The sequence below is a fragment of the Ictidomys tridecemlineatus genome, chromosome 4, assembly GCF_052094955.1.
Source record: "Ictidomys tridecemlineatus isolate mIctTri1 chromosome 4, mIctTri1.hap1, whole genome shotgun sequence".
In the NCBI taxonomy this organism is placed as follows: Eukaryota; Metazoa; Chordata; class Mammalia; order Rodentia; family Sciuridae; genus Ictidomys; species Ictidomys tridecemlineatus.
The window spans coordinates 74,662,624-74,734,712 of NC_135480.1; the positions used below are offsets into that span (position 1 = coordinate 74,662,624).

General features: G+C 35.1%; 1 long non-coding RNA gene across 1 annotated transcript; it reads left to right on the plus strand.

Moving 5' to 3' along the window:
- The first annotated feature begins 26,085 nt into the window (after positions 1 to 26,085).
- On the plus strand, positions 26,086 to 45,684 carry LOC144376847 (uncharacterized). The gene is made up of 3 exons (XR_013437218.1): positions 26,086 to 26,213; positions 43,385 to 43,459; positions 45,524 to 45,684. It is a non-coding gene; the product is annotated as an uncharacterized LOC144376847 (long non-coding RNA).
- Positions 45,685 to 72,089: the final 26,405 nt, after the last annotated feature.

Below are 72,089 nucleotides of genomic sequence, written 5' to 3' on the forward strand. Positions count from 1 at the left end.
CTGCTTCAGTCTTCCTGCTAAGGATTGCTTTGGCTATTCTGGGTCTCTTGTTTTTCCAGATGAATTTCATGATAGAATTTTTTATTTCTGTGAGGAATGTCATTGGGATTTTGATTGAAATCACATTAAATCTGCTTTTGGTAGTATGGTCATTTTGACAATATTAATTATTTCTATCCAAGAACAAGGAACGACTTTCCATCTTCTAAGGTCTTCTTTAACTTCTTTCTTTAGCAATCTGTATTTTTATTGTAGAGATCTTTCACCTCTTTTGTTGATTCCTAAGTATCTTATCTTTTTGAGGCTATTGTGAATGGGATAGTTTTCCTAGTTTCTCTTTCAGAGTATTTGTCACTCATGTAAAAAAAATTGCCTTTTATTTGGGGGTGTTGATTTTATATCCTGATAACTTTGCTGAATTCATTTATAGTTCTAGAAGGTGTCTGGTTCATTTTTTGGATCCTCTAGGTATAGAATCTTGTCATCAGCAAACAACAATAACTTGAGTCCTTGTTTTCCTACCTGTATGCCTTTAATTTCTTTCGTCTGTTTAATTGCTCTTTGCAAGAGTTTCAAGAACTATGTTAAATAGATGTGGTGAAAGAGGGCATCCCTATCTTGTTCCAGTTTTTAGAGGGAATGCTTTCAATTTTTCTCTATTTAGAATGATGTTGGCCTGGGGCTTAGCATAGATAGCTTTTACAATTTTGAGATATGTTCCTGTTATCCCTAGGTTTTCTAATGTTATGAACAGAAAGTGGGGCTGTGTTTTGTTGAATTCTTTTTCTGCATCTTTTGAGATGATCATGTGATTCTTATCTTTCAGTGTATTGATGTGGTGAATTACATTTACTGATTTCCACATGTTGAACCTACCTGGCATCCCTGGAATGAACCGCACTTAATCGTGGTGCATTATCTTTTTATATGTTTTTGTATTCAATTTGCAGAATTTTATTGCTAATTTTTGCATCTATGTTCATTGGAGATATTGGTCTTAAGTTTTCTTTCTTTGATGTCTTTGCCTTTTGTTAGAACCAGGATGATATTGGCCTCATAGAATGATTTTGGAAGTGTTTCCTCTTTTGCTATTTTATGAAATAATTTGAGGAGTATTGGTATTAGCTCTTATTTGAATGTGTGGTAGAACTCAGCTGTGTATCCATCTGGTCCTAGGTTTTCTTGGTGTGTACACTTCTAATGGCTTCTTCTACTTCATTGCTTGAAATTGATCTGTTTAAATTGTGTATATCATCCTGATTAAGTTTGGGCAAATCATATGACTCTAGAAATTTGTTGATGCCTTAGATATTTTATATTTTGTTGGAGTACAATTTTTCAAATTAATTTCTAATTATCTTCTCAATTTCTGTACTGTCTGTCATGATATTTCCCTTTTCATCATGAATGTTAGTAATTTGAGTTTTCTCTCTCCTCTTTTTTAGCATGGTTTATCAATTTTACTCATTTTTTCAAAGAACCAACTTTTTATTTTGTCAATTTTTTCAATTATTTCTTTTGTTTCAATTTCATTGATGTCAATTCTGATTTTAATTATTTTCTGTCTTCTACTGCTTTTGGTGTTGATTTGTTCTTCTTTTCCTAGGGATTTGGAATCTAAAATGTTAGGTCACTTATTTGTTGACTTTTTTTTTCTTTTAAAGAATGAACTCCATGCAATGAACTTTCCTCTTAGAACTACCTTCATAGTAGTTCTAAGAGGAAAACATATGATACAACATACCTTTTGATATCTTGTATCAGTGTTCTCATTTAGCTCTAAGAATTTTTTAATCTCCTCTATGATGTCTTTTGCAACCCATTGTTCATTCAAAAGCATATTATTTAGTCTCCAGGTGTTGGAGTAGCTTCTAGTTTTATTTTATCATGGATTTTTAATTTCATTCCATTATTACCTGATAGAATGCAGGGTAGTATCTCTAAATTTTTGTATTTCCTAAGAGTTGCGTTGTGGCATAGTATATGGTCTATTTTAGAGAAAGATCCATGTGCTGCTAAGAAGGTGTATTCACTCATTGATGGATATGGTTGCTGTGTCCCAAGATGGGGGCAACTGGGGGAGCCCCACATTGTAGAATGGGGTCTACACAGGAGTGGCGACCAGGAATCCTGCACAAGTGTTGATGCTTGTGGCCCTGCTCAGGCATGACCGCTGGAAGTCATTTGCTGACACTGAGGCCTGGAGACCTGCATGGGCACTGCAGCCATGATTCCTGCATGGGAGCAGCTGCTGGGGTCCTCTAATAACTCACAGAGAAACAGTATTCCCACTACTTGTATCCCAGGTCACAGAGCGACACAGAATGCAGCCTCCCCCTTGTCTGCAAACTTGGATCTCCCATGATCTGTCTTAAAAAAAAAAATCTAGTGATTCATTGAATAATATTATTTCCTTGGTGACTCACTGAAAATCCAATTGTCTGATATGTATCTATTTTTCATTTAAATGCTATGTTTCTAATTAGAATAAGTTATACCCTATGTGTGTATGATGTGTCAAAATACACTCTACTATCATGCATATCTAAAAAGAACAAATTTACCAAAAAATAAAGAAAGAAAATTTTTTAAAAAGACAAAAAAATTGCTATGTTTCTGTTCTTCTATAATCCTGGAAGCCTTTATAGATCTAATATAGTGCATCAAATTTGCAATCACTTGTTTTCTGGCATACTGGAATTTATTTTGTAACAATAAAGCTGACTCCTGGGTCTTAACATGAACTGTCTCAGGGAGAGCTTCTGCCTGGCCATATAGCAGTTCAGAGGGATGCCTTATTTGTAATATGAGAATATGAGATCTGTGTGCTCAACTGCAAGTGTGATTGGATTTACAGATTAGCAAAATGAGAAAGATCAAAGCCCTGTTATTAAGCAGACCTAAAAGCCTAGAGCTTGCTCTTGTAAGAAAAATTGTTCTTTGCCCCTAATCTTTCTAATCTTGACCTCACATAAAGGGTTTTATACTTAAGACAGTGTCATCAGGATGCAAATTCAATCTCAGGCCACATTCCACTTTCCCTTAACATGAGTGAACAGTCCCTTAGTGAATAAATTCCAGCTCTATTGAAATTCCAGGCTTCAAACAGAATTTCTAATTTCATTAAATTGGTGTTCAGCACAGCACATTGAGTTTTGTGAAAACTAAAGAGAATACCAGGCTCACATACTTACTTTAATGAATCACTCTTATTTTTCCCAAATGGTATGTGGGGTTTTTTTGCTCCTTTTTTTGTGATTTTAGTGCCTAGCTCTGTGCCAAACACACAGCAAGAATGTTGTTTTTAGACTCAAAAGAAAATTTTCACTTTCTGTGATTTTTAAATCCCAAACTATAAGCCTATATTGATTCACAGCTAAGCAGGAATGTTTGGGAAATTTGAAATTGACAATATATAGGCAGGTAATGAGGTCCTCACCTTACTGACTCACACTATTCAAGAACAACATTGCTTAGATTGAGGCAGTGAGCATTTTCTTACCCTGAATGTTAAAAAGACTAGAGCATTTTGAAATGTTTGTTTTATTAGAACATTTACTGGGATGCTGTCTTGAAACAAAAATAGGATACATAAAAAATGCTAATAATTAAAGGTTTAAGGGAAAGTATTTAATCTCATTGAAGCAGGAGATGCTCCAGTGTATTCCAATTTCTCAGGGTCATGATAATCCAGTCACTGATTTAGGCACCAGTATGTGACCCCTTGGCTCTGCCATTATTCTACTTAAGAACCATATATAGTATCTCAAGTTCCTGGAATGAACAATTTTTCTTTTACTTTTGGGTCTTTGCTTAGGAAAGCCCCATTGGGAAAACACCATGCCCTACTCTCTCTTTATATTTAGCAGTTCCTATTAGCATTTAAGAGTGAGTATAGATACAATTCCTCTGGGATGTCATATTGAATTCCTCAAGGCTCAGTTATATGCCCTTCCTATCTGCTGCATGGTACCTGTGATTACATTAAGAAGTTCATTTCTCATCTGTGAAGCACATTCATTGCTCTCTTTCTAAGCTGAGCTTAGATGCTTAGATGTAGCTTCCGAATTCTTTTCCCCCAATCTTATTAAAGTATAATTGGCCAATAAAATATAGGTCAAATAGATAATTATGTAGATATATCATATAATAAATGTTTAAATGGTTCAATTTGATATTTTTTTATGTGTGTATATATCCACAACAGTATTACCATAATTAAGACAGCAAATATATCTATCAAATCCAAATATTTTTTCCTCACATTACCTACAGTGTTTCTTTTATTTATTTATTTATTTTGGTACTGTGGGTTGAACTCAGTAGCATTTGACCACTGGGTCACATCCCCAGCCCTATTTTGTATTTTATTTAGAGATAGGATCTTACTGAGTTGCTTAACACTTGGCTGTTGCTGAGACTGGCTTTGAGCTCTGGATCCTCCTGCCTCAGCCTCCTGAGCTACTGGGATTACAGGAGTGCACCACCTACCTACTCAGTCTTTCTCTCTTATACTTCTCTAATCCCTGCTACAACTTGTATTTATACAGTATAAACTCTTCTCTCACTTCTTTAATTCAGCATACCTATTTTAAAATACATGCTTATTATTGTCTTTAATCAATTGTTCTTTACTTTTTGTTGCTATGTATTACTCCCTTGTATGAATATATCACAATTGTTTTATCCATTGCTCTGTTGATAGATGTTTGTATTGTTTCCAGATTTGGACTCCTATAAATCAAGTTCCTGTAGAAATTTACATAAAAAAATCTTTGTATAGACTTGTGCATTAATTTGTCATAGGTAAATTCCTAAAAGTAGAATGATTTACTTGGCAGGTGTGTGCCCAGCTTTCTAAGATACTCCTAGAGTTTTCCCCACATGACTGTACCCTATTATACTTCCAGCAGTACTGTATGACAGTTTGATTTACTCAATATCCTTGAAAACATTTGATATTATCATTGTTTTTCATGTTAGACATTCTAATAGATGTGATGACATCTTATTGTGATTTAAAATTTTATTTCTCTATTGGTTAATGATGCCGAGCATCCTTTTGTATGATTATCTAATGTCTACATAGGTTTTTAAAGTAAAGTGTTATGTTCAAGTGTTTTGCCATCTTTTTCATTGAATGATCAGATTTCTTTATATATTCTGGATAGAGATTTTGTCAGATATCTAATTTGAAAAATAGTTTCCATAGTCTGTCATTTATTTTCATTCTTTAACATTGGCTTTTGAAGACTAGAAACTTCTGAATTTAATCAAGTCAAATTTTAATTTTTTGTGTGGATTGTGCTTTCGATGTAACATTAAAGAAATACTTTCCTAACCTGACATTATGAAACTTTTCATTTTTTATTTTTAGGAACAGTGTTTATGGTTTCAGAAATTTTCTCTAAAACGTTGTCTATGTTTTTATCATGAAGTTTTATAGTGTTAAGTTTTACATTTAGGTCAATGATCCATTTTTCATTTAAGTTTATACAGTATGGATCCCAGTTCAATTTTATTCTATTTGAACATCCAATTACTACAACATAGTTTATTGAAAAGACTGTCATTTTTCAGAGTTACATTTGCATATTTGTTTAAAATCAACTGACGATGTACATATGGACTTATGTCTGAACTTTTTATTCTATAACATTGATGTCTGTTTTTCTTGATATTAATGCCATAGAGACTTGATTGTAGTAACCACAGCATAGTCATACAAATAGTTGGCAAATTAAAATAAGTATCCTAATTGTTTTTATTCTTTTGGTTCTTATTAACCCTTTGAATTCCCATATAAATTTTATATACAACTTATCAATTTCTATTAAATTCCTGTTTATATTTTGATTGGTAAGAATTTAATCAACAGACCAATTTAGTTAGAAATAACATCTTAAATTTTGGACTCTCTTAGATCTTGAATATAGTGTAGATCCTCACATATATTTAAGTCTTTTAAATATGTATAATTAATGTTTTATATGGACATTGTATATCTTTTGTCAGACTCAAACACATTTTAGGGACTGAATTTTATTTAATTTCAATTAATGTAATTTAAATTTCTAGTTGTCAGTTTAATTTAATTTAATTTAATAACTTAACTACCATTGCTAGTATAGAGAAACAAAATTGTTAGTTCATAATTTAGAAGATTTTTTTGTAGATTCCATAGTATGCTTGTGCAGAACATCATACTGTCTGGTAATGAAGAGGTTTTCACATCTCCTTTTTTAACATAGGTGCCATTTAACCTCATGATTTATGGACCTGGCCAGTACCCTAAGTATGGTAGTTAATCTAAGTGGTGGCATTGCATCTTCTTGCATCACTTCTTATATTAAAGGTAAAGCATTCTGTCTTTCAGTTCTAACTTTAAAGTTATGGGGGAGATTTTCACAAATGTTATTTATCACACTGAAGGAATGTGTTTGCAGAGAATTTTTATCACAAATCACAGATTTTTTTGTAATTGCTTTTTTCTGCATATTTTGAAATAATCATTTTTTTCTCATTTTAGTTTGTAATTGTGATTAATTAAATTGATTGATTTTCAAATACTAAAACCATTCTTCCATTTCTGGAATAAACTTGTTCATGATGCATTAACTATTTTATGCATTATAAGAATCAATTTTCAAAATGTTAAGAGTTTTTTCATATATTTTTATTATATAAACATATGTGTATATATATATATATATATATATCACTTAATTTAGTACTTTGTCTGGTTTTGATGTCATGTTGGTGTAATGCTGATCTCACAAAATGAATTGAGAATCTTTTCTCCTTTGTAATTTTCTGAAAGAGTTTGGTTAAAATTGTATTGTTTCCTTTTTATATTTAGTATAATTCCCCCATTAAGCCATTTGAAATTGGATATTTCCTGTGTGACGGTTTTTAATAAATTTAATTTTAATTGAGAGAAGATTATTCATGTTACCTATTTTTGTTTCACATTAGCTTTCATAGTTTGTGTCTTTCAAAGGACTGGCCCATTTTATTTAAAGTGTCTAGTTCATTAGCATGAAGTTGCTCATAATACTCCCTTATTATGCTTCTAATATTTGTAGACTATGTGTTTGCCACCTATTTTCTTCCCAATATTAGCAATTTAAGGGGTTTGTTGTTGTTATTGTTTTGCCTTTCCCTCAAATCCTTCCTGTATCTTTGTCACTCTTACTGGTCTTTTCAAAGGGCCAGTTTTTATTTTCAAGAATTTTCTCCATGTTTTTTCTGCTTTATATTTAATATCAGCTTTGATATTATATCCTTTTATTTACTTACATTTTCTCCAAATTTTCTTTTCTTTTACTACTTCTTCCAGTTGGGAACTGAGGTCAATGATTTGGGACTTTTTTTCTATCAGAAGTACTCAATATTATGACATCTCCCTTATGTATTGCTTTAGGGGCATCACCCAAATTTTGATGTATGTTCATTTTCATCCAGTTCAATATATTTTGAAATCTCTCTTTTAGATTTCTTCTTTGACTCATGGTTATTGACAGGTAATTTATTGTTCAAATATTTGGAGATTTTCCAGCTATATTTCTATTTTTGAATTCATGGATACATGCTTACTGGCCAGGATGTAGGCTATCTTGGTAGATGTTTCATGAAAATAATGCACATTCTTCTACTTTTTGTGGCATGTTCTATAAAGGTCAAATAGTTTAAGTTATTAATATAGTGTTTTTTTTAAATTTTTCAAACATCTTTAATGATTTCCAGTTGATGTATTCCATCAAGTATCATGGAAGAATGTGAAAGTCATTAATTTTAATTGTGGATTTATTTCCCTTTACAGTTTTATTAGAGATTTTTCTCTAGATATTTTGAAGTTCTGTTATTAGTTGCATAAATATTTAGGATAACTACATACCATTTGATTAATTGACACCCTTAACATTCTCAAATTAGCCTCTATAACCTCCAGAATATTATTTTCTATAAATTTATAAATTCTGTTATAATTTGTAACAACTATATTGCTGTTAATATAATAATTCCTGCTTCCTTTAATAAATCAGTACATGCTTCCCTCCTTGCTTTTAATGTATTTTTGTCTTTCCAAAGTTAGTTTCTTTTGTAATATATAATTGAATCTTGGTTTTATTTCTTTTTATATTCAGTTTGTTGGCATCTCATTTTTTATTAATGAGCAAGGACAAATCATATATATTTATGATGCACAATAGATGTTTATGTGTGTACATTATGAAATGGCTAAGTCAGGCCATTTAAAATATGTATCATCTCATATATTTATCTCTGTTTTTATGTGTATGGATGGAAAGAAAACTTAAAATCTGATTTCTTAGCAACTGTCCAGTGCATAATCTTTTGTATTATATTTTAGTCTAAGTTGATATTGAAGTATCTCTCTGGAGAGTGTCTACAAATTCCACCCTTTTCCTAATGGAAACTTAGACTGATTCCACCTCTTGGCTTTTGTGAATAATGCTGCCATGAACATGGGCAGATCTCTTTAACATAAAGATTTCAATTGTTTTGGACATATTCCCAGTACTGGAATTGTGGATTACATGGTTGTTCTATTTTTAGTTTTTGGAGGAATGTGAAAATGGTTTCTCTAATTATTATTATAATTTATACCACTAACAATGTAGAAGGGTCTCTTTTTCCCCATATCCTTGCCAACACTTGTTATTATTTGTCAAATTCGACAATAGCCATGCTAACAGACACACAGTGATATTTGTTGTCTTCATTTGCATTTCCCTGAAGATTAGGTATGTTGAGCATTTTCTTATATACTTGTTGGCTATTTTTATTTCTTTTATTAAGAAATACCTATAGAGGTCTTTTTCACATTTTTAAAATAAGGTTATTGGTTTTCCATGTATGGAGTTGAATTCCTTATAATATTGAATGTTAAACTCTTATCAATTGTTTGGTTTACAGTATTTTCTCCCATTCCTTAAGTTGTCTCCTCACTCTTCTGATTATTGCCTTGACTATGCAGACCCTTTTTAGTTTAATATACTTTGATTTGTCTATTTCTACTTTTGTAGGATTTTCTTTTGGAGTCATGTCCAAAATAATAATAATAATAACAATGCTACTACTACTACTACTATTACTACTACGAAGAAGAAGAACCAGACTAATGTCATGGAGCTTTTCCTCTACGTTTTGTTCTATTATTTTTATGTTTAATATCTCAACTATATTGATTTCATTTTTGTACAAGTTTTGAAATAAGGATTTAATGTCATTCTTCTGCATATAGATATCTGGCTTCCCCAATACCATCTATTGAACAGACTGTCCTTTGCTGATTGTAGTTTCTTTGCATTGATTTTGAAATTTAATTGACCCTAAACTCCTGCATTGACTTCTTTGCTCTCTCTCTATTCTGTTCCATTGGTCTACTTTTATTCTATTACAATGTAGATTTGATTACTTTAGCTTTGTGGTATATTTTGAAATCAGATTGCTTGATATCTAACTTTGGTTTTTTTGCTTGAGGTTTTTTGCTTTTTGTTTTTTGTTATTTTGGTTTGGATTTTTGAGATCTTTGTGAGTTTATATGGATTTTAGGATTTTTTAAAAATATTTCTGCAAAAGAAGACATTGGTGTTTTGATAAGAATCAAATTAAATCTGGAGATCACTTTAGATAATATGGCATTTTAACAATATTATTTTAATCCCTGAACAAAAGAAATCATTGCACTTATTTGTGTTTTCTTTAATTTATTTCATTAATATGTTTGTATTTTTAAGGTATAGATCTTTCATTTCCTCAGATAAATTTATTTGTGTATATTTTTGTAGCTATCAAAAATGGAATTTTAAAAAAATTATTTTTTATACAATTTCTTGTTGATGTACAGAAACACTAATGTTTTTCTATGTTGATTTTCATGTCTTAACTGAATTCATTTATCCTAACAGTTTCTTGGTAGAGTATTTAGAGCTTTCTGTATATAATATCATGTTATCTACAAATAGAAGTAGTTTAATTTCTTCTTTTCCAATTTGCATGCTCTTTATTTCTCTCTGTTGCATAACTACTCTGACTAGGACTTTCAATAGTATGATTAATAGAAATGGTGAGAGTGGGCATCCTAGTATCATTCTTGATGTTAGAAAAAAATTTCCAACTTTTCACTATTTAGTATGATGTCAGTGGGTTTTCTGTAGTTGGCCTTTTTTGTATTGTGGAACATTTCTTCTATACCTAATTTGTTGAGAGTTTTTATCATACAAGGATGCTGAATTTCACCAAATGGCTTTTATGCATCTATGTAGAAAATCATGTGGATTTTAAAATGAGATATACCTACTTTAAGGCAGAAAATATGTTATTTATAGAGTGTAATTTTCCTTTAGTTTCTGATTTTATTTATTTTTCCCGGGGTTTTTTCTCAGTCATTTTCTCTGTTTTCTCAGTTCTGCTTATCCTTTAAAAAAAACTCACTCTTACATTCATTGATTTTTTCCCTACCTTTTTTTTCTAGTCCCTTGATCTTATTCCCTTTCTTCTAACAATTTTGGACTTAACTCATTCTTCTATTTCTAGGGAAAATTATATAAGATTCATTCCACTGTCTTTCCTTTTCCTATCCTCCTCCTTTTGTTGTTATTACTTGTTTTTTAATCCATCCATTCATTCTATCCTTTGATTGGAGAATTTAACATATACAGACTAAAGGTAATTTTGACAGGTAAAGAATTTAATACTGCAAGTTTTTAATTTCTTTTTAACTTTTTGTTAGTTTTTTTGTTCATCTCTTTTTCTCTTTGTGATTAGATTATTTACTCATGTGGTATGCTTCAATTACTTTCTTTACATATTTTGTTTATCTACTACGAATTTTTGCTTTATAGTTACTGCGAAGCTTATCAAAATATCTTATAGTTATAGCAGGCTATTTTAAGCTGAGTACAACTTAACTTTGACCACATAAATTAATGCTGTACTTTTATTCCACTTCCATGTACATTTTAATTTCTTGTCAGAATTTGTATATTTTTATATTTTATACCTCTTACCAAATCATTATATCTGTGATTATTTTTAGTAGTTTGTCTTTTAACTATCATATTAAAGGTATAAATTATTTGCATACCACTTTTACAGAGTTAGAATATTTAGAAATCATGATCTTATTTTGATCAGTTATTTTTCACTTCCACATACTTTTGGGTAACTAGTTAGCATGCTTTTCTATCAGATTGAAGAACTCCCCTTACTAGTTCTTTTAGGAGAGGCTAGTGGTGAAGAATTCTCTCAACTTTCATTTTTTTGGGGGAAAGTTTAACTGTTTTTCATTTCTATGTGACACTAAAATATACATGTTTGCCAGTTTTTCTCCTTTACCACTTTGAATATATCATTCTATTCTCCTCTGCCCTGTAAAGTTTTTATACCGGTATCAATCTCTAAAGAAGACTGTAAACATCTTGTCAATCTTTCCTAAGTTTCTCAGATATGGCAGGAGATTTTTGAGGAGACTCAGTTGCCAGAATATGATCACAGTTAAAATGTTCATATGAGAAGTAAGGCAAAGCAATTTTATTACTTACAGGTGGTAGCAAGAATGAACAAAAGCTTGAGATCCATAGTGATATGGTTCCTCAAAGCTTGGTAATACTGCCCAGGATGAATGGAGTTTCATCTGTTCATATTCTACTTTAGCTGTGCAGTTTGTGGACCCAGAAAGTACAGCACCTAGGTTTTATACTCCCAGAGGAACTGGGATCACTGAGTTAAGGCATTGCAGGACTTTGTTTTCTAGGATGGACGAGGACCTAGGCCAGGATATTCTGGATAGTTCCTCTTTATTTCAGGGGGTTACATTTTCAGCACATTTCACAATCATCATCCTAAGAATTAGCAGGAGGCAGAAGAGATGGATCAGCCAAGGTCATCCAGGGACCTGTCTTCCTCTGAGTAGCTCTAATCTCTGGTAGTCTGCTTTGCAAATTCTTGTCAGCTTTGGTTTCCCAGACTCTCAGCTTCATGGCCATAACTCAAATAGATTTCTGGTATCTGCCTGGATTTTCTTCTTCCCTTAATGACCTGAATGCTTTCTCAAGGTAGTAAATGGGGAATTGTAGGGGTAACACAATTTGTTTCCTCTCTCTTGTGAATTATTTTCCTCGATTGTTGAATATCTCCTCCTTAGGGATTGTTGTTTCCTATGTATTGTTAAAGTTTTTAAACAATAGGTCAAATCTAGTTCTTATCAATGTATTTTGTTCGATAGAACAATCTTTAGAAATACCAGATATTTTTAAGCATCATATTTCCAACAGAGTTTATTGACAAAACCTGACACAGATAGATATAATACCTGTTTGCTATCCTTATAATGCCCTTTCATTTCTCAGCTTAGATATTGCATTCTATGGGAATCTTTCCCTTAATTCTGAAACAAGGCTCAGTACCCCCTTTTAACTTCATATTATAATACATTATATATACTACTATCTGTATATCTAACTATATATATTTGTGTGTATATATGTATTTGTATACTTACAAGTGGTCCCTGACTTGAAATGGTTTGACTTATGATTTTTCAAATTTAAGATGATGCAAAATAAATAAGTATTTAGTAGAGACGGTACTATGATGTTCAGAAAGTTTGATAAATAAAATGCATTTTTTGACTTATGATATTTTGAATTTATGATGGGCTTGTCAGGGCATAACATCATCATGAGTTGTGAAGCATCTATATCTATCTATCTATCTATCTATCAATCAATCATCTATCTATCTAACTATACATACATACCCAGATACTACTTAAAGTTGCATGCATATTATAACAATTCTCCTTTCCTATGCATGCCTTTGACTTTTAAAATTTACCAGCTGAAAAATTTTGAACTTGGAGATTTGTATTATTTTATTCCTTGCACTTGCTTCCCCAGGTTCTAGTACATGCCTGGCAAATATTAAGCCTTTAATAATATTGGTTAAATGAATGATGAAGTAAAAATGTTGGTTTGGCTGGTCCTTCTTTATCTCAGATAGCAGAGAATTTACCAAATCACTATGAATCCCATTTTTGAAGGAGCACATTTAATGAACACTATTGAAAAGAAGATCTGGTCTTCTAAGCCATAGAAGCACATGAGCATAGGACTGTATGAGAGCAAATCTAGATTCTGCCAGACACAAGGAAGGAGCAAATGGCTGCTGGGTTGGTAGATCAGTGTTCTCACAAGCAACTGTACCCTTTGTTCTGAAGAGAACGTTTTGAATACACTCTATGTGAAGATTTTATACAGTGTTTTAGACTGGTTTCATGACAGCATCTAACTTACATGACTGTAAATATTTCCAGAAAACAATAAACTCCATTTCCGTGCCAAGATGCTTCATGCGGTGTGTCACTTTAGATGGTAATTATACTGCATTAGGAAGACAGATTGTGCAGCCTCAAAAGTGGAAAATATATACTGGTAGAGCTGTCAGCCACCCCCAGAGTGCACACCCTTTAAAGAGCAGAATTCTATTAATTCTGGGATCATCTTCATTTCAAATTTATTATTGTTTTTTTAACCTAAGCTGCTTATTTTAAATATTTAGGATCAGAAACTCCAAGAGAGAAAATACTTGTTTCAATCATAGAAACCCCTTGCTTTTTCCTGTGGGTATGATTTTATATACAGAATTTCTCCACTTACTTTTCACTCTTTTGATAAAGGGCACAGCTTAATTGCCTGTCATATTCTTATTAGACAAGTCATCAAGTTTTCTGAGTCTCACATTTCCCATCTGACATTTTGGGAAAAAAAGGTAATTAAACTGCCCTACAGATATATATTTTTTTCATTCTTAAATGAAGAAGCCAAAAATCTTTGTACACTGAGAAGCACTGAGCTAAATGTTGGTATGAGGTTTGTGGCATATACAAACTTAATAGTTATTCATCTTTTATATCCCCAATCTTGTGCAGTGATTGGAACATGTTCCTACTCAGCACATGTTTAAAAGGAATAAGGAATGAATGAAGAGGTATGGGAGAAAAGGGGAAAGAGGAAGTGAAAGAAGGGGAACAGGAGGAGAGGAAGAAGAAGAAAAGATGGAGGATGGAAGGGAAAACAATGGATGAGGATAAGAGGGAGAAAGAGAAGGAGGAAGAGAGGAAGAAGGAAGGAGGAAAAGAAGGAAGGGAGAAATAGTCACAACTATTATGTGGTTGGTTGATTAATTTTAACATGAACTATAAGCAACAACTGATTAAACTCTGAAGATGTTCCCCTCCAAATGAGAAATTTGAAACGTGACTAATTTTATATAAATCTTAAACAAGGGTTTCTTGTGCTGGAGTGGTAGAAATAATCATAGTTGTTATTTGGTTAATAATAATATTTTTGCTTTTGCAGGTAGAATCAGAAGAGGGTAATATTCTAAAATGATGTGGCTAAGTAGAAACCCTAAAAGATACTTCTTTATCAAGAAGATTACCCTTTCATTTTTATCTTTCATGGAATATATTCCAGAATCATAAGGGTACTTTTAAAAAAATCTTAGATTCTGCTGAGCATGATGGTACTCACCTGTAATCTCTGTGGCTTGGGAAGCTAAAGCAAGAGGATCACAAGTTCAAAGCCTGCCTGAGCAATTTAGTGAAGCCCTTAGCAATTTAGTGAGACCTTGCCTCAAAAACAACGACAAAAAAATCTTTTTAGATTCTGTTCTTGAATTAGAAACATTTCTTCATTTCTTCATTTCTTTTAACCTTAGGCATAAACTTAATTCCTTAATGGGGGAACACACAAACAGATGGGATCTGCTCAGTAAATAGAAGGTATTTGGAGCTTGTTCCAACAAGCAAAAATTCTCTCTATTCTCTCTCTCTCTCTCTCTCTCTCTCTCTCTCTCTCTCTCTCTCCCTCTCTCTGTCTGTGTGTGTGTGTGTGTGTGTGTGTGTGTGTGTGTATCTTTGGTGATGTTAAAAGCATGCAATTTATAATGCAAACCAATAATTCTGTAGCTATATAAGGAAAAGAGGTGAGTTGGTACTGTAGAGTACTGTAGATGTAGTTAATGATATCATTAATAATCATCACTACCATCAATTAAGGACCCGTTCTAACCAAAGCACTGCGTAGATGCTGTCCCACTTAATTCTCATGGAAATACCTTGAAGTTAGCATTGGATCTCAGTTTTGTAGTTGAAGACTCATAGCCTTAAATAAAAGTTGACTTTTCTGCAGATACTAGCTGGTTATTCTTCTCATTACATCAATCTCCCCCAGGCATAAAAAGCAACTGAAGTCTAGAGAGAAGATCAAAAGGACAAAACTAATCATCTCTAGGCCTTCTGTCATCTCATAGAACAAAACAAAAAAAGGCTAGGGAAAATAAAGATATTTCTCTCTCTCTCTCTCTCTCTCTCTCTCTCTCTCTCTCTCTCTCTCTCTCCTGCCCACTAAATGAAATTTGGTCATATTTATATTTTATTAGTCTATTTGAGCTAATCCTCTAATACATTTTGAGGTATATATCATTTCCTTAGCTGACTAATGAGAAGAGAGGTTGGGTGACTAAATTGCCAAGTAATAGAAATCTTTTGTTTTAATCTTAAAACATTATCTATCTAGATTTTCTATTTGGAAATTATAGATTTTCCACATTTTTATTGGTGCACTATAATTATACATAATAGTGAGATTTGTTGTTACATTTTTGCATATGCACACAATAGAACCATATAATTTTGTCAATATATTTATTTGAACTCAAAATACTCATGCCTCAGACACCTGTGCCCTTTTCCCATGTCACATCAACCTTCACCTGTGGTGTGAATCCTTTGCCTGTAAAAGGCCATTGCAGAAATGTAAACATACATAGTTTTGGACTCAAACAATACCCTCTCAGATATGTCTTAGATGATGTAGAATCTATGAGGAAGTGTGAGATGGTTTGTGAAATGGTTGCTTGAGGACTAACACTGGGGCATTAACTGGTACCTACTTTTATTCTGAGCTAATCTTACAGGACCTTGGTAGCATAGTGACAAGAGAGGAACTAATAATCATAACACATCTGGAGTAAAGGGGACTCTGCTCCCCCAGGACACAGATTTTGAGAGGTAAAAGCAAAGCTCTCTCTACCTTGGAGGGACAAAGGTATTTTATATGTATTCCATCAGAGAATTCTTGGAACTTCTCTGTGGGAATAAGAATTCTTTGCCCTTTCACAAGTGAGAAAACTGAGGCTTAGGAACAGAAAATGAGCATTGATGTTCCATGGGTCATAAGTGGTAGGAGTAGAGCTTAAACCAGTGTCTATCATCTTTCAAAGACCACATTTTTCCCATAGCACCACACTTCCCCTTGTTATATATACAAATGTGTATGGGAATATGCCTAGGCTCTAATGGTTAGCCTGTATTTATATAAATTATGTAAGGTAAAGAGGAAATTTCACATAATTACATATTGGTTGGGTGCTGTGTCAGCCTTGAGGGATGATGCTATATCTTGTTTCCAACCATGTAGAAGACAGGGATGGACCCATGGAAGGTGCATGTGCTAGGGAAGTATGGATAGTGACCTTCTGACCTGAGGAGAGCAAAGGATCTGCTGCTCACTGCAGTTCACCTGTCTCACTGGGAATACTAGAAAACCAGAAGGGGACAGGATTTCTGCCTTGAAAATCCAACAAACTTTATATTCACTATTTTCAAAATCCCAAGATATTTAGAAGGCAAAATTAAGTTCAATTTCTTAATTGGACAAAGGCATAAGTACTTAGTTTTCAGAGGTTTTATTCAAATCTCAGCTTATCTCCAAAACTTCTCTAATTCACCTTCCCCTCCCTGTCAAACCCATAAATTTATTTTTCTGTAGACATTTATGAAGCAGCTACTATCTATCAAACATGGTGTTAGGCTTCCTCATTCATTCCTTTATCTATATTTCCATTTTATGATGCTCATCATTGATTATTTTGCATTTCAAGTGTTTTTTCTAAATAACTGTATCATGAAATAAGCTAGACAGTCTTTTATATTTTTAACATTCTTAGCTTATAGTACAGCCTGGGCATAAAATAAGGACATAATAAATGTTTATTTAACCCATACATTCAGCAAAAGCACCAATGATCTCAAATGAAGATGTTCTTGGTTGGCTACAAAATTAAGAAACATGAAGCCTGAATTTATCAGTTTATAAGTCCCAAGAGATAGTCTTATTCCCAGAAAAACAACAAAAGAGCACATGTTACAGGGGCAGATGACTATGCACATGAAGGAAATCGACTTTCTCTAGAGGTAATTATCCCATTGCTGATATGAAACCAAAGTTTATTGCATTTATCTATTTGGATTAATCTGGAAGGATTTTTCATATTGATTTTAATATGGACTTATCTAAGGTCTCTGTTAACATTAGTGTCTACTATCCAATGTTTAGTAAATCTTTGTGGAGGAAACTGCAAGGTCATAAGTGAAAATTGTTCATGTTGGAATGTCTTCCTAGCTCTACCCATCCTACCATTCTCATGTATCCTAAAAATTGAGTATCATAACCTACAGCCCACACTTGACCTTTAGTGCAGAGTTAGTTTATCATCCATGGATAAAGAGCAGAGAGATCCAGCCAATGGATAAAGAGCAGACAGACCCAGCCAATAAAAACTTCCACTATTTCTTTGCCAGCCTGATCACTAACCTTTCATTTTCATTCTGTTTTTCTTGGTCTAGTTTTTCTTTCATATCTCCTTCCAAATCTCCAAACCTATATTCCTGATTTTTATTTCAGAAAAGTTACTGCATTACCTTAAAAAAACCCACAAAATGTAACAAAACTATTGTTAACAAAATGTAGTAAAAAAGTTCTGGCCTTGAGAATAGGATGTCACCTGATAAGTTCCAACTCTGCCATCACAAAGCTTTGCGACTTCAGGAAAGTTACTTGACGTCTCAGGTCCTCATCTATAAATAAGATTGACCTAAACAATCTTTTCAAGATTTTCCAACTTTAATTCTAAATAAATAAAGTAATACCATTCTGAGGACTGAGACCTGCATTCTCAGTCCCAAAGAATTTGTCAATTGAGAAAATATAAGGAGGCCAGAGTCCCTCTGAGAGATGCTATGCCAATTGTAGGTGGGTCTAAATGAAGATCAGGAGAAGCAAACTGGGCTGGCAGGTAACAGTCTGGGGCTGTTGCTGCTGAGAAGGCAGGCTTCCTTAAATGGGGATGAGCCAAAGGCAGATATTCTTTACAGGCCTAACATTCTGTAGAAGAGAACCATCCTTCCATGCCAAGAATAACCACAACACTGAGCTGTAGCTCTGTCTTCAACCAGTTTCATTTATACATCCTCTATTTTCCCAGGGAGACCTGGATGGTCTATTTTGTTTTGAATGCATTCTAGAATAGCATAGGATAGCAGTGGTGGAGGAGACAGAACCAACAGCACAAAGAACCGGCTCAGAAGGAAGACATTAAATAACATTGTGGCATGTGAACTTGCATGTATATAAGAAATTTCTGACAAAGCCATGTTAATAATAGTGGTTTATCAAATAAAATCAATTCATCTCAAGACTGATTTACATAAAATAAAAATACTTGTGGAGGGTCTGTGCATCTGATCATGTATTCTTAAAGTCAGTTATACATTAGAAAGTTCTTCTGAATACGGTCTCCCCAAAGACACATACTTCTTGTAACCTGGTGACCCTAAAGGTCAGTTTTAGGGCTGGGGTTTGGCTCAGAGGTAGAGTGCTCACCTAGCATGAGTGAGGCACTGGGTTCAATCCTCAGCATCACATAAAAATAAAATAAAGGTATTGTGTCCACCTATAGCTAAAAATTAAATATTAAAAAAGGTCAGTTTTGTTGTGTATGATTTTGGTCACAAAGAAATTTTAAAAATGTATTTAAGTAAAATTAAATCTAATTTAAGATTAAAATTTTAAGTAAATGTCAAGACAAACTGCCTAAAAAATTATGTTAGCAAAAGTAAACCAAAGAGTAAAGCATATAGGATATAAAACAATCCCACTTTTTATTAAAACATTACCAATGATGGTTATTAGAAATTTGAAAGTGGGTAAAAGATATTTTAGATAAAATTTCTTTAAACATTTTTAACTTTTAAAAAATAAGACCACAAAGAGTTGCAAAAATATTCAATGTCTTAATATGAAAATGAGAACACCGAGTAACAAGAAATCACTCATTACTGTTTTTTTGAATGATGTAAAATACACCATAAAAGTTTCCTGTCCCTATCCACCCAATTCTGTCCTGCAGATGTAACCACTGTTAATAATGTGGTGGATTGCTTTCTAATAGAATTTTTTCTTACACTTGTAAAAATGTATTATATTAATTAATAAATTAATGAGTTCATGAAAGACATAATGCTTTACACAATTGTATTGTAACCTGCTCTTTCCTTTAAACAGTATAACATAGACATCTTTTTATATGTGTATGTGCATCTCCTTCTTATTAAACACTTCACACATTTTCCTGGCTTGAATCTATGCTAACTATTGAAGTTAATCTGAATGAAAAGTTGAATTTTCAAACAATTTGTGTTGAATTTTAAACAATCTTTTGAAAATTTATCTTAACTGATTAGTTTTAATTGTTAGAACCATCAGATCAATAATAATCCCAATATAATCCATTAAGATCAATATATAATTCTAAGATTCTTAAATTTCATGTCCCCAGTGATAACAATATATTTTATTATAGAAGGCGGAGGAGAAAAGAGAGAAGATGCAAGATGGTTTGGGCTTTCTATTTCTGTTTTGAGTCCCTTTCATCATATCTGTCATCCTTATTGTATGAAGAAAATGAATGTGGTGCAAAATGGGAGGATGAGGACAGTTAGATTGAGGATTTGCACTGCACTGAGAAGCTTCTGCTCATCACCAACAGGGATACAGAGCAGGGAGGCATTTAGCAGGAGTGAGATTGGGAAATCATTTGTTCTTTCAGAGGCTGCTGGCCACTCCGTACCATATGGCTGCTTCGAGGTTGTGAATTCCCTGAACACCAGGCACACCAGTATCCAAATGTCAGAACAGAACAATTTTCAAAGCCAAACAGAAATTATATTTGGATTACCCATAGTATCAGTCCCTTCTGTTAGCTTTGAGGAGTCAGAGGGAATGTATGTGTTAAATTAACAAGTATATTAAGAACTTTTGACATCTGTAACTATTCCTTAGCTAGTACACAGAACGCATCTATACTTCTTGCTTCTGTTTAACTGATGGGCAAGAACAAAATGGGGTGTACATATGTTCTCTGACTAAAGAAGCAGCACCTCCATTTGCTGTAAGCAAAGGAGTCAGAAGTAAAGGAGAAGAGGAGAAAAGTAGGGCATTTGGATAATGCACAGGAGTGGTGAGTGAGGAACAGTGAAAGATAATGGAAACCTTGTGCTTTATTATATAACTGGATCATCAAGAAAATCTGAAGAAGTTTTGTGTTTACTTGACTTTAAAGCTCTGCTTCTTGGGTGCAAATTGCTCTCTATGTGTCCTAATTCCAGGTTCCTAAGTTTAAATCCAACGTCACCCCAGACCTATCAGCTGTAGCCTTAAACAGTGAAGATTTGCTAATGAAGGGATTTGGGCTTTAATGCAATGACCTAGAGCTCTCAGAGATCCCTAGAGATGCCTGTAGAGAAAGAACATAAACCTGGAACATAGCACAAAGGCTTGGGAGAGAGAGGTTTGTGGAGGGGTTTCTGTTCTGTCTGGGTAGGATGGCGGCCTAGTCTGCTTTGTTCTCTAGCAGCATGGCCTCATCAGCTTCTACCATCTTACCAAGCTTCCTCAGTTCCCTTTTATTGCTTTAATGGGTTTTTGCCCAGAAAAATTAGGGGCAACTGACTTGGATTCTGGTATCATCCACTTACTGTAACAATCCTGGAACCTTCTCCAGAGCTTGCTCTCCTATATGTTAGACAATCATTTAGATCCCATCTCTAAGTGTCCTCCTGACTCTTTCTGCGTAAGTAGAGCATAGATGGTAGTTCAGTGTGCAGGCAAAACTGTTTGACTCATCTAGTTGTACCTCAAGGACTGCCAAGTCTCAGGCTCCAAACTGTACTCATTGCTCAGACCTTCTAAATTGGACACTCCTAATTTGAGAATCAGCAGCAAAGGGACCTAGGGATGGGTCATCTTATTGGATTTTTATTTTCTTAATTTGGAGTCAAGGCATCTTGGTTGCAATTATGAGTACACAGATTCTACAGTCTGCTAAATTATTTTCCCTCAAGAGCCCCATCGATGCCTTTAAAAAGGCAACAGCACAGTCTGTTACGCACCACCCACAGTGTCGCGTATGGAGGATCATCTTAGAACAAAGATGAATCTTCAGCAACAACAAAAAAGCTGACTCAAGATCCAAATTAGCCATGCAGCTGCTAGGCATTTTGAAAGTGGAGAAGCTGAATAGATGTACAACAGATAAGCAACAAGGTCGAATTGCTTCAGCATGACTCTAAAGGAAATGGAACGCTGTGGTATTCCCAAATCCAGCCCTCCACCAGGGTACTGGTGCCCCCTGTTTTCCTCAGAACCACTACTTGCCCATTTTCATCTCATGTTTTTCAGGTAAAGTTGATTTCACTCATAGGATTCAAGAGTGCACCATCCGGTACAATCTAGTTTAATCACCTTATTCTATCCTGCTTGACACAGTGTGGTTTAAAAATGAATTCATGTTCCAAGGCAGGTCCACCCAGAGAAATGCAACTTGAAGACTTCTGTTTTCAGTAAACCAGACTCCTTGAACTGCTGGACAGGGAGAGATGATGTATGTGAGGCTTCCTTGGTGTCTCACACAGAAGTAAGAAATGAAGCAGTGCTGAGGAAGGAGCATAGAGTTGGGTAACATTGTTTAAACACTGAATCAAATGCTTAGAAAGAAGCTAACTTGCTGGGAGCCCTGGCACAAACGTGTAATCCTGATGAATTGGGAAACTGAAGCAGGAGGATTGCAAATTCAAAGCCAGCCTCAACAATTTAGCAAAGCCCTGGGTAACTTAGTGAGATCCTGTCTCAAAATTAAAAAAAAAAAAATAGAAAAGGCTGGGGTTGTGGTTCCACCTCTGGTTCCAATCCCTGGTGAGAAGAAAGAAGAGAAGGAGAAGAAGAAAAATCAGAAGCTAATTAGATAATTTGGAATTTTCAATTTCCATGAAGAAACACATTTCCCATTCGCTTAAGTTGATGCACCAATGGCATGAGAAGAAATTCTACCAAGACTGGAATTTTCCAATATAGGAAATATTACCTGAAAAAAACTTCCTCCATCCCAACATCTCTGCTCCTGATTTAAATGTCTTCTTTAAAAAGTCAATAATATTCCAACACCTCCCTGAATTAATCTGTGATCTTCCTGAGCCATTCATTGAAGCTCTGGACTATAACCATTAATAGAGATGTCTTCTATATTAAAATATTGCTGTGTATTTCAATTGCAACTAGCATTCTTCTATGCCTGAAACAAACATTGAATGACTAAGGGGAAAATACATGCAATGAGAAGTGCCTATTTATTACTTACATATGTATCATTTAAAACAATGTTGAGGCCTCAGCTTGAGGCTTCCCAACCCTCATCTCATTTAGTATGATTATTACAAATTTTCTAATGAAATTATTTCTGCCGTGTCATCATAACAGATGGAGAAAGAAGACAAATAAGTGAGTTATATGCTAACCTCATATGTACCCTGGTAGGAATTCCACCAATAGTTATGTTATGCCTCATGACAAAAAGTTGATCCAATTAACTTCAATATTTGGGAAAATATAAATATGATATTAGCACAAAATACACTGAACTGGGGTTGTACTCCCATACAATGCCAACCTGCTTCTGTAGTTCTGCTTGTTGTCCTTCAGGCCCCAAGGAACTGAAATTTTCAATCTGTACATCTTCCAAGTCTACTACTTTTCCCATCTGTTCTTTTTAGTCTTCCAACTATCTGTCTGGCCCTCAGATTTTGAATTTCTACATGTCATCCACTTTCTCTTCATTTCCTAATCTCTTTACTGCTTTTCTCCTAGAATTTCCCATGAAAATTCAAAATTATTTATTGTTTTCAATAAGACGACTTTCTTTACCCAGACTTATTTTCTCACTCAAAATTATGCCATGGGGAAGATTTCCTTTAAGCGCAGATTTCTGTGGAGGTTTGTTATTCTTTATTGAAATTAATTTTGTTACTTCTTAGAAAAAAACAATACAGATAGATCCGGTTTACCCCTCACCTAGTTTCCCCCAGTGGACATCTCTTGAAAAATCATAATCAGGATATTGACATGGACATAGGTAAGCATCAGATCATCTCCATCACCACAAGGATCTTTCATGCATTCCTGTTATAGTCACGCCCACTCACCTCCCATCCCTACTTCTCTCTACTCCTTACATCCAGTAACCCATTCTTTTTCCCCCCATAATTTTGTCATTTGAATAATGTTATATATAAATAGAACAAAACAGTATGTACCGTTTGAGGCTTTTTTCTCTGAGTGGTTTTAACTTGCATTTTTAGTGGTAAATGATGTTTACATCTTTCATGTGCTTATTTGCCATCTGTATATCTTCTTTGGTAAAATATTACTTCACTTCTCCTTATGGTGTTGATGTGAGGAGTCCCCCAAAAGGTCAGATGTGAGACAGAGTGAGAGAGTTTAGAGGAGGAATTATTGGGTTGGGAGAACCTTTATTCAATCAGCAAATTAACCACCTGATGATGTTGATTGAGTAGTAATTGAAGGCAGTAGAGGGTGACTGGAGGAGATGGAATGTTGGGGGCGTGGCTTTGGGGTATATATTTGAATTTGGCAAGTGGATTTCTCTCTCTCTGCTTCCAGGTCATCATGTGAGCTGCTTCCCTCCCTCCACCACACTCCACCATGATGTTCAGCCTCACCCTGAGCCCTGAGAATGAATCCTGTTGTCTATGAATTGAGACCTCTGAAACCGTGAGCCTCCAAATTGTTTTACGCTGAATTTTGAGAACTCTTTATATAATCTAGAGACTAGCCCTTTATTGAAAATATGGGTTGCAAATATATTCCTCTGCAGTTTGTCTTTTCATGTCCCTTGCAAGGTCTTTCACAGAGTAAACTTTTAAAGTTTTGATCTACTCCAAATTACCATTGTTTTTATTTTATGAATCATAATTTTGGTGTCACATTGCCTAGCTCTAGTGCTCTCAAGATTTTCTTCTATGTTTTTTATTATAAACATCTTATATTTTTATTTTTATTTTAAGTCCACAATGTATTTTAATTAATTTTTATAGAAGTATTAAAAAGTTAAGATTTTTTATTTAATTAAATCAATTAACCAGTAACTTGATTTTTGCCTATGGATGTCTAATTGCATTATCTGTTAAAACAGCAATCTTTCCTCCACTGAATTGGTTTTGCACCTTAATTGGAACATCTGTTTGGTATACTTGTATGGATCCATCTCTGAGTTCTTCTGTTTCATTCACTAATGTACCTATCTCTTCATCAGTAGCACACTCCCTCTGTGCTACACACAGATTATTGTATCTAAACAATAAGTCTTGAAATTTGGGTGTACTGATTCTTTCCACTTAATTCTTTGCTATAATAGTTTTATATATTTTAGCTTATCAACTGTCCAAAATAAATTCTAGAATTATTTTATATTTCTAAAATATATTTCTGGGATTCTGATCAGAATTACATTAATTTGGAAAGAACTGATATATTTCATATGTAGAGTATTTCTGTGTTCTATTCTCAGCCCCTGGCCAGAATGATAAGTGTGCAACTTAGACTCATCACAGTCTTTATCTAGGTTTTACTTGGCTGGTGCTAGCTAGAACATTCCTTTCTGGTGAGAAAATACAATCTTTGATTTCTTTTCTCAAAGTTTTGTGCTTTTCAGTCTATAAGTACTATGAATATTTTTTATGTTTACACATAAGTATTGTATATTTTGTGATTTTAAATAGTATTGCATTTTTCTTTTTTGTGCCTACATGGTCATTGATGGTATATAGAATTATATTTGATGTTTTAATATTTAACTTGTTTTTGAGAATCTTGCTGAACTCACTTATCAGTTCTGGATGGTTTTTGTTCTTTGATTTTCATTTTGCTCCTAAGATTCCTTGGGATTTTCTGTGTAAACAATCATGTCATTACATATATCTCTTCTTTTCATATTTGCATACATTTTATTTCCTTTTCTTGCCTTAGTGCACTAGTTAGAACTTCCAACAGCATGTTAAACTGAGTCAAGAGTCTTTTTACTTATCTCGAGGAAAATATTCAGGATTTAATCATGAAAAATGTAAGTTTTATTATAGATGTTCTTTATTAGGCAGCTACTTTTTTAGAGAGTTATTGTCATGAATTAATACTGAATTCTATAAAATTCCTTTTCTGCTTTTGTGGATATAATCAACTAACTGCTCTTCATTGTCTTGTTAATATGGTGAATTAAGTGAATTGATTTTAATATATTAAACTGACCTTAAATCTCTCAAAAAATTCTGCTTGGTTGGTCATAGTGTATAATTCTTTTTATGTATTACTGTATTCTATTTCCAAGTATTTGTTGAGTATTTTTGTGTATATGTTATCCTTTGATTTGTACTGTTTCTGGTTAGTTTTGATGTTATAGTACATTGGTTTTATAAAATATATTAGGAAGTATTTTTATTTTTTTTTATTTTTTCGAAGTTATTGTGTAGAATTGGTGTTAATTCTGTAAATATTTGTAAGAATTCTCTAGTGAAACCATGTGAGCCTTGGGACTTCAGAGAAGGTTTTAAAATTATGAATAAACCATTTCATCAATAGTTTAAAAGCTATTGAAATTAGTTGTGATCACTTATGTTTTCAAGGAATTCATTCAGTTCTGCTAATTTGTAAAATTCTGCTGTTGAGCCATCCACACAGTGCTTTTCATGTATTTTTGTTTTAAGACATAAAATTTCCACTTGGTCCTCACTGTATCTTCTATATGCTGAAGTTTTTTATGTCTTAGCTGAGGCTCTCTGTTTCTCTCATTTGTTTCAGCATGTTCATAATCTCTCATTGGAGAGTTGTCATCATGGATTCTTCACAGTCTTGTCAGATGGTTCTAACATCTCTGATGTTTGATGTGATCTGTCAAGTCTTTTTATTCAGTTTGAGATCTTCCTAGTTCTTCATATGGTGAGTTATTTTCAATTGGAAACTGGACAATTTCATTTTATATTATGAAATTAAACTTCCATTTTAGTTGATTTTCTCTGGTCTTAGTCAAGCAGAGAGAGGCATGAAAGGAACTGCTTTGTTGCCTAAGTGGAGGTAGAGGCCCAGTTCCCCACGTGGCCTTTTTGATACTTCAGGTGGGGACTTCTACTTACTGCTGGCTGGAATGGGAGTCACCACTCTTCATGTGACTTCTGATGGTGTGATGGGAGAGATGCTCCTCACCTCTCTTTGTCCAGATGCACTGGGATGGCCAGTTGCCTAACAAAAGTGTTAAAATCTTCTTGATACCTGTTTGTAGAAAGAGCATTTGGAATAAATTTTGCACAGAATGTTTCCACATGTGGTGAAATGAACAAATGTATTATTTAAAATGTATTATTAAAATTACCCTCCTATTTGATTTTCTTCCCCTTTGCAAAATAAGAACAGAATCTGTGCCCTTTCATATTCAAGGAGTAATGAGTAAATTCTCAGTAAGTGTTTATAGAATGAGTGACTAAATAAAGGAATGAATAGTCTTCCAATAAATCATAGCTATCAAGAAAAGACATGAGATTAACAGGAAAGATTTGAAGTGTTCTCTTTTCTAAAATCACTGGAGCTTATCAAAGCCAACTAAAGAATTTGATTAATTACAGGTTGGATAATGTCATATTCTCAATTTTTCCATAATCTTCTTCCCTTCTGTTTCACTGGGATAAAAAGCTCAAGGTCACACCCTGAAAGATATGCAAACCCCTCACCTGTCAGCAGAAAGAAGCTTTGCTCTCTGGATCACCTCTAAGAAGAATGATTTATTACTTTTGCCTCTTTTTTGCTCCTTGTCTGGGGCAGAGGGTGAGGCTGCTGACAGCCCTGTCTCCCTGCCTGTGGCCTATATCTTTCTCACCAACCAAATGACACTCAGCCTGAGTCTGTTAAGTTACTGACCCTTCAAGAGAAGTGTAAATGATCTCTTCATTTCTTATGGTATTGTTCACCATGAACTCTGTCTGATATTGGAGCTTAGAGAAATCACATAACTACATGCTTCTCAAACTTTAAGGAGACTCTCCCAGGGATCTTATCCAATTCAAGACTTTGTACAATAGGACTGAGTTGGTCTTGAAATTCTACAATTTTAAAATACCATAATTGATATTGCCTGTGTACCCACCAAATTATGAGTAGGCAAGTCATGGCGATAGTGAGCTTCCAAGTCCTTCATGGCAAACCTGAGATGATAACCTCTGCCCTAATAACTTCTGGGCTTGTAAGGAGAATTGAAACGTATAATGTATTTAAAAGGTTTTTAGGATTTGGGACTTACTGTGCAGACCTAAATTTATGCTTAGTTAGATTGCCCCTTTGATAAACTTACTTCAGCCACATTCAACACTGAGTCACTCTCAAGTGAAAATGTGTCCCTAGAAATTAAAGATCCACTGGCTCAACGTAAACTTTCTTACATAAGAAATTTATGGTGGCTGAATTTCTCAATTATTTTATCATTTATAATAGAATATTTAAACTGGGAAGAACATTACACAGTATCTACAAAAATAGATTTTAAACTTAGCTAAAAGGCAAAATTGACAACAGTTGAAAGTACAAGGACCCACCCAGGACCCACCCATAAATTCTGACTGAGAGGGATGTCCATAAATCTGTGTGTCAAATATGTCCTCCAGTTGATTCTGATACAGGCAATCACATTCTTACACTAAAAAAAAAAATTTATATAATTGAACTCTGTCATTTTGCAAGTGAAACTATTACAGTATGCTGAGTTGGTTGTATTAGACCTTGGGACTGGTCTAATAATGGGACTCTGAAAACCAGAATGAAAAATTCAAATTGATCCACAAAGCCAAAACCTAAGAATTCATAATAGGGGAGAATTATCTTTCCAAACAGAAACACAAGAACCATCAATATAGAACAGGACCAGCAACCCGTAGACACATCGCCCCGGTTGGGGGAGGGGCAAAGCCGCAACACGCCTGCAAGGTAGGCGGAAATGCAGCCACCAACAGAACAGGCCCAGCGGCCAGCAGAGGGGTAGAGCCACCCCCCGCGCCTGCAAGGTAGGCGGACCTGTGGCCCACCAGCAGAACAGGCCCAGCGGGCTGCCAGCGTGGTAGACACATCGCCCCAGTTGGGGGAGGGGCAGAGCCGCCACCCGCACCTGCAAGGTAGACAGACCTGCAACCAACCAACAGACAGAACAGGCCCAGCGCCCCATGCCTGCAAGGTAGGCGGAACTGCGACCCACTGGCAGGACAGGCCAAGCAGCCTGCGGAGGGGCAGAGCTGCTGCCCACGCCTATAAGGTAGGCAGACCTGCTACCGACCAGCAGAACAAGCCCAGTGGCCTGCCGGCATGGTAGGCACATTGCCCCAACTGGAGGAGGGGCAGAGCCACTGCCCACACCTGCGAGGGAGACTTTGCAACTATACAAGAGCAATATAAATATATAGGGGGAAAATTCAATAACACAACAGTTTCACCAAGCAGAAAGAAACGTGAACAGTATGAAAAGACAAGGAAAGAAAGGACCACAAGCTATGCAGGTCAACTCAACATTAGAAGAGGTAATATCTGCAGCAGATGGAATGTCAGATAAAGAATTCAGGATATACATGCTTCAGATGATCTGGAGTCTCAGGAAGACATTAGACAGCAAAATCAGACAATGAAAGATCACTTCGACAATGAATTACATAAACAAATCCAAGAAGCAAAAGATCAACTATACAGGGAGATAGAGGTTACAAAAAACAAACAGAAATCGTAGAAATGCAGGAAGCAATAAACCAACATAAAAACTCAATTCAGAATACTACCAGCAGAGTAGAACACTTAGAAGATAGAACATCAGACAATGAAGACAAAGTATTTCAACTTGAAAAGAACATAGACAGCTCAGCAGGACTGTTAAAAAACCATGAGCAGAATATCCGAGAAATATGGAATAACATAAAGAGACCAAACTTAAGAGTCATTGGGATACAGGAAGGTATAGAAGTCCAAACCAAAGGAATGAGCAATCTATTCAATGAATTAATACCAGAAAACTTCCCAGACTTGAAGAATGAGACAGAATCCCAAATCCTAGAAGCCTACAGGACGCCAAATGTGCAAAATCATAAGAGATCCACACCTAGACACATTATAATGAAGATGCCTAACATACAGAATAAGGAGAGAATTTTAAAAGCTACAAGAGAAAGGAAGCAGATTACATTTAGGGGTAAACCAATCAGGATAACAGCTGATCTTTCAACACAGACTCTGAAAGCTAGAAGATCCTGCAATAACATATTTCAAACACTGAAAGAAAATGGGTTCCAACCAAGAATTGTGTATCGAGCAAAATTAAGCTTCAGGATGGAAGATGAAATTAAAACCTTCCATGATAAACAAAAGTTAAAAGAATTTGCAGCTAGAAAACCATCTCTCCAAAAAATCCTCAGCAAAACATTAGAGGAAGAGGAAACAGAAAATAACAATGAAAACCAGTGGGAGGTAGTACAATAAAGGGGGGAAAATAATCAAAGAGGAAAACAAACCATGTTTAGTAACATAAATAAACAAATATGGCTGGAAGAACAACCCATATCTCAATAATAACCCTAAATGTTAATGGCTTAAACTCACCAATTAAGAGACACAGGCTAGTAGAATGGATCACAAAACAAGACCCAACAATATGCTGCCTACAGGAGATACATTTGATAGGAAAAGACATACATAGACTGAAGGTGAAAGGTTGGGAAAAATCATATCACTCATATGGACTTCAGAAACAAGCAGGAGTGTCCATACTCATATCAAATAAAATAGATTTCAAGCCAAAGTTAATCAAAAAGGATAAAGAGGGACACTACATACTGCTCAAGGGAACCATACACCAACAAGACATAACAATCATAAATATATATGCCCCAAACAATGGTGCAGCTATGTTCATCAAACAAACTCTTCTCAAGTTCAAGTGTCTAATAGATCACCGTACAATAATCATGGGAGACTTCAACACACCTCTCTCACCACTGGACAGATCTTCCAAACAAAAGTTGAATAAGGAAACTATAGAACTCAATAACACAATTAATAACCTAGACTTAATACCATGCATCAGATAAGATGCATGGTATTATCTGATCATAATGGAATGAAACTGAAAATCAATGATAAAAGAAGGAAGGAAATATCATGCATCACTTGGAGAATGAACAATAGGTTACTGAATGATCAATGGGTTATAGAAGACATCAAGGAGGAAATTAAAAAATTCTTAGAGATAAATGAAAACACAGACACAACATATCGGAATCTATGGGACACATTGAAAGTAGTTCTAAGAGGAAAATTCATTGCTTGGAGTTCATTCCTTAAAAAAAGAAAAAAAAACAACAAATAAATGATCTCATACTTCATCTCAAAATCCTAGAAAAAGAAGAGCAAAACAACAGCAAAAGAAGTAGAAGGCAAGAAATAATTAAAATCAGAGCTGAAATTAATGAAATCGAAACAAAAGAAACAATTGAAAAAATTGATAAAACTAAAAGTTGGTTCTTTGAAAAAATAAATAAAATCAACAGACCTTTAGCCATGCTAACGAAGAGAAGAGAGAGAACTCAAACTACTAGCATACGGGATGAAAAAGGCAATATCACAACAGACACTTCAGAAATACAGAAGATAATCAGAAATTATTTTGAAGCCTTATACTCCAATAAAATAGAAGATAGTGAAGGCATCGATATATTTCTTAAGTCATATGATCTGCCCAGATTGAGTCAGGAGGATATAGACAACCTAAACAAACCTAAATATCAATTGAGGAAATAGAAGACACCATCAAAAGACTACCAACTAAGAAAAGCCCAGGACCGGATGGGTATACAGCAGAGTTTTACAAAACCTTTAAAGAGGAACTAATACCAATACTTTTCAAGATATTTCAGGAAATAGAAAAAGAGGAATATCTTCCAAATTCATTCTACGAGGCCAACATCACCCTGATTCCGAAACCAGACAAAGACACTTCAAAGAAAGAAAACTACAGACCAATATCTCTAATGAACCTAGATGCAAAAATCCTCAATAAAATTTTAGCGAATCGGATACAAAAACATATCAAAAAAATTGTGCACCATGATCAAGTAGGATTCATCACTGGGATGCAAGGCTGGTTCAATATACGGAAATCAAAAAATGTTATTCACCACATCAATAGACTTAAAAATAAGAACCATATGATCATCTTGATAGATGCAGAAAAAGCATTCGACAAAGTACAGCATCCCTTTATGTTCAAAACTCTAGAAAAACTAGGAATAACAGGAACATACCTCAATATTGTAAAAGCAATCTATGCTAAGCCTCAGGCTAACATCATTTGGAATGGAGAAAAATTGAAGGCATTCCCTCTAAAATCTGGAACAAGACAGGGATGCCCTCTCTCACCACTTCTGTTCAACATAGTTCTCGAAACACTGGCCAGAGCAATTAGACAGATAAAAGAAATTAAAGGCATAAAAATAGAAAAAGAAGAACTTAAATTATCACTATTTGTGGATGATATGATTCTATACCTAGCAGAACCAAAAGAGTCTACAAAGAAACTATTAGAGCTAATAAATGAATTCAGCAAAGTGGCATGATATAAAATCAACATGCATAAATCAAAGGCATTTTTGTATATCAGCAACAAATCCTCTGAAATGGAAATGAAGACAACCACTCCATTCACAATATCCTCAAAAATTAAATAAAATAAAATACTTGGGAATCAACCTAAAAAAAGAGGTGAAAGACTTATACAATGAAAACTACAGAACCCTAAAGAGAAAAATAGAAGAAGATCTTAGAAGATGGAAAAATATACCCTGTTCATGGATAGGCAGAACTAACATCATCAAAATGGTGATATTACCAAAAGTTCTCTATAGGTTTAATGCAATGCCAATCAAAATCCCAAAGGCATTTTTTTGTAGAAATAGATAAAGCAATCATGAAATTCATATGGAGAAATAAAAGACCCAGAATAGCAAAAACAACTCTAAGCAGGAAGTGTGAATCAGACGGTATAGCGATACCAGACCTCAAACTATATTACAGAGCAATAGTAACAAAAACAGCATGGTACTGGTACCAAAACAGGCAGGTGGACCAATGGTACAGAATAGAGGACACAGAAACCAATCCATAAAACTACAACTGTCTTATATTTGATAAAGGGGCTAAAAGCATGAAATGGAGAAAGGATAGCATCTTCAACAAATGGTGCTGGGAAAATTGGAAATCCATATGCAACAAAATGACACTGAATCCCTTTCTCTCACCATGCACAAAAGTTAACTCAAAATACATCAAGGAGCTTGATATCAAATCAGAGACACGGTGTCTGATAGAAGAAAAAGTTGGCTACGATCTACATACTGTGGGGTTGGGCTCCAAATTCCTCAATAGGACACCCATAGCAGAAGAGTTAATAACTAGAATCAACAAATGGGACTTACTCAAACTAAAAAGTTTTTTCTCAGCAAAAGAAACAACAAGAGAAGTAAATAGGGAGCCTACATCCTGGGAACAAATCTTTACTCTTCACACTTCAGATAGAGTTCTAATATCCAGAGTATACAAAGAACTCAAAAAATTAAACAATAAGAAAATGAATAACCCAATCAACAAATGAGCCAAGGACCTGAACAGACACTTCTCAGAGGAGGACATACAATCAATCAATAAGTACATGAAAAAATGCTCACCATCTCTAGCAATCAGAGAAATGCAAATCAAAACCACCCTAAGATACCATTTCACTCCTGTAAGATTGGCAGCCATTATGAAGTCAAACAACAAGTGCTGGCGAGGATGTGGGGAAAAGAGAACACTTGTACATTGCTGGTGGGACTGCAAATTGGTGCAGCCAATTTGGAAAGCAGTATGGAGATTTCTTGGAAAGCTGAGTGTGGAACCACCATTTAACCCAGCTATTCCCCTTCTTGGTCTATTCCCTAAAGACCTAAAAAGAGCTTGCTATAGGGACACTGCTACATCGATGTTCATAGCAGCACAATTCACAATAGCAAGACTGTGGAACCAACCTACATTCCCTTCAATAGATGAATGGATAAAAAAAAATGTGGCATTTATACACAATGGAGTACTATTCTGCATTGAAAAATGACAAGATCATAGAATTTGCAGGGAAATGAATGGCATTAGAACAGAATATGCTAAGTGAAGCTAGCCAATCCCTAAAAAACAAATGCCAAATGTTTTCTTTCATATAAGGAGAGTAACTAAGAACAGAGTTGGGAGGAAAAGCATGAGAAGAAGATTAACTTTAAACAGGGGTGAGAGGTGGGAGGGAAAAGGAAAGAGAAGGGAAATTGCATGAAAATTGAAGGAGACCCTCAGGGTTATACAAAATTACATACAAGAGGAAGTGAGGGGAAAGGGGAAAAAAACAAGGGGGAGAAATAAATTACAGTAGATGGGGTAGAAAGAGAAGATGGGAGGGGAGGGGATGGGGGATAGTAGAGGATAGGAAAGGCAGCAGAATACAACAGACACTAGTATAGCAATATGTAAAACAGTGGATGTGTAACTGATGTGATGCTTCAATCTGTATACAGGGTAAAAATGGGAGTTCATAACCCACTTGAATCAAAGTGTAAAATATGATATGTCAAGAACTATGTAATGTTTTGAACCACCAACAATAAAAATTAAAGGAAAAAAGTATAGATTGGAAGGGAGATAGCAGTTTGGTTTGCAGTTGAATCTGACTCCAATTGTAGCTTTCCTGTTTGGGGGGAAAAGTTTTTTTAAAAAAAGAACCATCAATATATGTCATAATTGAACACTTTTCCTATTTATGGATGTCTCTGGCTTTAACCATGGAAACTGAATGACTGGATAATATCTTTCCTTGGGCTTGTTGCTTTAGGGGTGAGTTATACAGGTCCTGTTACTCTTAGTTGGCCAAATCTATTTGAGCATCGTATTGTCCACTAGGCTTCAAGATTTCTACGTACCCTTTTGGTTTTGTTTTGGTGTTTTGGGGTGTTTGTTTGAGGGCCAGGGTGGGGATAAGAAGTCGTTGAGCACAAGAGAAGTATGAGAAAGAGATTTGATAAATCATTTGCTTCTTCCAAGCCATTTTTTCATATAGTTGTATTTTTTAAACCTCTTTGTTTTCAATCTATGTTCTACTTTAATTACCCTCTTCTTATGGAGTAATGGATGCCTCTGATCTAGCCAGCCAAATAGAGGAGAGTCTCAAGGTATCTGTAAACAAACACCTGGGCAAACTTTCAGAATTTTTTTCTTCCTACAGGTGTAGAAGACTAACAGTTCAGCAAAACTTGACATATATTATGAGGTGTTATATCCCTATATAATAAGTGGTTAAATTTTTTCACATTGAAATAAAAATGTATTCATTACATTTCATTGATTGAAAAAATAAAGATACAAAATTATAGTGTATAATACAATTTTATACCTTAGGCAGGCAAATCGAATCACTTCTCTATCAGTTGGTTTCTTTTTCTGAGATAGATTTGTCCACTCACTTGACTTGGATCTATGGCATCTACTAATGACTGTACCTAGCAGACATTGATTTCAAGATGAGACTCTTTGGGTCTGTCACTCCATGTGGCAAGGTACAGATAAGTACTGGTCCCTAATGGAATCATCACCAACCCTGAGAAAAAGGAAATAAACACAAGCAATTGTTCACAATACAAAAATCATTGCAATTTTGACTATTTTCTACTGAGATTATACCCTTTTATTTTTATTCTTTGTCAAAAAGTTTTTCCCTTTGTAAAATGACAGTGACAGCAGATTTATTTATTTATTTATTTATTTATTTAAAAATATTCTTTCATTGAAAATCAAATAGATAACCCTCTCTTAGTCTGCCACTAAAATGATATTATTGGTCTATGAAATACAGATATCTGGGAACCCATCTGGCCTATTCATGAGGAGAGAGGAAGGGAGAAAAAGACGGGAGAGGAAAAGGCTGGAGATGTGGCTTCAGCTCAACAGGGCTACACAGATGTGCTAAGAGGATATGGGGAGGGGCAAGACCTCCTCAGTGCTGTGGCAGCACCTATGTATTTATTACTTTTGGTTTTCTTTTGCAAAAACTTCCAAGGAAGGTAGTTTTATCTCTGTTTTATAGTCAAGGAAATTAACATTCCAAAGTTAAAATGAACTAAGATGACATAGCTGATAGTGAGAAAGCTATAACTTCTACCTAAGAACAAAGTTTTTGCTTTTCTCCACTGAAGACTGTGACACTTTTAAGTGTAGTCCATTAATTTCCAGCAGCCTGGTCAAATGGCATGCCACAGTGTCTGGGTATGGCTACTCTATGTGACAAGAACACTATGATATAATCCCTGTGTGATGCTTTTTACTTATTAATATTTGAATCACTTAGGACTGAGGACATTGGATAGCTCTACAACATCCCTTCAACTATAATTTACCTTGCTTTTTTGACAACAGTGTGGATGGTTATTTTTAATCTCAAGGAAGGGTCACTCCTTAATTGACTCTGCTTTTACTGTCTAGAGTCAATTAAAGGAAATATTTCTGGGAAACAATCATCAATTAGAATATATAGGAATATGGACTACTTCTAGGTAATAAATATCACAAATAAATTCCATTCTAATTGTTTCTAATTACAGTTTAGAGATCTCTGGAGGATGAGATCCCTGAGCATTGAGAATCCTTAATTCTAGGTTTGGAGATATGTGTCTTTGACATAAATTTTGATTTAATGAAATGGATGCAACTTTCTTGTAATGTTAAAAAGAGAATTGTGCCATCATGAAAAAAGACTTATTTTGTTTATTGATGTAAATGGAAAAGGATAGGTCTCTTTAAGAGTTTCAGAGTAGCTCTGAGAGTGCTAAGTCAGAACCAGATATTCACTTAATCACTTATTCAATTATTTGCTCAAAAATCATGTAGTGAATTCAATTGTAATATTATGTTTTTATCTTATTTGTGAGTCCAGATAAAGGATAATTGATCCACTTTGGAGTTGAGGTCAGAGGAGGTTGCCTGGGTCAGATAGTACCTAATATGAATGAATACTAAGGAATAAGGAGTCATTTAAAACAGGAAAAGGCTTTCCCAGCAAAGAGAATACAGTGCACAAGTAGGGAGATGAGGGACAGCCTGCTGTGACAACTCCAACCAATAGGATATGACATAAACCATTGCTGGACTACATTTGCCTGGTCTCCAGGACAAGATGGTAATGTGATCTCTCTTCTTTTAAAACTGGCTTCTCATTTATTTGTTGGTAGGGTGAAAATGTTTTTAATTAGTAAGCAGTGATTCATCTCTCTCTCTCTCTCTCTCCCCCACCCTTTTCTTTACTGTACTGGGGATTAAACCCAGGACTCACATATGCTAGGCAAGTGCTCTACTGCAAGCTGCATCCCCTGGCTCTTTTCATCTTTAAAAAATTTGAGACAGGTTCTTGCTAAGTCCCCTAGGGCTGGCTTCGAAATTGCAACCCTTTTTGTCTCAGCCATTGGAATAGCTAGGATGATAGGCATGTTCCACCACACCAGACTCATCTCTCTTTGTGTTGAAAATGAGACAGTTGTTTATATATAAAAAATATAACAAAATTTTAATTCATTTGGACTCCAATGTAAGAAAAAGTTTATCATCATTCCAGGGTATTATTTAATTTGGTAAGAGTAATACTAATTATCATTTCTTCAGTAACTGAAGTACACAAGGAATGACAAAAACTCTACCTAGATGAACTGACACCATATTTTCTCATTTATTCTGCCAAATGCCAATGTCTCGGCTTGGCACAAGATCACGAGCCACCACACAGGTTTGTAGGTTCAAACAGCAATTCTTTATCCCGGATCTCACACCAGCCTCCACACACACTCAGGGGAAATCCCCCATCTCCCGCACAATTCACGTCCTAAATACTTTCTCTCCTTGAGAACTCAGCGGGAACTCAGGCAGCAGGCACGCCCTACTCCCAGCAGCAATAATCTTCAACCTCCAACTTCCCTAAAACTCCTATTGTCTTAAACCGGGAACGCCCTAAACCGGGATACTTCCTCAAACCTGCAGGATACACCCTAATCCTGGATCCACCCTGGTCATTGAGCAGGGTCACCTTTCTCAAACACACATGCAAGGTCACAGCAAATTTCCAAGGCAAGTCCATTTAACATGGGGTACGGTACGCTGGCAAGGATTTTGATGCGTCATTCCTACTTGGCAATGGCCCTCAGCATATTCTAGTTATGTTTAGTGATCCTTTATGTGCATTGTCAATATGCCTAGGTGTCCTGGATATAGAGTAGACATTCCCCCCAGGGAGATCATTTTAATTCCCTTAATCAGAGCTGTTTTAGATAATTCTTTACTTATTCAGGTATTTGAAATGCTAAGAAAAGACAATTGACTTTGGATTCTATTCTGCAGGACCTTTAGAATATTCTCACCTTTCTGAGCCTAGTGTTTATGTCTTTAAAACAGGGAAGATGATGCCTTCTTTATGTTCTTTGAAGTTAGCTGAGAGTGATTCTAAAAAAAAAAATCTAAAAGCATAAAATATATACTTTAGTTTCCTTCCTTCTGTATACACTTAACAAAATATCTAGTTTTTTAATTTCCTTTTTTAATTTTTTAGTTGTTGGTGGACCTATATTTTATTTATTTGTAATGTGGTGCTCAGAATAGGACCCAGTGCCTCACACATGTAGGCAAGTGCTCTTTCACTGAGTTACAACCCTAACCCCTTAATTTCCTTTTTGTAAGGCAAAGTAATAAAGCTCAATTAAATTTACCAAATATGGTTTTGAATGATTTTTTGTCTGCTCTAAAAAGCTAAATATGTGTGCAAAAGAAGATATGAGGCACTAAGACATGAGGTGGATCCCAGAGAATGGGTTCCAAGATTGCTCACACTGTAACACTGTCTTTGAAATTTGTTTGCAGTCTGTCTAGGGATCTATAGTGAAGTCTCATTGCTATTTTGGTAATTGACATTGGCACTCTTTGAAAAGTCATCAAGGTATCTTGTAAGCTGTATATTTCCTCCTTATTCCCACTGAAGAGACCTTTTAAGGAGGTTGGAGGGTAGAGCAGAGTGAAAGCAGGTGAGAGAGTAACAGCCTGTTTGTAATTGAGGTTTTAATTTCCTGTTCCCAACATGGTTATTCATCTCTTACTCCTTTACCTATTTAACCTTTCCTGTAGCGCACAGTAGGCCTCTTTAGTAGCTCTAAAACTCTTGAACTGTTCCTCCTGGGAATTTACATGATACTCACTCAAGAGTGGGCTTCAGTGACCTGAAATTCAGTCAACTGAAAACTCTAAAGGATCCCACTGAAGCTAAATGTAGCATTATTTTCAAATGAAAAATACCTTCGTGTCATTTTGAGGAAGCAAACAGAACTTTGTTTCTGATATTCTGCTGGTTTCTCTGATATTCTGGAGTCTCCACATTCTTCCCATATCTTTATCTCCACTCATCTTGCTATTGCTCTGCCTTCTTCAGAGCACTGTATTTCTTTGCCCTTCCTGGACAGGAAAATGGAGACAGAGGGTGTTTGTCCAAAAGGAATATAGATAAGTGATACATATGGGCTGAACTCACAATTCGAAATCACAGGTGTGTGCCACCTTCACTGTGTCCTGAGGATTGTAAAGGCCAATGTTGCCAATGATTGGAGAGTTCAGGAAACTTTTTGTTGCAGAGACTGCATTTGAGCTGGATCTGCAGGAAGCTTTCTCTTTTAATAATTCTTGTTTTATAATAACATATACTCTTTGGTAAATATTTGGGAAGAATACAGAAAAGGAAATTAAAACTTTCATAAGCTTATTGGCCTGAGATAACCATTGTACTTTTTTGTGTGCATATATATATATTTTTTTCCATGAATTAAATCTTTTTTAAATATGATTTTAATATCTATAAAAGTGATTATTATGTGAGTGTGTCATTTGTAATATAAAGAGATCCATGGTAAAAATTTATTCACCCAATGAACAGTTATGGGGTGACCATTATATGTCAGACATTGCTTCAGGTCCTGGAGACACAACAGTGAACGGCGGGTGAGAGCTGCTGTCTTGGTGAGGTTTATGTTCTCCAAGGAGGAAAATGGTAAGGGGGAGTGTGCATGTGCCTGTATATCAAGTAGTGACAAAAGTATTAAGAATAGAGGTTAAGAAATTGGATGCTTTCAAATATTGTTCATGTTTCTATAATTCAAAACTGTTGCATTGTTCATCTTTATGGATGCAAATTGAGGTACATCTATTATTTATTACCATAAAGTAGATATCTGGATATCTTTTCCTATTATAGTAATAGGAATACCTATATTGTTCCCCACATCATGCTAAGCAACACTGTTACTTTTTAGGCCTAAATCATTAGAATCTCTTTATTTTTAGTATTTTATTTCTTCTATTATTTCAGGGGTTGAAATTTTTTATTAGCTCTTTGTATTTTTTAATTTCTGAGTTTCCAATTCATACTGTCTTATAAATCTGCAGAATTTTGACATGTGAATGTGAAGAAAACATTCTAGTTAGAGGAATGAACACAGGAGCTGAGGAATGCTGACACAATGGATATATGGATGCAAATATCCAAGATTACAGGAACATTTTGTGATGTGCAATGTAGTGTCTTGTGTCCAGTAGTGGATAAATAGCATTAATGATTGCTAAATATTCTGAATCAACTCCCTTTGACTGCTCTTCTCATGACAGGATATATGCCCACTTTGTTGAACTTGGGAGTAAGCATGTGAATTCTGCTAATAACATGAGAACAGAAACAAAGGCTAGAGATTTAAGACTCATCACAGGATTCTTGTCTTCTCTTTGTCTCTGCTATGAGTCTGGAAATGTTCCAGATAAAGACTACCCTTCTAACCTGACTCTAAATAAAGGTGACCTACTAATCCGTAGTTTGTGTGTTATGCACTCACAAAAAGATAGAAAAAGATTTCATAGACATTCAAGTCTAAAACATAGGTGTTGGATGAAAGACTGCATGGAGCACACTTCAGAAGCAACAGCCTCATTGAGATATTTCTGTGCCTATAACTGAAACCCTTCCTCTATTTTCTGTGAACATTCACAAAGCCATCATTAGCTTTCAGGAAGTGACCACTTGCAATAAGAAGGAGTGGCTGTACAATAAGCCTGGGCCACTTAAGGAATAGAGCAGATTTGAGAGACAGCTTCACCCACTGGAGCAGGAGGAAATTAATTTGGACAATTGCAGGCAGAAAGAAAACTTCTATTTAACTCTATGCAGCATCTACTATATAATATGTTTTTGACTGAAGCCTTATATAATATATTTTTGACTGAAGCCTTATAGTATCATCTGAGTAGAAAGCATTATCTCTGTTTACAGAAGAGAAAATCAAAGTGTATTATTATTTCTGCATCCCAAACCTACAAAAGAATTATTAGAAGTAAGCAGAGGAGAACATTTCAGAAAATTGGTAATATTTAATCATGTATTCTAAGTAGTAGGTTGGTATGAATATGGTAAAAGGCTATTTGTTGGAGCTGAGTACAAAGGCAGGAGAAAGAAAAAACAAACCAGAGAGGGAACTGCAGACCAGACTTGGACACAATTATCTTACCAGCCCCTAGTGCCACTCGTAGGCTCCTCAGAAAGTCCATTCAAACCACATTAATGCACTCTTACACACTTTAAATTATTTTTTCCCTTCTCTTCATCTTATTTTTCAATCTAGAAAAATTAAAATTACATTGAAAATATGTTTATTCTTTAGTTCCAAACTAGGGCACTTGTCAAAATTTCAGATATTTCTGTGAAAACAAATCGGTAGATAACATAATGTATCCTGTAGATTCAAAATTTTATCAAACAAAGTTATTGTCTAAGTATAAATGGAGTAATAAAATGAACACAGTAGTTATCTTATATCTATTATCTATCAATCTAGCTATAATCTATCAATCACTCATCAAACTAGGAGATTTGTGAGGCTCCAGATAATCCCTGTGAATATTTTCTATTGAATATTTGTTGTAGACACTAGTGTTTTCACACTGTGGGGTCTTGATCTGTGATTCATTATTGAGTGAGGAAAAAACACACATCCACACAGAAGTAGAACATAATAGAAAACATGAAAATATAATCCTTGTTTAAAAAAAAAAGAAATACCATTTCATAAAATTCTTGCTTCAGATTTATCTAATAATGTAGTGAGTTCTGGATGAAGACTGTCTAAAAGCCCTTATTCTGTGATTAATATATTATAGAATCATTTCTCTGAAATAGAGAAATAACTAAAATGATTTCATGCATGTATATGCCTTGTGAATATAGGTGCATGCTATTTAAATTTTTTCAGCATGTTTCTGCATAAGTAAAATGTGAACAATGCAAAGTTATCACAAAGAGACAAAAAATAAAATGTAAACATATTTGAAAAGTGCCTAGGACTGCATCTGGCAAACAGATAAATGGTAGCTGCTATTATTATTATCAAATTACTCAGAGCATAAGCTTATATTTAAAAAATTATGGAAGAGAAGAAAAATGTTCTTCAGGTACCCTATAATAAAAAAAATTGTAGCATAGAAGAAAAATGGTCTTCAGATACTCAAATAGAGACCTGTTGTATGCAGGCGTAAGTCTTCTTAGTCCCCTTCTACACCAGCCTCTGCTGCAGGAACCAGTTAACAAATATTAGGACCAGTCACACCAAGGCTTCTCATTCTGGCCCTGTGGTATCTTAGATATCATCACATGAGAATTTGTATAAACAAAAAGGCAGGAGAATTATGGCCTATAGGTCCAACCTTGACCAGTGGATCTGAGAATTCACACCTGGAGCTAAGAACATGATACCCCCAAATATAGCACCTTGGCAACTGGGAAAACTACAGGGTCAGGATCACTGTGACTTTCCCCCACCAGTCTGTGTGAAACATGATCATCAAGAAATTCTCTAACCTACCTTGCCTAAAAGTAGATGTGTCATCTTTAAAGGAAGGAAGGACAATAGCACATTTCCCTGAAATGCCTCTTTCACTTCACAAGGACCTAGCTAAGCCCAGGGAATTGAGAGCCAGGCTGAGCCAGAATGCCTAGATAGTTATTAGCTAGAAGGACAGTGACTTGTCATATATGCTGGAAACAACAGCAAATCAGTGTTTTCTGTAGACAAGTTGCTTTCTTGCCATGTGCCAGGTTAGCTGTTCCTAGGATGCTTGTAATATAATATAAGGAACAAAGCAAAATAAGCAAATCAATGACATCATGGTGCCTGTAGCCTAACTTACAAACTCCTCTTCTTCAGCAACTGTTATGGGCTAGAGCACCATGTGGAGGGAAGTGCTCAACCAAGTGGCTGACCCTGGACAAAGCATAATGAGAGATAGGAGCTAATATTTTCTGGTGAAGCACCAGAGGTACCATGTGTAATGGAGGATAACCTGTCCAGTTGGTTACCACTGGGCTTTTGGTGAAACACTGGACACACTGCATGAAACAGATGTGCACCTGTCCAACCTGTCTCCACTAGATGACAGGTGAAGCACATGTCCAGATGGTCACCATTAGGTCTTCCCTGTAAACAATTTTAAATAAATCCCGTGTCTCACATGTCATTTCTGGGTGTTTTCTTTGGTCTCTTGGCCACCAATCCAGGCCCTTACCCAAATGAGCTGTGGTAGCTAGTATGTCCATCAATCTAAAGTGGTACTACCCCCTACACAGAGACCATAAATAATGTGTGCAAATAGGCCTTGCCAAGTGCCCCCTACTTGGTACCAGTAAGTCATACCTCTACTTCTGAAATATCACATTTCTATGTCACTGTCCATTCTTCATCAAACGAAAGCACAAAAGCAGAGTTTTCCTGGGGTCATTGGATCTTCAGTTCTGAAGAATCCCATATCATATAACTTTGTTAAATACATTTTTTTGCATTTCCCCCCTTGCTAATCTGTCTTTTGTTTAAAGGCAGCAGACACTACCTGTGTGATGGGTAAAGAAATGTTATTGTTTTATTATCTCTACAAATTGATTCTCTTTCTGTTCCCTTTGGTAGACAGTTCCAAGATTCATGTCAGGAGTTTCCACAGAAGTTTCCCCAGAATCAAGCTTCGTTTGGCTAATAGCAGAGGTAACTTAATAACACATGTTTGTACTGTCTTTCCCTCCTTATGCATTTCTCTGCCTTTGACCCTTGTAGGGACAAAAAGGTAATAAGTCTTCTTCATCCATCACAAGCATCATGGCAGCCATACCTATGACAAAAGTCAGAATAACAAGACAAAAGTATAAAATGGATTTATTTAACAAAGCTGTACACAACATAAGACCTTTCAAAAATGAAGAGTTAAAGTACCAGGAAAAAAAATTTATGATTTTTATGCTAAATCTGAAGAAAAAAGTAGATAGCTATGGAGAAGCAGATTTGGACAAAAGGGTAATACAAATTGGTCATAAACTAGGGGTGGGAAAAGCAAGGCCCATTTGTCCAGCTACCTTTTGGCTTCTCTATGTCATGGTCCTTCCCCACATATTTGGAGCAGAAACTCTCTAGAATGATGGTCTTATTACCTGCTTTCAAGAGAGGTAAGACAGAGAGTGGCCTTTATGGTTTTATGACATGCTTTGATAGAGAAGATTCTAGTTTATATGACATAATTGGGGTAGAAGAGTTGTTGACAAGCCTTAGAAGAGGAAGGGAAATAGGAGAGAGGAGGTCAGACAAAGTCAGGAGACCTTGATTCTGAGCCCTTCCAATGTATTTCATTTCAGAGTCCTCAGTATATCACAGTGCCATGGTTTAGGGCATCATGTTCTGAGCCTCAATGCCTTTACTTCTCTCCCTGGAATCACTCTCCAAATTAAAAAAAAAAAAAAAAAAAAAAGCCTTTGACTCAGACTTTGATTTTGTGGAGATCCATACTAAAAGAACCTTAAATCTTCTTTCATACCCACTATGCTCTTGCCACTAGGCTTGTTCTATAGAAAATGAGTCCATGGAGCCAGGCTTGTGGCAATGTTATGGTATACCCAGAATACTGCAGTCTCATTAGCAGCCTCTAATGCATTTCATGAAGGAAGGAAGTAAAAAACAGAGAAAGTTGAGATGTTATTGACCTTATTAGCTTACAAAATTCAGAAAACATTGGTTATTTTTTTGAGAGATGAAAAATTGGTGTCAAAAAGGATTTTTGATGTCAAGACAGATGGGACTATCTCTGATAAAGGGCATTATTCTTGGAACAGGGCATATGTTTGCTTTGGTTGTAAATTCAAGGCTGCATTTCTGCTATGCCAGAATAAATGGCACATGCAAATCCTGTTTAATACTCCTTTTATAGGAAGGCTGCTTATTTGCCTTTTCTGTTTATTTCTGTAAATTGATTAGAGAGGAATTTGTTTGTTTATACCCCAAATTATACAATAGAGAATTATAATTATATTTCACCACAGGCTTACAATTTCTGCCCTAGAGAATACAATAAAACAATGGAGACACCTCCTCCTTCTTTGGAACTGAGAGCTGTGCTTTAGCTTTTGGCAGGATTTTGTTATGCACACTCCACCAATCATCAAATGGGCCCTAGAATTAAGATTCCTACCTTTGGGCTGAGGTCCAAAAACTGCACAGTAATTACAGCGTGTTGCTTAGGATCGTGTTTGATAAAGACTTAATGACATGTGAAACATTCTAATTTTGGATATCCTCTATCTTATTGTGATTAAAAGAATTAAAATCCATTCTGATCTGGAATGGCAGGTAGTTTAAATTAGGCAGGGTTTCATCATTACTAAAAACAACACAGGGAGGTAAAGCATTTATAATTTTTATTTTAGAAAATGGGAAAATTAAATCTCAAAGAAGAATTAATATTCTTAAGGTCACATACTAAGAAGAAATGAACCAGAACTTGCATTGATACCCATTGTATCTGACTCTTCAGCACCATGCAATCCTATCCAGCTTTAGGAGATGATAATGTGCTGGGCACTCCACCCTGTTTTTCCATATCTACTTCTTATAGAATGCTTGGCACCTAACTCAGACACGTTTCCCAGTTTCCCAGTGGGTGTAGTCAAATATCCAGATTCTCATCAAGGAACATAAACAGACGTGTTTTTTGTAAAATCACCCCCCCTTAAAGAAAATTACTAAATTACTGGTCTTCTCTCTTTCTCTTCCTTTTTCCTCCAGACAAGAAACTGACTCAACCTCAATGGGCCCGAGTCATCTATTTGAACAAAACAATGTTCTAGGAGAGGGCAGAGTATCAAACCAGAAAAATTCAGAGTTCTTAGGTGAACTTGTGTAACAGAGCTGTCAACCCACTCCTAACTACTCTTCAAACTTTGGACTTTTACAGAGAGAATAAATACATTTTGTTTAAAGCTCTATGATTTTTTTTAAATTTTTTTTATTGATATACTTTCACCTATAAGCTACAAAACTGAAATTCCAAATAACTTCATGTACATTACAAAGGAAAGGGGTCAAAGAGAGATAATTTGCCAAAGTTTACATAACAAGTAAGTGGCAGAGCTAGAATTTGAACCTCAATCTAGCGTGTTCATTTTCAGGGCTTTTCTGCTGAACTCTGTAATTGAATTAGGAAAGTACTTTTAGGAATTTAGGAAGCACTAGAACACCCTGGAAAGTGTATTATGATGCAGATACCTGGGACCCTCTTTCAGAGATTTGAATTAAGTCCTTGCCAAACATAAGGATTTGCAATTATAACAAACCCCCTCCCATATGTTGCTGAGATTACCTGTCCATGGGCTACATTTTGAGTAGCAGTGACAGCTGACTCCTTATACAGAGATAGGAGACAATAGTTAGGGAAGCAGATACTTACATCCAAGAGACAAAATCCCTGGGAATGACTGAAAGTAGAAAGAGAAATTGATAATAATTATGGTTATAACAGTGATGATAAAAGCCAGTATTTCTATAGTCAGGCACTGTTTTAAGTGTTACATTATTTATTAGATTTGATTTTCAGAAATACTTCATGAGGTAATTTTTAAAATGCTTCTCATATATGAGGAAACTGAGGCTTAAAGAAACTGATTCCTGTGGTTACACAGTCCTTATATGTTAGAATTTGGAACATAAACTTACATTTGTTCCATTTCCAAACTCTGGTTCCATTTAATCACTGTATTTTATACTATTTCCATATTTACTATAGTGTCTAACTTCGGAACAATAGTTGTTTGATACTTAGTACAAAGCAAATACTTCAGGGGAAAAAAAAGTGTCTGAAAGATCATCACTAATACCTTTCTCTACATAGGCTAAAATCTAACCTTGTATAGGGTCAGATAAGCCAAAATATGCATGACATTCTCCACACTTCAGTTTTGCCAATTTGAAGCCTGGTAATGCCTTGCAGATATGTCTTAAGAACTGAAGACATATGGAAATGGACTCAAATGAACAGGAGCAACTGTTGGTGTCAACAAAAAGATCCAAGGAAATGAATAAAATATCCATTCTACATAGATAGAAGTGAAGGGGAGGGAAAAGGAAACATTAAACCAAGCCTTTTAAGTTCTTCAATTTTGATGTCTTTTTCCACACTGAATCTATCAGAATATAACCAATTTCCCAAGTATTTTGGACCCCTTTCTGTCTGCTCCAAAATCTAATGGCATTTGCGGTCTCAAGCCTATTTTCATCCAGATTAGCTGCAGGAAGGCAATCATGTACAGAATACTTGGAAACCAACTAGAGATAGAGCCGAGACTTAGTGGTGATTTGTCTTGCCTGATAATTTGAATTTTCCCAAGGACTAATTTCAGAACTTCATGACCCTGATGAATGCTTAAAAATAAAAAGTTTAAGGAGATACTGTGTGACCCACATGATGTTGAGGTGAAGTTATTAGCATATGCGCTCTTGTCTTATTTTACTTATTAGTGCATAACAGTTGTACATAACAGTACGGTTCATTTTGACATATTCGTAATGCATATATAACTTAACTTTTTCCATTTCTATCCCTAATACTTCCTCTTATCCTCCTGTCCTCTTTTTCCCATCTTCTTTCTCTACTATATTGGTCTCCCTTTTATTAATTAATTAGTTTAATTAGTGCATTATAGTTTTATATAAAATTAGAACAAATTGTGATGTACTTATTCATGCATGTAGCATAACTTAATTGCCCAGTTCTTTCCCTCCCTTCCACCCTCCCCTGGCTCCCCTGTTTCTCTTCTACTGATCTGCTTTCTATTTTTGCAACATTCCTCTTTTTTATTTCTTTTTTCTCTCTACCTTCTTCATGTGAGAGAAAAGATTCAACTCTTTGCTTTCTGAGTCTGCCTTATTTCACTTAGCCTGATATTCTCCAGTTTCAACCATTTACCAGCAAATGACATAATTTAACTCTTGGCATTATGAAGAGTTCTCAAAAGAATAGGAATAAAAGGACCATATGATTTAGCTATTTCATTCCTTGGTATTTACCCAAACAATCTAAAATCATAATATTATGGTGATGCATGCCTACCAATGTTTACAACAGCATAATCCACAATACCCAAGTAATGGAACCAGCCTTGAGGCCCACCAATAGATGAATAGATGAAAAAAATTTGCTATCTATAACATAAGTGCCCTAAGGTATCTGAGGAACCTGGGGGTGTATAAAAGTATTTCCTACAAAGTGTTACTATTGCCCAAGTGTTCAGCCATGACATTTTGCAAGTTGGAATCAACCCTGGATACTGGCAGCATACATCTCCCAACATCAGGATCCCAGTTAACCTATCTGAGAGCAAAATTAGTAACAAAAGCCAATTCCAAATGAATATGATTTTCTCCTAAAAAGCCAACCCCCCTCCCTCCCTCCACACAAACTTTTTATATTAGTGTTGACCCTAGTGTGTACTGGAGAGATCATGGCTCTGTCATGGGAACTAGAACCAGGTCTGGGTGCCAAAAGTTGTTGGGACATCACAACCATCAGGTAGAAAATTGCATCCAGTAGGAAGAGAACAAACACTGTAATATTTGGAGTTGCCTTCACCTCTTTAAGAGAAAATGTGCCACAGGAGTCTAAACAGTAGGATTCCAGGCAGATGCTATGACCCATACCTATAATCTCAGAGACTCAGGAGGGTGAGCATTGCAAGTTCAAGGCTAGTCTGGGAAACTTAGCAAGACAGTATCTCAAAATAAAATTAAACAAACAATAGGATTACATTATTTATTTCAACTTTGCATCTTGACTCTTTCCAACAAGACTTGACATTTAGTAAAATATTATGGAAAATAAAACACTGAGGATAAAAGATAACCAAGACTTAGTGAGAAAGGAAAAACTTACATATTAGATCTGGTTGTTTGATATTAGCCAGGAATGTTATCTAAGTGTCTTTCTTATCTCTGAAAAATCAAATCATCATCCATTTTACAAATTTGTTAATAGGATTAAATTACAAAGTAAAGATGGAAATTTTAAAAAATAGATTCATTACTCTCTTCTCCTCCCTCTGAAATGTATTAAGATTTCAACTAGCATCTTGTACTCCATGGTGAAATCTCAACCTGAGTAGTCTTATTGAGTGTGAACCTTTCCAGAGATTCTCTCATGCATCTTCCTACTTTTCCATCTCAACTTCTTGTTCTCATTGGTGTCAAAGAGCCCCTTCTTGGAATGAGCCTTTTAGGTTTGTGTGACTTTTCAAAAAGGCGCTAGCCACTTCAGACTCAAAGGACTTGTGTCTGCTGTTACTTTAGCATGCGCTGAAAATTAAGTCACCTCATCCATATCTCTCATATACTGCATTTGTTTTCTCTTACTACTATAAAAAAACTACCATAGATTTAGCAGCTTAAAGCAAAGCCGGTTTATCATCTCAGTCTGCAGGTCAGACTGGACTGAGTGGACTCTGCTGGTTTCTCTGCTCTAATTCCCATAGGATGAAATGAAAAAGCTGAGAGCACTGTGGAGACTCTGGAAGAGAATCTGTTTCCAATCTCCTTCAAGTTGTTGGAAACTGAATTCCATATGTTGTAGGACTGTGGTTCCCAGTCTTTGTGAGCTGTTGGTGAAAGGTCATGCTTAGCGTTTAGAGCTCTCCATCTTTACATGTGGTCACCTTTAAAGCCAGCAATAGCAGGGTTAGTTTTTCTCACTCTTCAAATCTCTCTACCTCATCTTTTCTCTGCTTCTTCTGAATATCTCTCTCATTCCAGTGGAGATCCTTTTCTACATTTAAGGGCTCAAGTGATTAGATTGAGTCCATCCCAGAATCAAGGATAATCTCCCCATTTGAAGACTGGTAGGTTTAATTATATTTGAAAAATCTCTAAACAAATGACATGATTTGTATTTCACTGAATAACCAGGGGGAGAGTCTCATGAGGAAGAGGGGATATCTTTTGAATTTGCAGACCACTCCAAGGCTTCCATTGCTTTCCTCATCCCAGTTTTGACAGAGCTAAAGAGCTCCTCATAATCTCTTCCCTTTCCTGCCATGAAGTAAAAGACCTGAAAGCAACCTGCTCTGCCCTTTTCTTAAGGGAATGACTGGTTCATCTTGGTATGAAAGGGTAGAAAAAGGCACCTGTTTTTTCAAATCCCTGCTATGGCACATGCTACCCAGAGAACTAAATCCATCCACATTACTTTCCCTCATCTGTACAGAACTTGAAGAATGAAATTATGTGACTTGATACGATGTGGATGTACATGGAGGAAATTATGTTAAGCAAAATAAACCAGTCACAGTAAGACAAATAGCACATGATCTCACTCATATGAGAAATCTGAAAGCAATTAAATTAGAAGCAGAGAGTAGAACGGTGGTTATTAAAGGTTGAGAAGTGGAGGAGATGGGGTTGATGTGGGTCAAAGAGTACAAAGTTTCAGATGGGAAGAACAAGTGTCTTGATCTATTGTACAGCACGGTGACTAGTTAAAAATAGTATATCTTACATTTCAAAATTATTAGGTATAAATTTCAAATGTGCTCAGTACAAAAAATGGAGTGATGGATATGTTGATGAGTTTGATTTAATCATTCCATATAATACACATCTTTTATGACATTGCTTTTAACCCCATAAATATATACAATTATGATCTATCAATTTACAATAAAATTGAATCTAAAAAATTCCCATCTCTCAGGGCTGCCATGAAGACAGAATTATTGATATAATATAACATATATATAATATAATATAAAATAATATATGCCTTCAAAAAATGTGGAGATATTTGTTAATGGTTTTGATTATTGTAGCGATTTAGAATAATTTGATATAAAAAGCACACAACAGCCTTAGAATATATTAGTATGATAATAAGTGTAACAAAATATGAATCCTCAGACTTTCCCACTAACTCACACAAATGCATATGCACATGCACATGCACATGAGCACTCACCTATTGACACATCCCAAACAGAAAGAAACTTATCTACAGACTCCTCAATTTGGATGCTTCCTTGACATCTCAGAAAGGCCTGAGCAATAATTTCTAATTTTATGTCTGCCATACTAGTGATACATGATTAGTCATAGACAGGGCAAAAGTAGTTTGACTCCCACAAAATACATGAGCATTTACGTGCCCTTATGCCTCATAGCCACTATGAAAAAAAGTCACATTCTGTAAAATTATCTACAAAATTAATAGGGTCTTTGAGAAATCTAGGAATGGGCAGACCACTCAAAATCTATGCAACTATTCATTCAGAGAACCAATAAAAATAATGATGGAAACTTTAATTAAAGTATGAGCAGATTAAAACATCTCATTACATTTCTATTAAGTAAAGAAATAATTGCTGTTTAATATAAGACTTTACCATTCTAAAAAATGAAGGTAACTTGAAGGAAGAATGTTTAGCAAAGGAGAGGCTGCTGATCTCAGAGATAACAGCCAAATACACACATGCACACACACACAAATAATATTAACAGTGCAATAAGCACTTCTAAGGTAGATTATGTGGCAAAAAGCAAACAAAGAAGTTACAATGTATATATCATTTATCTATTTTTTGTACTTTTAACCTATATTCTTTATTTGTTCAGTTATACATGACAGCAGAATGCTCGTCGATTAATTGTACACAAATGGAGCACAATTTTTTACTTCTCTGGTTGTATACGGAGTCACACCATTCGTGCAGTCATACGTGTACTTAGGATAGTGATGTCCATCTCATTTCACCATCTTCCCTATCCCCATGCTCCCTCCCTGCCTCTTTCTCCCCTTTGCTCAATCTAAAGTTCCTTCATTCATTCCATACCCCCCCATATATGGATCAGCGTCCACTTTTCAGAGAAAATATTCACTTACCTATTGATGCATAACAATCCACCCTAAAATGTGGTAGTTTAAGACCTCACCATTTATCATTTGCAGAATATCTGTAAGTCAGTTGAGTATTTTCACCGCCTGGGCCAGGTGTGAACTCAGTTGTATTCACTCTTGAATCCATGATCAGTTGACTGGTCAACAGTGGCATGACTGACCTACAGATAAGTGATATCTTCTCTGTTTCAGAGGATTTTTCATTCTTCAGCAGGTTAACATGGACTTGTTAATATAATGGTCCCATCCTTCCAGAGAACAAATTGGATTTTCAAGGTTTCTTAAGGTCAAGGACCTGATACCTGTTGATTGGCCAAAACAAGACAAAAGGGAATGCCACATTCAAGGGATGTGGACTTCAGTTTATGATGGCATGAGTAGCAAAGTGCAGAAAAATATTGTAAAAAGTATAGATACAGGATAGGAGGTTGATGGATAATTGTGTTCATTTGGAAACCAATAAAGCAATAAGAGATAGGCCTAGTGTACTATATTATCTTTTCTCCCTCTGGGTTCAGCTATGGCCCCTTGACGGTATAAAACACTAAGGAACTGGGAAAAAAGAATATCACATATGAAAAATGTTGCTATAACATTTTCCTGACATTATTTCTCTATTTATAATAACACATCAACTAATTCAGATTGGAAAACATATGTTGTAGCAGAACATACCACCAACATTTGTAAATGATTTATTTGACTGAAAAAAAAGTACTTAGGGAAGTATCACGTTTATCTACATATTAATAACTATCTCACTAATTCTCATTTCAGTGTTCCCTGGACATGGGAACAAATGGGCAAAATATATCTGTTGCAGAGTTTCTCAACCTCACCCTGTTAAGATTTGTTGTATAGGTTTTTTTTCTATGTATTGTAGGATGTGGATGTTTAGTGACAACCTTGGCCTTTACACACTAACATCTCTGCCGCCAGGTTGTGACAACCAAAAATGTATCCAGACACATCTAAATGTACTCTGGGAGCACAATCACCCCCAGTTGAGAATTACTGGGCTATAGAATCAGAAGCATCAGAACCTACAGCCTATTGTAGCTTTGCCACAACTATTCATCAATTTCAATATATCATGTAAACATCATCTGTTAATGTGTCACAATAAAGAAAAACTGAAGATCACTGTGCTTGAGAAAGGCAAACTATTTTTAGAGGACAGTGATAATTCTCCACTCTGGATATTGCCTTGCATAATGAGGAAACACTATCTACACCCTGGCCTTTTCCCACACTATCACTCTTCAGTGATTACTGAACTGAGGAGAGAAATTGATCACACATTCTCAACTTCTGTCCATTTATTTTTCCCTCGAGAGCATACTGCTCACATATTCTGCTCCACTGGGGAGGGATTGAGAAAGAGAAAATTAATACAAAGAACTGTTGTAATCTAGTGCATTGGTCAGGATAATTGGGATATGGATAGTGAAATCAGTTTGGGAACAAAATTTATACAAAGTATCTGAGCACTTTGATATGCCCAAGGCCCATGACTTCAGTGACTTTTAGGAAACTGTAAGTGGTCTTCATAATTGTTTGGTTAATTTTGAATTTGTTTTTTTTAATGTAGGAAGATGGTGTAAGACCTAAGACAATCTGAAATACAATTTTGGCCATGATAGAATATTACAGGTAAAAGCAGCTTTATCACTGAGCAAGTCTTTTATATAAGCAACTAAATGTGCTCTGAGTTAAGGAAATAATTCAGGCCTGATTGTTTTAAGGAAAAGAAAGTATTCAGCAAAGGTGTGAGTTGTGAGACTCAGCAATTCAAAAGATGATAAATCTCAGGCCTGAGAGAGATGCAGGCAAAGACCTTAAAAAAAAAAAAAGAAATTAAGATTTGGTTTAGGAAAGGTAGAAGGTAAGGGCACTCAGACTTACACAAAAGCACTAGCAGCTGTACCCCAACCAGTGAAGGTATAGACTTCAGGGACCTCAACCAGGTAATGATGGTTTCAGAAAATGTGTGTCAGGATTAATTTCCTATAAAAGAGAACCCCTCTCTGCCCTAAGAGTAATTTTTAGTTATAAGAAATTTCATATCACATGACCATGGTAGACCAGATCTGTGTCACAAGATATAGCTCACATCCATTTACCACTGATAAATGGCAAGGCAGGGCCCAAAGGAGAAGAGAAATTGCAATGGAGAGATTGCCATTGTACCAAATGAAAGGGAAGAACTTCTCTTTTATAATAGGGGCAACTACAAATTTAAATTTGCCAATAAATTAACAATGCTCCAGATGTTGCATGTAATAAAGGAGATGATGTGCCTTAAAGATGTTCCTCTTTTTCACAGTCAGTAAATAATACCAAAATTAACCGCCCCATTGAGTTTACAAGACACATGTCATAGATTTTGGACAAGTAACCAGATGACTGGCATTTTCTCTAGACTGAAATATCAATGCTCTCTTCTGTCTTTCCTCCTTAGTGTAAATTCTACCAAGTCCCTGTGTTAATCCTTGGAGACATTAAGTACATAATTTTATCTAGGATAATTTCTCCAAGGGCTGGGGATTGGATTATTTTCAAAATTTCTCAGGCATAGACCAGTATTTGATGATCGTATATCCTATTGTCTTACCTCTTTGGGTTTCTCAAAAGAGAGGTACATGAGAGAATTGTGTTAAACAAATAAAATTTACTGGTCCTGACAGATTTATAGCCATTTCAGTGGAAGACTGCCTGGGCTTCAGCTACAGAAAGAATGCTAACTCTGGATCAGTACAGATAGTTCCTCTGACTGAGATTAAGCTGGATATAAACTTGAAGAGGAAATTATGAAAGCTGAAATTTTTGACTCTTACATTTAATTTTATTAAATTTTAAAGTTTTTGAACTTTAATCTAAAAAGAGATTTATATTTTAAACTTTATTTTCCACCCTGTTTTGATAAAAAAAATTTAACTAAATTGACAACAATTTAATATTGGCATTTTATTATTATGGTATTGGAATGTCATTATTTGACCTGTTTGAAGAATCTCTAATTGACTATCTTGGACAAAACAACTGAATTGATGGGAGTGGGAAATAATGGCCTTAAAATAAAATTATTAATGTGTTGTTTAAAATTATTAATTTTTAAGCCTTCTGAAGTCAAAGTTATATTATCCAATGGTGGTTCCAGAATGATGTTCAAATAATTTGTGGTTAACATTTTGAAAATAACTTTATAACACTGGAAAATATGATTATCCTGAGAGATGGCAGATTAACATGCAGGAGGGAGACAGTGATGACACAGGTTGGTCGTCAGTTTTTTTTTTTTTTTTTAATGTTTATTTCTTAGTTCTCGGCGGACACAACATTTTTGTTGGTATGTGGTGCTGAGGATCGAACCCAGGCCGCACGCATGCCAGGCCAGCGTGCTACAGCTTGAGCCACATCCCCAGCCCTGGTCGTCAGTTTTGTGACTAAGTGCAATGCATTGAGAGAATAAAAAGCCATGAAATGTGAGGACTGAGGAATATGTTTTCTCCACTTTTGATGTTCCTTCCAGGTGCAAGAACTTTTATTAGTGTAACACTACTGACTTCTTTCTGTCTCTCAAGCGAATTTTCCCAAAGAAAAGAAGGTGACTCTTTTTTTTCCAATTTTTAACGTATATTCTAATTTGTTACATATGACAGCAGAATGCATTACAATTTATATTATACATATAGAGCATGATTTTTCATGTCTCTGGTACACAAAGTAGAGTTATACCATTTGTGTCTTCATATATGTTCTTAGGGTAATATTGCCCATCTCATTTCACCATCTTTCTTATTCCCATAACCTCACCCTTCCCTTCCCTCCTTTTTGATCTATCTAGTATTTGTCTAATCCTCCAATGATTCCCCCCCCCCAACCCCATCATGAATCAACATCCTTAAATCAGAGAAAACATTCAGCATTTGGTTTTTTGGGATTGGCTAATTTTACTTAGCATTATGTTCTCCAACTCCAACCATTTACCTGCAAATGCCATGATTTTTATTCTTTTTTAATGCTGAGTTATATTCCATTTTGTATGTATACCACATTTTCCTTATCCATTCATCTACTGAAGGGCATCTATGTTGGGTCCACAGTTTGGCTAATATGAATTTTGCTGCTATGAATTTTGACATGGCTGTGTCAAAATTTAGTATGTTGTTTTAAAGTCCTTGTGGTATAGACTGCGGGGTGAGATAGCTAGTTAAAATGGTGGTTCCATTCCCAGTTTTTCAAGGAATCTCCATACTACTTTCTATATTGGCTGCACCAATTTGCAGTCCCATCCAGCAATGTATGAGAGTGCCTTTTTCCCCATATTCTTGCCAACATTTATTGTTGTTTGTATTCTTAATAGCTGCCATTCTGACTGGAGTGAGATGAAATCTTAGAGTAGTCTTGATTTGCATTTCTCTAATTGCTAGAGATATTGAACATTTATTGTAAAACTAAGAGGCCATAAAATGAGTGATCTCATCTCAATTTCTTCCTTTCTCTTTAAAGATTGATCTTGTCTTCAGAAATCATGTGTTCTTGATTGTTCAGTCTTTCAATAGACATAAGAAGAAAAGCCCTAGAGGGGACTGTGTATATATTGAACATTACCTTTAGCAGTTCAGCTGTGCCTCTCACAGCTGGTTGGATAACTCTTTCTATTCTGGGGTTCTTTATTGAAAACACATTTGCCTACAAAATAAAACTGCACTCTCCAACATATACTTCCTCAATGACAAAGTTGATATATGACTTCTCATTTGCTTAATTTAACTTATTTTTCAAACAGTGTAGAATTTTTAAAAAGTAGAAAGGATGCTACTTATCATGCCTTTTTAATTCCCCAAAAGCTGACATTATGTGTTTTTTCTTTTCTTTTCTTTTCTTTTCTTTTCTTTTCTTTTCTTTTCTTTCTATTGAAGTTTTCATTTTTCTCTTGTTTTAAATTTGGTTCCCAGATGCTTTTTTTTTTAGTCATTTTATATCCCAACAGTAAGGATATAAAATGTCATATATCAGAGACTATTAAATATTCCCAAATCCATTCTTCTTTTTTCTTCTTAGTGTTAAAGCACTTAAGGTTTTAGGGGGCACTTCACATCCAGATAGTAACTACTTTTTCCAGTCCTCCTTTATTCTAGGTCTTGCACTGACTAAATAATAGCTAAGGAGATGTGAGCAGAGGTAATATGAACCCTTCTAAGGCATGTCCCTAGAAGGATACAGTTTACCATGAACATTTTCTTTCCTTTTTCCCATAGGTAGAACACAGAAATAGTTGTGGTAATTCAGAGTTGAGCATGTGCATGTAGACAACACTTTCAGCAAAATTACTCTACATTGCAGTGTATGAGGAGATGAGCAGCTTGTATCATAATGGAATTCAAAATAGCACTTTATTTAGAAAAAAACAGCTAAGAAAAATAACCAGTTGGACAAAGAAGTCTGCTTAGGTATGTAATTGTTTTACATATTAGTGTCAGTTCCTTATCTCATTGTAAACCAATGACAGAGTTGATTGACTCTGTTTTGAACAGAATTGCTTAAGAAGATGGCATCATGATACAAGCAAAGAAATCTAAGCCCCTTGAAGAATGAATAAAGTAAAGCCACCTTATCCCTGGAGAATACAGGAGCTGGGATGCATTCTCTTGTTTGACTCTCGGTTATTTAGTCTGAATGAAGTATAAAATTATATTATAAAAACAAAAAAATCATAATATTAACTTATTATTACTGTAGTAATGTAACTTCATTATTATAGCTAGATATTATTAATGTAATGCTAGAAATAAAATACAAAGTCTAAGTAATTAAGCAGAAATAACTTCATAATGTTTTCAATTCATGGGTCAAGTTTTATTTTTTCAATTATCAAAATTTTGGAAGATCTCAAAGCCCAAGCCAAAATAATGCAACCTGTAGCTCAAGGAGCACAGAAGATAGACCCCAGCTACAATTTATCAGATCTGTGCATGCTTAATTTTCTGTTTCTTTAATTACTCCTATCACTTAGCACAATCTGGTAGAAAGGTGACTACTTCTAGAATTGGAGATTTTTTTTTTCCTGTGGCGACACTACAGAAAACCTGGGGATTTTTGAGCTCATATGCAGCCATAACCAGAGAAGCTGGAGACATGGGGTTCAAGATATAAGTGGTCAGTCCCTGTGAAAACCTACATAAGTGAGATCCAAATGAGCAAGGGGCTCAAGGTACAACAGGAAGAGTGAATGTTTCCAGGCTAAGTAAAGTAGAATCAAGAGATTCAATGTGATAAAACTGACAGGGAAATTGCAGGCAAAATAGATTCATACTGAGAAGAGGCCTGAGAATCAGAAATGGAGCTAGGACTATGATAGAGTGAATATGGTACTTAGTTAAGGAGAAAAACTAAAGAATGTCAATAACCAATAACCAAAAGTATCAATAACCAAGATAAAAAACATTTTGGTAGAGTATTTTAAAAATTAAAATGCAAAATCTCCGTAATGTATGAAACAACAAAAATTTAAATAAAGAGAAAAACTAGCTAAGAAAAATAATCAATTGGACAAAGCAGTGTACTTAAGTATGTAATTGTTTTACATTATATTACATCTGTACTTGTACATCCTATTTAACTTGCCTCACCTTAATACTGTCCCTGTTTAGAATTGTAATATTTTGTTCATCATGGAATTTAAAAAGTCTTAAAACTAAGTGTATTAATATTTTCTTTGTTGAAAAATGTTGCAGCCGAATGTGGTGGTGCATGCCGATGAGCCCATGGACTTAGTGGGTTGAGGCAGGAGAATTGCAAGTTCAAGGCCAGCCTAGATAATTTAACAAGACTCCATGTCAAAATTAAAAAAAAAAAAAAAAAAAAAAAAAAAAAAAGGACTAGAGATATGTAACTCAGTAGTAGGCAGTCCCTGGGTTCAATCCCCAGAACGGGGGAAAAGAGTATTAAAACACCAGTTATCTTGGTTATTTGGTTTATTGATGGTTTCATATTATTTGTGTATGAGTGCTTCACTCATACACAAGTCCCAGCCCTGGAGAAGAAGGTCTAAATTCTTACCTTAGCTGAGAATAGACTTGCAACATTATTGTAAAAAAGCCATTTTTTAAAATCAATTCTGTAAAATGGAAGACTTAGACTTGATGATGTCAATATATCTTCCACCTCTGACAGTCTCCCGGTGATCTGGGAAAGGGACGGGGATGAAGGAGACAATAGGATGGATAGCTGAGGCATTAGACAGACAAATATGTTAAGTCAGGACTTTCAGAAGAAGCATGACACTGATAGGTGAAGAGTTAGGGAGACAACATCTGACTCCAGATGTCACCACTGAGTTCCTTGTATTCCATACTTTGATTATTCCTTTTCCTCTTGGATGCTGAAACAAACATTTAAAGAATCCTGCCATGACATGGTAAGGGACAGAATGAATCCCTGAGCAGCAGCTAATGTCACTTTTGAGCCTCAGCGTTTGAAATACAAACAGAATACCCAATTGCGGGAAGTCATGACTGCTCTCAGATGGGTGGTAAAAAGGCTCATTGTACATCTAGGGCCACATTCAGCGGGGTGGTCCTCAATGTTGTGCATCTATTTCTCACTCCAGTGATGATTCTTGCCTGGTTATCAGTTTGGTTTTTCAGCTGACTAGATTTCAAGCTATTGAAAAGCAATAAGGGAGCAAGGACATGTCTCAGAGCTAAGCTACAGTGGATTTAATTGGCTATGGGATGCTCCAGCTGAGAGGAGAGAGGCAGGCAGGGCAGTCCCAGAATGCTGATCTGTTGATGTAGCTGTAATGAGGCAGGAAGAGCATTGCTTCAAGGGTGTTTCCAGATGGGCCTATTTTGTTGAAATGAAGTTAGGAAAAGCAGAAAAGCCCTGCAAATTGTGTTTTCATGTTTAGAAATGACAGACCTTCCTTGACTATTTCTGCAAAGTACAGGAGGTCCTGGACCAATGTCCAACTCAAAATGTCCTGGGACAGTGATCTTAGTCCCTATTGCACCAGCTCACTTTTTGTTCTTGCTATTTCCATTCTTGCCTTGATGACTAGGTAACACAGACACAAGGTGTTTGCATAAGTAAGATCATTGGAAACTAATGGTTCCTTCTGTTTCAGTTCTATAGAAAGAGTTTGAAGGGCAAGAGACATTGGAGTAAGACACAGATGAAACCAAGTTCTCATATTTGAAGGCAGGGAGGTGGGAGCATTATGTTCCTGGAGGAGTGATTTTAAATACATTTTTAAAGGCTGTCCTTTCAGTGCATTCTCAGTCTCTGTCTCACAGCTTTTCACTCTACTCAAATGTAATAATATAGTTGTTCTTCAGTGTTGTAGATTGAATACACATTTGTTGCTATGACTTCTTTAAATCCCACTAAAATATCTGAAAACGGTTTTTAAAAGGCTATTTTAAAAGGAGACAGGATGGTGGAATGTGATGGACATCATTATCCAAAGTACATGTATGAATGAAGACACAAATTGGGTGTCCACATACTTTATATACAAAGATATGAAAAATTGTGCTCTATATGTGTAGTAAGAATTGTAATGCATTCTGCTGTCATGTATTTAAAAATTAATTAAATTAAAAAAATAAAAAGGAGACAACTTGCCACTTGAGCTGACCTCATAATTTTGGCAAATGAATGTAAATAGATGAATAATTACTGACATAGTACCAAAAGAAGTCTGAAATTTTCCTTAGAGGAAGTCTAATATGAAATATGCTTCACATCTCAGAGTGATGAATTTCTTGGAAAGAAAAAGAACCAGTTAACTCTGATGGCTGAGTATAGGCTAGAATTATAAACAAAGGCATTGGTTTAAAATATTTATAAGGTGTTTCTACACCCCAACCCTCCTCCTCTTGCCCACAGAGCAAGAGGACTACACTTTGTTTGCCTTTGTCAAAAATACTGTATTTGTGCTCTGGAAAATTCAAACCCAAGAGGATCTTCCAGTGGCAGCTGGTTGTGGAGGTGAAACAGTATGGAAAATGAAGGAAATGAGTGAAATTGCATGTTCAGGCAATAGAGAAAACCCTACTCTTATCTCAGTCACTTCGCAGAAAGCAGCATCCAGGCTTACAATCCCCTACATGAGGTATCAGGTATGGCAAAGGCTAAGCTGCATAAACTGAGACTAAAACATAGCGGCATCAATAAGACAGCAGCTCGTGTTTCTCCCTACATTAAAAGATTTAAGGAATTCCTCTCTGAGACACCTAATCAGTGAACAAAAATATACCTTTACTTACTGACATCTGGAGGATCCCCAAAGCAGTAGTTCAATCAACCACTTTCAGGTGAGTAACATCATTGAACACCTTCCACCCTTGCAAAGAGCTGTCCAAACAAATATTTTGAATGATTCTTACCTATATAGTTGAGGTAGCCTGTTAATATGAGTCAAAAAACAAAACAATTTATGAAGGAAAAAAATTCCAAGAAAAGAAAGAAAATGTAGGAAACAAAATAAACAAATAATCAAATGACAATACCTCCAAGGAAATGGGAGAACATATTTTATCCATTAAAGAATAAAACTGTGGGGGCTGGAGATGTGGCTCAAGCAGTAGCTTGCTCACGTGGCATGCGTGCAGCCCGGGTTCGATCCTCAGCACCACATACCAACAAAGATGTTGTGTCCACCGAGAACTAAAAAATAAATATTAAAAATTCTCTCTCTCTCTCTCTCCTCTCTCACTCTCTCTTTAAAAAAAAAAAGAATAAAACTGTGGTATTTATCAGAAATGAAATACACACTTTAGTTCTCTACCTTTTTGCCCTGATAGAGTATATAACTTGCCCACCTGATGTAAATAACTATGAAACTGGACAAAACACATAGAGTGATTGTTTTTAGCAACTGAACCATACACAGCACAGTCTTGTAATTATTGAAATAAGACTCAAAAGTTTGTGTTCTCCCTTCAATACCTTCCTAAAGACTAGTCACACTTGTGAAGGACATGTAAGTCCCAGAAGAGAGGAATGGTGGTGGGGAGACCAAAACAAAAGTACCAAAAATCATTCAATGATGAAATAAATCAGAGAACCTATGAAGACTGAAGTGAAACACCATGTGAGCCCCTTGCTCATACACCTGAGACCTCAGGAAGACTCCACAATAATTATTTCACCACACTCTAATTTAGGGGATTTTACCTGAGACTAAAATATTAAAAACATACTCTCAAGCAAAGACAAACCCAAGCTTGACATAATTAATAAAATACAAAAAAAAACCACTTTGCAGACATCATGACTCAGTATTATTGCAATGCATCCTCAACAGTACTCAATTATATATATATATATATATATATATATATATATAAAATAACATAAACATGTATTATATATAAATACATATTACATGTATATATATATATATATATATATATATATATATATACATATATTCTCTAGATGGTCAAAGAAGCAGGCAAAAAAAGTATATGGAAATAAATATCAAGATGATCCAATTATTAGAATTAGCAGAGAATACTTTTAAACAAGCTTTTGTAAATATCTCAAGGGCATAAAGGGGGTGTAATGAAAGAACACATGGAGGAGCTCAACAGAAAAAGAGAGACTGAAATTTAAAAAGAGCCAAATGGAAATTGGGCTTGAACATTGGATATTGCCAAGCAGAGGGATAAGCAATAGAAATTGTTAGGAATTATGTAATAATTTCTAAGTTATTAGAAATTATTCTTTATTCTAAATTATTAGAAATTATTTCACTTATTTCTATTACTTTAGAAATGATACAATGTTAAGAAAGAGAAAAAAATATTTCAAAATTAGCAACTTCAGTGCCTTGTGGGGCATAAAACCTAGTCTAACATATAAAAGGCGTCTAGGAGAAATGAGAGAAGGAATAGCTCAGAAAAAATAATGTTTTAAAAAATAATACCTGAATTTTTCCCAACACTTAAAAATTGTTAAATGTACACAATCAAGAACCTCATAAAATGCCTAGTAACAAAATACAAAATGAAACATGCTAGGATATTAAAGTCAACCTGCTGAAAACCAAACCTAAAGAGAAAACTCTTAGAGGCAGCTAAAGAAATAAAGACATATTACCTCAGAGAGAAACTATTATATAAACCACAGATGCCTTATCAGAAACAATAGTGAATAAAGAAAAAGAATTGACATCTTAAAGATGCTCAGAGGGAAAAAAAATCCCTTTTGTTTAAATGTACATGTTTCCTTGGACTTTCAGAACAGATTACCACAAATTGGGATGCTTGACAAATCAGAACTTTATTCTCATACCACTGTGACAGCTATAAGTCAAAACTGAAGACATTGATTGGCAAGGTTGTTCCTTCTGAAGGACGTCAGGCAGCTAGCTATTCCACGCTTTCTCCCACCTCCTGGAGATGGCCAGCAACCCTTGGCTCTCCTCAGCTTGCAGACACATCCTCCATTTTCTGCTTTCATCCTCCCATGGTGTTCTCCTCTTTTTTCTCGGGCCCCCCCTCTTAGAAAAAGAACACCAGTCCTAGGATTTAGGGCCTTTCTGAAACCCAGGATATTTTCATCTCAACATATCCAATTAATTCCTCCAAAGAAATTATTTCCAAATAAGGTCAGTTCTTGAGATTCAGATGAGATACATGTGGGGGTGGGGGAATTCTATTCAATTCATGACAACTCTTAATTCTATATACAGGTGAACTATTTTTCAAAGATTTGGGCAAATTAGCCAGGGGGCGGGGGTGCACAACTGTAATCCCAGCGGCTTGGGAGGTTGAGGCAGGAGTATCTTGAGTTTAAAGCCAGGCTCAGCAATGGCAAGATACCAAGCAACTCAGTGAAACCCTGTCTCTAATAAAATATGAAAAAGGGCTGAGGATGTGGCTCAGTGGTTGAGTGCCCTTGAGTTCAATACCTGGCAAATTAAAGACAATTTTATGCAAGAAGACCAGAGATATTTTTTTGCCAGCACATTTACACTATGAGGAATAGTAAAGATGGGTAAAATGGTAAATATGTGGGTAACTCTAAGACTATTTTTTACTGCTTTTACTCTTTAATTATAATTGACTGCTTAATAAACATTTTACTATGAGGTTGATAATGTGCAGAAATAAAATATATGACTAAAAATACAGAGTAAATAATTATTGAAGATCCCTATTTTTCTTGAATTATTAATACTAAATATTCTTTAAGAAATAAAGAATGTGTTGTAATTCCTAAAGTAATGAACAAAAATAAGATGGATAGCAAAAACCAAAATAGATCCTCAAAAATTTAATGAAGTTTATACATCTGTGTAAAGTCTGATTGAGTAAAAAAATTAAAAACAAGACGTTGGTAACATCAGGAATTAAGAAAGGGCATTTCACTAGAAGTTACAATGATATTGAAAACATAAAAGCATTACACACATGGTAAGAGCAATTAACAACTTCCATAAAATTAATTGGTTCTTTGAAAAAATGTATATTAAAATTGAGACAAAGAGAAAATAGATTGAATAACTTTGTTTATGTGAAAGAAATAGAATTCACAAACAAAAACATTTCCCCAAGCAAAATTCTAGTGCCATAAGTAAGTACAATATTTAAAGAAGAAAACCAACACCGAGTATATCCAAAACATTTCAGAGAATAAAGAAACTAGTAAAAGGTTTAGGTTTCTACTCATTTTACCAAACCAGTCATATCTTGCTTTATCAGTGATAAAGATGCTGATAAAACATTCCATATAAAGCCTCATATACACATGACAAAAATTTGCAGACACATCCTTCCTGAATATCAATGAAAAAAGTCTTTTTTAAAATAGCAAGTTGATTACAGGCATTTGTTTAAAAAAGAATGATAAATCATGACCAGATAGGATTTATTCTTGGAATGCAAGTTTTATAAACCATTTGGAAATCATTCAACATAATTTATCACAGCAGATTAAAGGAGAACAACATGACCTTGCAAAAAATATTACGAAGTCAGTGCTGGTTCACTAGAAAAAATATCTCAGAAAACTAGAAATACTGCAAAGTTTCTGGGTATGATAAAAGACAGCTATGAAAAACTTACATGGAACATCACACTTCTGATAAATGTTTCAATGGTGAAATATTGAACTCTATCCACCTATGATCAAGAAAAGAGCAAGAACTGTCAGCACTTACCCCTTCTAATCCAATATTTGAAGGTCCTAGTTACTGTATATCTGAAGAAATAAATAGATAAAAAGCATAAAAATTGAACAAAAATAAACAAAATTGTCTTTGTTCACACATGGCATGATTATTTACATAGAAATTGCTAAGTAGACTCAAAGGGAAAAAGAAACTGAGAAGTGAATTTAGTAATATCTCAGAATAAAAGGTTTGTCTACAAAATTCATTTCATTTCTATATTGTACAACAAAAATTGGAAAAATACATTTTATAAATTTTCATTCCAAACATGATCATAAACATTAAACCTGAAGGGGTTAAATAAAGCAAAAATATGGAAGACCTTTGGAGAAGAAAATATTAAAGTAGACCAATATAGATAAAAATGTATACAATTTTCATGGATTAAAAGACTCAATTTTGTTAAAATGTCAATTTTTTCTCAAATTAATTCTTGGATTTAATGCAGACCTAAACAACTCCCAGCAAGCTTTGTTCTCATTTTTAAAGAAATACATAATTATATTCAATTACAAAGTTTTTGTCAAGATGCAAAGAACCCCAAATAACCAAAATATTATTAGAAAATAAGAATAAACTTGTTGAAAGCACACTACTTGATTACAGGGATTACTGCAAAGATATTGTAATGAAGATAGGGAACATGACACCAGGTGAATTTACAGATTGGAGGAACTAAAGGAGAAAATACAGAAATAGACACTCACACATACATTCAATCAATTTTCAATAAAGATCACACAGCCATTCAATGGAGGAAATAAAAATAATTTTTAAAAATGCTACTACAGAGGCTGGAGTCATATAGTTCAGTGGTACAATGCTTGCCTCACATGTGTGAAACACTGTGTGTGATTCTCATGCACCACATATAAAATAAATTAAAAAATAAAGGTCCATCAACAACTAAAAAAATTTTCTTTAAAAAATGCTACTACAACTGGAAATCTGTATTAAACATAAATAATCTCAGGGCTGGGCTGGGACTCAGTGTTAGAGTGCTTGTCTAGCATGTGTGAGGCACTGGATTTGATCCTCAGCAACATATAAAAACAAATAAAATAAAGGATTGTGTCCATCTACAATAAAAAAATTTAAATAAATAAGTAAATAAGACTTGCTTTTCATACCATACACAAAACTTAATTTTATGATACTTGTCATTAGATCACAAAAATTAATATAAGTACTGTAATTTACGAAGCATTTAGATGAAATCTTAGGAAAATATCTGCAATTTGCTATAGGCAAAAGTGTCTTAGTGCAAAAAGGTTATGTCTCTGTCAAAATTTTGGTTTATCAAAGATATTGTTAACAATGGAAAAGCAATTCACAGACTGAGAGAAAGCATTTGCAATATACATATTTCAAAAAAAGATTTATTTGTATGCAAAACATGAACAATTTCTACAAATCAATAGTATAATAGGTAAGCATAAGTTTTAAAGTTACTTCATCAAACAACATACACAGATGGTCAAAAAGCACATAAAAGAACTCTCATTGTTAGTCTAATAGACATTGTTTGTCTAATAGACAAATACAAAATGAAATGATAGGATACCTCTTCACAATGACTAGATATGAGAAAAATAAAATACTGACAGCATTCATGTATTGGCAAGAATATGTAACAGGAAGACTTTTTATGCATTGCTGGTGAAAGTGTAAAAAATACAACTTCTTTAGAAAACTTCAGCAATTCCTTTTAGGATAAATATATTCCTAACTCAACAAGCTAGCAATTCTACTTCTAGATTTATATATATTTGTATATATATACATCCATTAAGCATACATACAATATTGCTTATAGAAGTTCTGCTTATAATAACCGAGAGCTAAGCATGGGGGTGGAAACTCAAATTCTATCGAGTAAAAAATGTAGATAACTCATATTATTTTTATATAATGGAATGCTACTAGGCAATAGAAACAAATGAACAAACATATATGCAACAGTATAGATGATCAAAAAATGTAGAATGAAGTAATTCAGATACAAAAGGATCCTAAGGTATGATTCTGAGTATATAAACTTCAAATATAAACTAATCTATGATGAGGTAGGTCAGACAAATGGTAAAATATACAGGTAGAGAATGGCAGGAGGACACAGGGAAACTTAAGAGAGAGAAGATTCTATATTTTGATCAGGTCACAGGCATACATAATTGTCTAATGTCACAAAATTATACACTCTATACCCATATTTACTAATGCAAATTCTCTCTATTTTTTTAAAAAAATTAGGTTCTATTATATTATTAACCATAAAAAGGAAAAAAGAAAGCCTTGAAAATTAAATATATTATAGCTAAAAAAGAAATTTGACAGAAAATTGAAATGATAATGAGGAGTACTAGCTCAGAAGAGAACAAGTTAATGACATAAAAAAGCAGAAGATAGAACAAGAGAATTAGAACAATGGTTCTGAAAGGGCACCTAGCAACATCAACCCTTGAACTTTGTGAGGGAAAAAAATATCTCAAGCATCATCTCAAACAATCAGACTCTGACAGTGGGGCCAGAAATCTATGCACAAAAAAACCTCCAGATGATTCTAACTCATGCTAAAGCTTGAAAAATGCAATTAGAGGTTGAATCCATGATAGCTATCATCATTCCATAGAATGGAGAGAAGGATTATTGGGAAGAGAATTATCAAAGAATGCCATGATTATTTCTGAATAAACAAATTCACAGAATCTCAAACAAACAAACAAAAATTGCAGTAAAAAAAAAGTGTCCAAAATCCACTCTAACTTTCTGTCACTGTGATCAAACTATCTGACAAGAACAACTTAGAAGAGGAAAAGTTTTTTTGGTGGTTCACAGTTTCAGAGATTCAGTCCATAGTCTGACCAACTCCATTTCTCTTGACCCGAAAAGAGGCAGAATATCATGGCAGAAGGGTGCAGTGGAAGATAGCAGAAAAGCAGAGAAAGAAAGATTGAGGTGCCAAGGACAAAATATAAAGTCAAAGGCATGCCTCACTAGCTTACAGTTACCCCATGGTACAGTAGTCCTTTCAAATTATTGAGTAACAATTTTCAAATCATTAATCCATTAAATGGATTAATCTACTGGTTAAGTCACAGTACTCATAATCTAATAATTTCACCTCTGAATATTCGTGCATTGTCTCAGACATGAGCATTCAGGGGACACCTCATATTCCAACCATAAGGCATTTCATCATGGATATCTGAGCACTGACTATGAAGGAAATCTACACAACTTTCCAGAGAGAAGAATCAAGCCCATAAGCACTAGAACTAACATTAGGTGGTTTAATATTCTTAATATCAACACCAAAAGTTTGAAAGAAATGGAACAATATTTTAAAATTCTGAGAAAAGTATTTCCAACTTATGATTCTATACTTTCACCAACAAAAATATCAAGCATAAAGCTGAAATAAAGATATTATTGTTCTGTCCCAGAAATTTTGCCTTTTTTTCTTCTTCCTCGTTGTTATTAGAAGATATACCACTCTGAACAAGGAAGTAAGCTGACAGAATGGAAAATATTAGATCAAAAAATTAAGAGATCAATGGCTGGGGCTATAGCTCAGTGACAGAGTGTCTGCCTGGCACATGTGAGGTAGTGGGTTCGATTTTCATAACCACATAAAAAAATAAATAAGTAAAAAATTGTGTCCATGTTCAATTAAAGACAATATTTTTAAAAAATAAGAGAGCAAGAGAGGAGACAGAAAATCCTCAGGAATATTGGAGAGAAGTTCCAGGGTAAGCATATAAATTCTGTGGGAGGCCTAGACAGCAATTGATCCAGATTATAGCATAAGAAAGAAGATTCCAGAAAAAAGTACTTGATGAGTTTGACAACTTGAGAATAGGACTGAAAGGAGTTTTGTTTTGTTTTGTTTTGTTTTGTGTGTGTGTGTGTGTGTGTTTGTGTGTGCGTGTGTGATTCTATTGAAATACTTGAGAAAAATTAATATTGGAGATAAAAATACTAAAGAAATAAAACAACTAGGCAACTGTCAATTCTATGGAAAAAGTAAAAAAGTTGTGAGAAAGGAAATGAGATCTGACAGTAGAGAAGATCCATTCAATCCATTTCCCTCACTAATAAATGATAGGACCAAGGGCTTTCGAGGAGTAGTACTAATCTAATGTTGTAAAGTAGGGAAGGGTTAGATGAGGACCAAAATCAAATCTCTGGTCTCTCAATTTGATGCAGTCACCAACACACCTGTGAGAGTGCCAAAATAGCAATGAGATCAGTTCTTTGGGGTATATTATCACTTACACCTTAGACCACAGTAGAGCATTTTGTTTGTGCCTTTCATACATATAGTACTTACTTGCCTTATGCTACCCCACATACCTGGCAGTATCTTTCTTTGTTGTGTCAGGGTGACAGCAAACAATGTGCTTTGTTCAAAACAGACAAAAATTAATATTCGTTGAATTGAAATGAACGCAATTATTTTTTTCTCATAAAAGCCCAGAGCAGTGATAAGATGATGAGATTGAAAGTCAGCTAGGTTTGGCAATCTGGACTCAATGAGGATTTTGAGTTAGATAGAATCATGAAGAAAGCGAACTTCCATCTTCAAGGGGTAACTTTTTATTTTGGTTCAGTGATTCACAAATCACTTTTATATTCATTATGCTGTTTAATTTTTACAGAAACCCTACATAGTACTGAAATTCTTGTTTTATAAATGAAAAAAATTCACACACACACACACACAAAAAAAAAAAAAATATGTGGCTTGCCCAAATTCTAAGGCAGGGTTTAAGGCCAGGTATTCACTATCCCAGCCTTTCTCCTTTCTCATGGTGCCCTCTATGCGCAAGCTCCCCTCCTTTAGCATCTTCCTTTTCCTACCTACCCCCTACCCACTGAACCTTCTCTAATGTCAGCACTTACTCTCCTTGTCTGGAATCTCTCCAAGAGCACCCAGTATCAGCTATTAACCCTTTACCTTCACTTTCACTGCAGCTCATCTTCTGGAATTGATTTATTAAGAAAAATTTTAGGTAAAAAAAGTAAGAATATGGCAGGACTAGTCTTGACAACCTTTTTCAGAGAGATTTTGGTAGTCTCATAGGCTATTCCGGATGTTAGAAAATATTAAAGGACCCTGTGACTCTGTTTTACCTCCATAAATTTTAATTAACTGGAGTAAAATAAAGTTCCCACTTCACATGTATAAAACATCACTAATTTTTTTCATTTGACAACTATGTATGGAGCACTAATTATATGTGAAGCACATTGCCAGATGCAAAAATTGCCACGTGGCAGAGAATGGCATCCCTTCTTTCATAAAAAACTTCAGTCTCATTTAGTCTAATCTTTAAAAAGGGTCCATCTCTACAAAGTAGATATTATTATTGCCATTTTTCAGGTTCAAAAACTGAGTTTTGAGGTGGTAAAGACAAGCTTCAAGTAGTATAAATAATAAATAAATGTTATAATTCAGGTTTATGCCCAGGTGTGTCTTATTCAAAACCATGTCCTCTTTAAGACATATTTTTTTTCTTTTAAATAGATAATCATCTCAAAAAGATGACCTAACAGCAAGCTTTCCAGAAAATTTTAGGTAAATAAAAGTAAGAATATGGTAGGATTAGTCTTGATAATTATACTTACCACCTTCGCCTGTGCCTTCTAGGTACTTTCCCAGGTCTTTAATATACATGTGTCAGTTAGTCCCTCAAGATACCCTTAGAGTATAAGTTTATAGTTCTTCTTTACAGATGATTAAGCCAAGTTTCAGAAGGGTTCAGCATTTTTTCTCAAAGTCATTGGGTAACCAGCAGAATTGGTACTCAGATGTAAGCCTGTCCAACTCCAGATCTTTCATTCTTAGCCATTAAGACACACTGCCTCTTGAGCAGGAGATTTTGTTTTTGACTTTTGCCCCCAGGCAGTTTTAGTTCTGCTTGAACAGGACAAAAGTAGCATGGAACACTACTCACTTCCTCCCTCAGGTGTCTCAAACAGTGTGAAGTTCACCTGAGAGGGGGATATCACTGATTTAGAATCAGGAGATTCCCACCCTAATCCTGGCCTGCCATTAGCTAGGTTCAGTCATTGGTCAAGTCACATTTCCTCCCTGGGCCTCATCAGATTCCTAATCTAATCACCAAGCAGTCTGCTGAAGTTGAGGAGAAACCTTTAGACTGTGACCTACTGATTTGTAAAGCTGGTGATCCCTTAGTCTCCAGGAGCTCCACTCCTCAACACCAGAAGGTACAAAAAGAGCAACTATATTGTTGGGGTCCTTGCTAAGAGGTGCAATTTAAGTATCAATATCAGGAGGTAAGTCCTGCAAACAAGAGAAGCCACATCTTGGAAGGGAAGACACTCAGACAAAGATTACTAGTAACTAACAAGGCAGGGGTGGGGGGAGGGGAGGTTGTGGGAACCAAGCTTGGTACCATATGTATGAGACTTATTGAATTCCTTTTTTCTGGTGAAGTTTTTGTTAAAAATAATGTTTTTAAGCTTGGAAAGCTAGCATGCCTGGTAGTATGTTTTTCTGCATTCTGGGTGGGGCCCAGAGTGAGGAAAAATTAACAAGACCCCCAAAAGTAATCTGCAATGCCTTCACCTTGTGGACAGACCCTGACACAGAAATTACATGCTCTACAAATCACAGTCAGCCAGGTGAGACTCCTTTGTATTAAGGCAAAGGATTATTCCTCAGCAATGTTTAGTCAAACTCCTGCACTCCACTGCCTGTCTTTCCTTAGTGTTCCAGTGGGTATTGGAAGAAGCAAGTTGAATCTGATTATAGTGGAATTTTTCTACAATGCTATTGGAAGAATCCAATTTTTTTTCTCAATTCCAAAGGGATTCTCTGTATTCAATATGCACAATTGAACAATAATTTCAAAGGATCAAGTACTCTGAAGGACAAATATTTTATTTTGAAAAAAAAGATCCTGAACTTTCCAAACATGCACACTTTTCAAAGTACTTAGGGATTCAGTTGTAAAGTAAGGTGCATGTCCCCTACATCTTATATCTACTGTTCTTTTTAGTTCTGACATCCTGTAGGCCCTTTAATACTTTAGAATTCTCTGAAAGCCTACAGGTAATAAGATAATCCAGAGGGGAAACTTGAATATTTAGCTAATCTCAGAATATCAATTAAAAATAGGGATAGAAAAATTGGAACTAAGAAATTACAGCCTTGATAATAATTGTCCTTGCTTATCTATCCAAAGCAACCCTGAAAAAAAGCA